The following is a 72,089-nucleotide window of genomic DNA, read 5'->3' as shown; positions in this document are numbered from 1 at the left end:
GCTACCATGTTGGATGTCGGGTGTCGAAATATCCATGTACATCATGAGGGCAAAGATGGAAGTGCACATTGGAGGGAATGTATGCCACCTGGAACACACTGCTGTGGATGTGGCCGGAAGCTCGATGTAAGTCCAACTCCATGAAAAATCAGGTGTGCCAGATCTTAGGGCAAGATGGATTTTTTGATGCACCACGTAAGGTGTCCTTCCCCAAATGGTACGCACTAACGGAAAAAATTTAGAAACGGAGTGGTCAAACCCTTAGGGGACCATCACATTAAAGGCCGAAACAGTTGAGACTCCTTTTAGTCGCCTCTTACGACAGGCAGGAATACCGCGGGCCTATTCTTACCCCCGAACCCGCAGGTGGGAAACTGCTGGTGAATCCTGTGGATGCCTTGGGCAGATGAAGGGAATATTTTGAAGAGTTGCTCAATGTAGGTGAAAATACGATCAGTAATGTTTCATATTTCGAGGTAGAATGGGATAGGAATGATGATGGAAATAGGATCACATTTGAGGAAGTGCAGAAAATGGTCAATGGATTGCAGTGCAATAAAGCAGCTGGGGTGGATGAAATTAAGTCGGAACTCATCAAATACAGTGGAATGTCAGGTCTTAAATGGCTACACAGGATAATTGAAATGGCCTGGGAGTCGGGACAGGTTCCATCAGACTGGACAAAAGCAGTAATCACACCAATCTTTAAACAAGGAAACAGAAAAGATTGTAACAACTACAGAGGTATCTCTTTAATCAGCGTTGTGGGTAAAATATTCTCGGGTATTGTTGAAAGGAAAATGCGAGTATTAGTTGAGGACCAATTGGATGAAAATCACTGTGGGTTTAGGCCTCTTAGAGGTTGTCAGGACCAGATCTTTAGCTTGCGGCAAATAATAGAGAAGTGTTATGAATGGAACAGGGAATTGTATCTATGCTTTATAGATCTAGAAAAGGCATATGACCGGGTTCCTAGGAGGAAGTTATTGTCTGTTCTACGAGATTATGGAATAGGAGGCAAACTTTTGCAAGCAATTAAAGGTCTTTACATGGATAGTCACGCAGCAGTTAGAGTTGACGGTAAATTGAGTTCATGGTTCAGAGTAGTTTCAGGGGTAAGACAAGGCTGCAACCTGTCTCCACTGTTGTTCATATTATTTATGGATCATATGTTGAAAACAATAGACTGGCTGGGTGAGATTATGATATGTGAACACAAAATAAGCAGTCTTGCATATGTGGATGACTTAGTTGTGATGGCAGCTTCGACTGAAAGTTTGCAAAGTAATATTTCTGAGCTAGATCAGAAATGTAAGGACTATGGTATGAAGATTAGCATCTCCAAAACGAAAGTAATGTCAGTGGGAAAGAAATATAAACGGATTGAGTGCCAAATAGGAGGAACCAAGTTAGAACAGGTGGACGGTTTCAAGTACTTAGGATGCATATTCTCACAGGATGGCAACATAGTGAAGGAACTGGAAGCGAGGTGTAGCAAAGCTAATGCAGTGAGCGCTCAGCTACGATCTACTCTCTTCTGCAAGAAGGAAGTCAGTACCAAGACTAAGCTATCTGTGCACCGTTCAATCTTTCGACCAACTTTGTTGTATGGGAGCGAAAGCTGGGTGGATTCAGGTTACCTTATCAACAAGGTTGAGGTTACGGATATGAAAGTAGCTAGGATGATTGCAGGTACTAGTAGATGGGAACAATGGAAGGAGAGTTTCCACAATGAGGAAATCAAAGAAAAACTGGGAATGAACTCTATAGATGTCAGCAGTCAGGGCGAACAGGCTTAGATGGTGGGGTCATGTTACACGCATGGGAGAAGCAAGGTTACCCAAGAGACTCATGGGTTCAGCAGTAGAGGGTAGGAGTAGTCGGGGCAGACCAAGGAGAAGGTACCTGGATTCGATTAAGAATGATTTTGAAGTAATAGGTTAAACATCAGAAGAGGCACCAATGTTAGCACTGAATAGGGGATCATGGAGGAATTTTATAAGGGGGCTATGCTCCAGACTGAACGCTGAAAGGCATAATCAGTCTTAAATGATGATGATGATGATGATTCCTGAGAATGCACATTTGGAGCACAGCATTGTACGGTAGTGAAACACAGACTTTGGGAAACCGGAACAGAAGAGATTTGAAGCTTTTGAGATGTGGTACTACAGAAGAATGTTGAAAATAAGGTGGACGTATAGAGGATGAGGAGATTCTCCACAGAATCGATGAGGAAAGAATCGTATGGAAAACACTGACAAGGAGAAGAGGCAGGTTGACAGTACATACGTTAAGGTATTGGGGAATAAATTCCACGGTACTAGAGGGAGCTGTAGAGGGCAAAAAATGTAGAGGAAGACAGGAATTGGAATACTGAGCCGTGCTGCGGCTCGCTACTCGACCGAATAGTAGCGGCTTCGGTCAAGAAATACCATCATCAAGACCGGGAGAGCGGTGTGCCGACCCCACGCCCCTCCACATCCTCCACTGAGGACGACACGGCGCGGATGGTCCCGGTAGGCCACTCGTGGCCTGAAGAGCGAGTGCTGAGTGCTGCGGCTCGCGTTGGTGCTGTTTGTAGGTTTCCACCCTCTGTTGGAAGCCAGACGGTATCGTTTAGTTGGTATGGTTGTGGTTGTTTCTCTTCTTCTCGTGTTGACTTGCGCCACTCGTTTTCACAAGCGTTGCCTGTCCATTGCCTGTCCACTAGTGGCAGCAGCAGCGGTTATCGATATGTAATAACTGTTGCCCTATCTTTTGGGCGACGTCGTTGTTTGTCTGGGTCGTGAGACTGCGCCAATTTGGTTGGGGACTCAGGAGGGAGCCAGGTCCGCGCGGTGCAAGAACACGCCGGGACCACTGGTGATGCGCATGCACTGCCGGACGGAAGGGCTGTGGTCACGAGGGTGCACGACCTCGTCGTAAACCAGATCCTGCAAGCTTTAAGACGAGTGCATTTCAATTCAAGTAGAGAAACCTTCACCATTGCGACATCTGGCGATTCTCCAGTGACTTGGGTTCGTGTTGCTGCTCGTAATGTCACCGAGGCAAAGAGCAGCGAGTGGAGTGCTTGGGGAAAGCGGATCTGATTAGCTTTCCTCGACTTCTTGTTACTATTTATTGCGTTCAACTTTTTACAACTTGTTAAGTTCCACCAGCGGTAATTTTTCTTGCCTGGTGCCCGCTAACGCCGCAGTTGCCTGCCCCAGGGGTTAGTCTATGCATGGGCAGTGTACGCTTACTCGTCTTGCCGCTGCTGTCCGGTAAGGCGTGTAGTTTTGACAGCTTTCTTGATTGTAGGCCGTTTCTGATTCTTCTACTCTGGTGGTAGTGATTGCTTTTTCGTTCCGGGCGCTCTAAGCACAATATTCTGGGGGCGTATTGCAGTCCACCAGTTCCAGCTTTGGCGTGTTGTTCCATCGCTGCATTTGGTTTATTGGACTTCAGGTAGCTTCAGCAAGATTATCACTAGTCGTTCCTTAGACTGCCACTAGTCTGAGTTACCATCTTGTGAATTGAATGCAGCTCTGGGCTGCCTATCTCATCATTCGCGAATGTTTGTTGCCAGACCTTCTCAGAGGTCGATTGCTGGAGCCCCGTCTATGACTGGTCCTCGCGTTTTATTACTGTATTATTTGTTACCATACCTTGTAATGCCTACATTAAACGTTATGTATGTCTAGTTAATAGTTCCGGTCGTCTTCTGGACTAAATCTAACAGTGTAAGGGTTGTGTTACAAGGTTACCATCATCTTATTTCACCCGTTTGGTGGTCAGTTGCTTGTTTCTTTTAAATAACCTTTGCTTGTATTCGCTGTTTCACAGCAGGTTTCTAATTTTTTTTTGAACAGTTGCCGTTCCTGGCGTCTAAGGCCTTCAGCTGTGATTGTGGTCATTTGCTTTGAAAAAATTAATTCGATATTTGTATTTTAGCAGTAAGCCTTAAAACCTTATTTACTGCCATTCATGGCGTCTGATACCTTTGCTGTGTTTGTGGCCACTTACTTTTGTATATTTAGACATCCGTAAGTCGTAATTGCAGCGAGTTCTTAAACATTCTTAATTTTTTGCCATTCTTGTCGTGTAAGGCCCTCAGCCGTGATCACAGTGGCCTTTTTTTGTTTTTTGTTTTGTTTTTAACGTTGTCTGTATCTGTATTTTATGGGGATTGCTAATTTGTAACGCACTGAAAACACTATTATGTACACAGTTGTTCATTCCTTCATTAAAAGGTGTGGTACTTTTTTTATTTATTGCTGAGTCTGGAATTACTGTTTTAGAAATAAAAAGGGTGTAACTGTAGAAGGCAACCAATAATAACTGATTACGGCCCCGTTCACAATCGTAACCGAATCCTGCCTTCCCTTGACTACCAGGTTTCAAATATTGAAACACGTATGTAACGTAGCAGCGATGGCGAGGCATTGCAGCGTCTCTGACCAGAGAGTATGCGCTTGACCGCGCGAGTGTTGCGAGCAGTTCGCTAGTTGTCGCTATGCAGAGCAGTACTCTGTCAGTAGTCGTTGCCAGTCAGTAGCTCTGTTCAGTGGCGTGCAGTACGCTAGTAGTCGTCATGCAGAGCGGTCGGTCAGTGGTAGCAGCCCAGTGCGGTTGTGTGATGTAGGCGGTCGGCATTCTGGTCAAGAGGCTGAATGAGGTATATTATTAATTAAGGTAATCATCAGATAATGTAAAGTTTGTTTATTGTAATTAATTTCCAACAAGTGCCCCAATAATAATTTTGATTTCAAAAGCAATTTTACAAAAGATTTTATTTAATTGAAGTAACAATTTCATTCCACTTCCCTTAAAGAAAAATTTCAGTTAAATCACAAAAAAAAGGAATATTATTATTTGCAATGCAGTTCCTCCAAGCCGTGCGCAAGAATAAGAGCAGGAATTTGACTAGCAGTTACAATGAGGTGAGAGTTTAATTCTGATTTGCACAAGGGCCAAAGACCGATATTTCGGTTTAATTGAATTTCATTAGCACTGAATTGTTTTTCATTATTTTTGTGGGAGCTTACACCAGGGTCAGATTGCGAATCAGGGAGGTTATTCTTGGCTCCTATTCATTTATTATTTCTGCCTTTAAAATTTCGGTGGAGAGGTTACACTTAGCGCAATGTCCATTAGCATTCCTAAATAATATCTTTTTAATTTTTGTGGGGAGGTTACACTTGGCGACACCCAGTCCAGGATCGTATTTCGTTGAGAATCTTTTGAACAACAGTCAGATATCTGCTCTTATTTGCTTAAGTATAATTAAGATTTGGCGCAACGCTTTTACTAACATTGTGACTTTCTTTCTACAGGTCAACGGCAATTCTTTGCTCTGTTGTATTTGTGTGTTGTTTTTGCATTGTGCTTATTGTTTTGTGAATATTTGTGACTTTAGCAAAAATGCTGCGAAAGACTGTGAATAGTGTATCGCGAGGTATTTTGAATGAAACTACCGACTTAAACAGCGTGACCGATAGTAATTGTGACACGCAGTATAATGATGACGATCCTGCGTTCACTAACAATCAGTGCATTCCAACCTCTAATGATGATTATTATCTTAGTGACGAACGAACGAACTCAATTGTCTCCTCTGTTAACTTGACGACAATTGATGACGTGGGGAGCCCTATTGTAATGAGCGCTGCCCAGCCTAACACACCCGGTTTGAAAAATTCAAGTAACGTACAGACAAATTTGTCTAATGAAAATGAACAGGATGCACAAAGTAGGGCGGATTTATTTAATTCCGGAATAGTGAGTGACAGTGTAGGTCCGACTGATAATCCTTTTTGTAAATTACAGAATGACCAAATGGTCACGCAAAACGCGACACTTGCAAATACACCGTCAAACGGTACAGAGAATGGAGTAGATAATGTTACATTGGGTCAAATTATGGCAATATTGCTACAAATTGATGAACAGTACAAACAGCGGAAGGAAATGATGGATGATTATTTCAAACAATTTAATGAACAGTATCAACAACTTAATGAAAAACTTGATAAGCAGAACAAACGACTGGAAGAAGAGAACAAACAATTTAGAGAACGGAACAAACAATTTTCTGAAGGTATTAAACAGCCGAGGGAAAAACACGATAACCTTAATGAACAGAACAAACAAGCTAGCGAACAGATTACAGCGGTTACCATACAATGTCAGGACACTAAAGTACAATTACGTGTAGATACTAAGACTTGTGCTAATAACAGTAATGAAGAAGTTGGCACTGTTGCACAAGAATTAAGTAGCACACGTGTAAGCACAACAGAATCACATAAAGACGAAGTTAATGCAGTCACTGAACAATGTTCAGCAAACGCAACACTGATACACGAAATTAATGCAGTCAATGAACAATGTCCTAAAAACGCAGTACAGATAAGCGACGAGTTTAATTTAGAGCCACTGGAAGTTTCACACACTGTGAATACGGAAGTTGTTAATAAAAGTGAACGACACAACAACCAAATTGACGAAAGTAGTAAAGTAACAGAATTAAAGACTATTTCAGTCACCAACACGTCACAGAATCCGCCACGTTGCGAGCATTTGTCAGAGTCAGGCAGCGTGTATAATGTGAGCAATTTACAGAGACTACGAGACGTAAAATCCGAAAAGCCACGCGACTTAAAATCTGAAAGGCTATGCAACTTGAAATCCGAAATGACACAGACGAACAGATTCACACACAATCCCGAACGTGTTCTCAAATTCAGTGACGAGAGCGTTGATAATAAGCAATTTGTATTTGTAAGAAAATGTAAAGAATTTAATAATGACAGAACACAGGTACACGCTTTGAGTTATATACGACAATTTGTTTTTGTACTTTCACCGCTATTGCCTGTAATGCAGAAGCTAGCTTTGAACCAGATGCGACAATTTATTTTTGTATTTACAACAGCATTGCCTATAATGCAGAAACTAGAATTAACATGGTTACAACTGTTTGCTTTTGAATTTTTACCGCCATTGCCTGCAACGCAAAAGTTAAAATTTATTTGTAGTGCGTAAATGACCTCAGGGGATTCATTACGTTTTAATGAATATGTGCCGTAGCGAGCATAGGGCCCCGAGCTGTAGTAGTGCTGTTTCATCTTTAGTTTTCTGCACTGCTGCCTTTTCTTCTACTATCCTTTATATCTATCAAAACTGCTCTTTAACTATTGCTCTATCTAGGATTAAGAATATGTAATGAAAACCCGATAAGACAAATTTTTACCGAATGTGACAATTTTCATTAGGCACTCCAGAATCACGAGAATTTTTAATAACGGATAAAATCGTAATCATCAGTATGTGTAAAATTAACAGCAAACGCATTTTTTTGGTAACAATAGACCTTTTCACCACAACAGCATGAAAGTCAGCCGCTTAGCATACGTAACCAACAATGCAGTCTACAAGGTCAACCAGGCTTTAATGTTTCGCCGCGTGCACGTATAGTCCCAGCCCCAACAAATAGTAACGCATGGCAGCAAAGAAATAACTACGTACAGATAACATATTATTTCAACTCGTATCGCAATGCGCCGTATAGAAGTTACTATCATGACAGACGTAAAAATAACGAGCACAATTTTCAGCATACATTTAATAACAGTCGATCTTATGAGCAGCAACAACATCAGCAACAACAAATAATCATGAATGAAACAGACAATAGGTGTCATCGATAGCGTAATACGTCAGTAAGAAATAACAGAGCAGTTCAAATAGTCGAAATGCCACAGCATCCTCCCGTAAATAACAGCACGTACGATAGAATTTAACCAGATACAGCACAGATTGCATATTACAGTAACGCAAACATTACTTTTGACACGCAGAATTTTGTTCACGAGAATGTTATTTGAAACATGCTTTGTTGAATGCTCCACTTTTATCGAACCCAGATCTTACCAGAGATTTTTCCATTGCCACTGACAGTTCCAATACCGCTTTAGGCGTACACATTTTCCAGGAAATTGAAGAAGATGGTTCAATAGTAATTAAAAACATCGCATTTGCAAGCCGCATTTTGTCACCTGCTGAACGAAATTACTCCGTTACAGAATTGGAAACATTATGTGTTATATGGGCTTTTACGAGATTTAGGCATTTTCTTTATGGCAGACATACCACCGTTTACACAGACCACAGAGCGATACAATTTTTACTTTCAGCTAAATTTACTCACGACAGGTTAAGTAGATGGAAACTTTATTTACAGGAATTTAATTTTACGATTGTCCACATTCCCGGCACACAAAATGTTATAGCAGATGCACTATCGCGTTCTCTCGGCAACAATCAGCAAGACGTAGCAACCAACTTCTGCAAAACAAATTTCAGTGTCATGTACATTCAGCAAGTTGCATTTGAAAACTTTATTTCATCGTCATTACAGGACATAGCAAAGGAGCAAAATAAAGACAATGTGTGGAAAGAAATTAAACACCTTTGGCAAGATAGAAAAAATGTTACGATTAGGAACCACTACACTGTACGCAATGACATTCTGTTTCGCCGCTCTCATCCTGACAGCAACAATTGGTTATTATGCATTCCTGACGAACTGGTTAACAAATTAATTTGGTACACTCATTTAAGTTACGCACATTACGGAGCACGAAAATGTTTTCTTATACTGAGACAGAACTGTTATTTTACCAACATGGAGAAACGTATACGACGAGTTTTAGCGTCTTGTAAAATTTGCCAGAAAGCTAAATCAGACACCACTTCACATATTCCTCCATTATATCCCATTATACCTGTTAAATTAAGACATATGGCCGCAGTAGATATTTTTGGTCCAATTCCCAGAACTAACAGAGGTTTTTGCTACATCTTTGTCGCTGTTGAGCTCACTTCAAAATTTGTTACTTTCACTCCATTACGCAAAGCTACTGCCAAAACTGTTTCGAAGGCATTTGTAAAACATTTTCTATTTCATGTAGGGCATGTGATGAGAGTAATTTCTGATAATGGATCACAATTTCGATGTGGCGTATGGACACGCATGTTACGAGCCAGAAACATTTCTCCGATCTATATATCCAAGTACCACGCTTCTTCGAACCCCTGTGAAAGATTAATGAAAGAAATTGGTAAACTGTGTAGAATATACTGCCACAAAAGACATATTGATTGGTATACACACATACTCTCATTCCAAGACGTAATTAATTCCATTCCAAATGAATCCACTATGCTATCTCCGTCTGTTATACTGAAAAACGTAGAACCACCAAACAAAATTAAAGAATTAGTAAACTTCCCCAAATGTCGTCGACTAAGACACCACGAAATAATTGACATTGCGCTGAACAACATCAAACGTGCCGCAGAGCGCCGGAGAAGACAGCAAAAACAGGTTTGTAGACGCCGAGACTTTCACGTTGGACAGAAGATATTAGTACGTACACACTATTTATCCAGCAAATTAAAAGGTAAGTGCAGTAAATTTGAACTTCTATACGCAGGTCCATATCGGATACGCAGCGTCCCTCACCCCAATGTTGTACACGTCGAAACTTTGAGAACTAGAAAATCGAAAGGCAATCATCATATCTCAAACATTAAACCGTTTATTGAATGAAACCACTTTATGATTCGACACATTATGATGCCATTTACTTATGCAATTATATTCACATGACTAATTACTGATGATTATCGTATTTTTTCTTGGCAAGTGCCCGGCAAGGTAAGGTTAGCAGGTCGCTTTTCTTGTCGTTACACATCAGACCGTGCACATTTTCCACATTTTTTTTGTGTATGATTGTACTCCAGTTTTATTTGTATGTATTGTGAAATAGTTAAGATATAACACACACCAGTTGACTTTGACATTTTTTGCTTTATGACATCTCAAGATCGTGACTGTTTTACATTTTTTGCTGCTGCATTGTGATATTCTCTGTACATTTTGGCTTTGAACACTGTCAATGTCTTTGACATATTACGTTTTCTGTCATGTTATGCTGTATGGTTAATTGTGTCACCATAAACCAGTCATTATTTAGTGGGTATATGATTTAAATGCAGGACATTAATGTTTGTTCATCAATTTCAGAAACAAATGATGTGTGTAAGAAATAAATTCAACAGAAATGGGAATTTCACCTACGGAATAAACGATAGAAGATGCAATAACTTTATGAGGAAGAGTAAATGGATCAGGATTAACAAGCATTAACAAGAATATACTATACTCATCGTAGAATAGCAGTCTTAGCTAATTTTTTCTTTCAGAATACAAGGTGATTGATGCAGGCTGTCAGACAGAACTATACATCTTAGTTTTAGTGATGAAATATGCTAGAGATAAGGGATAGTTGTATAATGAGTAATGAAGTGATTTTTTGCAGATGATAATGAATACTGATGAATAATGATGAAGGAAATGGTATTATGAATAATGAAGTTTTTCTTTACAGGTGATGATAATAATGAAGTTATGATAATATGGATAATGAATAATGAAGTTTTTTCTTTACAGATGAGGATAATGCTGAAGTTATGTATTTATGTTATGTAGTTATTTAAGTATTTGTTGCAGTTTGTATTGACAGCAGGCGTTATATTGCATAGTAGGATGACGGAAAGTTTTGGAAAGGACAGCTATGGAACACATTTTTATACACATTTCACTACCTGTTAATTCGAAGTTCACTACTTTTCAGCATAGTGTGCGTTTCTTCTTTCAGGTCAATAATCCATTTTGTATTTTTTCCAGGAGAAGCTTTTCATGATACTTACTAAACCTGTTACTTATTATACCTGTTCTAGCACTTGCATTTTTATTTTTTACCCATTTGTGTTTATCATTTATAAATGTGATCACATATACTGCCTTGTTACATAACCTTGCTACAGCTGACTCATGACGAATGACGTTACCTATCCTCATTTGCAGCAATAGGTCAAAAACAAATAGTGTTATGCCTCAGCAATTAATTATCGATCCCAACGCAATGCATTGCTAACAAAAAAAAAATGTATTACCAGTCCCAAATAGTGATACCAGTTTGAGAAAGTTCTGAGTAATGCTGATCAGCTCTGAATAGTATGTCACTTGAGTAATGACCTCTTAATGAGACAAAAAGAATATATAAAAATAATGCTTTGTAACTGGCTAATAACTGCCACTGTTTATTGTAATGAGACTACTTAAAATGCCCATGATTATTAATGCTATGACTGTAATTAACTGATTTTAATATTGACTTTCTAATGATCTGAGTAATACTGAATGATGAACTATGTTTTATTCCATTCAATACTTGCTGGCCACTGAGTGCCAATAATTAATGTCACTCCATGAATATGTTATTAATTATGCCATTAATTAACTCTTGTTTTCAATGCTATACTTTGTAACTGGAAAAGAATATGATTCTTACTATATTGAAATGACAAATGATGCTATGCTTTGTAATTAGAAGGCTAATGAATCTTAATTACTGTTTAATAATGCTTTGTAATTAGGAGAAGGCTAATAATTATTACTATATTGGAATGACAAATAATTAATTAACGATGCCATACTTTGTAACTGGAAAGGAATGTGACTGTTTAATAATGCTTTGTAATTAGGAAAAGGCTAATGATTAATACTATTGGAATGACAAATGATTAATTAACCATGCTATACTTTGTAACTAGGAAAAGAAGGTTACTGATTCTATGTAAAACAATTCATGAACATTTTTCTGTAATACTACATACTTGGTACAGAAATGTTCAATAACTGAGCTATGAATGCCACAAACTACTAATGAAGACTGTAATTGTGAATATTATGTGACTTAATGTCCTTCACCTCATGAGCTAACTACCCTGAATTACTGCAATGTCCATTTGTCCTGTTTATCCCAGTGATCATGGAGCACTATATTTGGTTTTGCACTAATTCTACGTTGGTGTGCCTTGTAAGAGCGTGGTGTTGACACAACATGCTGTCCACCACCATGAGCGATGAAGACGTTATTATGGTCCCACTGTTTGGTGTACCTAATGTACTGCCAAAATGAGAACATGGAACATTACTACGACCGTTCAGTGTCTTGGTACGCTGATAAATTCTGATGGGAAAAGAACTTCAAGTTGTGTCACTTGGTGTTGTACTTCTGTGGAAAGATATGGACTTTCAGAACAGCTGTGTGCAATCTAAAGTGCTACAACCATGATGCAATCCTTCCCTTTCCTATCCTAATTCTTGTCACATAGTGAAAATCATTTTTGCTAACATCATTTATGTTCATGGCTATATATTTTTTTTCTTCTCGATTTGCTGAACTCCAGTGCGAGTACAGTTATGTCACTTGTCGATATGATTTTTGCCATTATGTTTATTTATTGCGAAAATGCTAAAGTCATTTTTTCGATTTGTTCTGAAGTACAGTATATGTACACTCTTGTCTTTTATATTGTATATACATTTTTTATTTTAATGATATGTTCTGAACTACAGTGCATGTGCACTTATGTTGGATGTTAATATGTTTTCTACTGAACTTCAGTGCCTGTGCACTTTTCTCATTTTTCTATATGATTTCTACTCATTCTGTATGTTCAATACTTCAGTGCGTATGCACTTATGTCATTTCTTACTCATTGTATATACATTTCGTCATTTGCTGATATGTTCTGAACTGCAGTGCATGTGCACTCATGTCACTTGTCAACATGTTTTTTTTGCCATTCTGTTTATGCTAAAGAATTTTTCCAGTGCCTGTGCACTTTATCTGTGAAATAATTTTTATATAGATTTTTCTGATTTGCTACTAAGTTTTGTACTCATATCTTGTCTTTGTCTGAAATGTTTTGTACTCGGTGCATGTGCACAACATTTAATTCATGTATTTAAATATTCTGTAAATTGTAAAAGTTCATTAATTAAAGAAAAAATTTTGCCGCGCTTGGCAAGTCCAAATGACTCACCATCGCTGCCAAATTTTTGCCCCCCCAGTGGAGGGTTATGAAACACGTATGTAACGTAGCAGCGATGGCGAGGCATTGCAGCGTCTCTGACCAGAGAGTATGCGCTTGACCGCGCGAGTGTTGCGAGCAGTTCGCTAGTTGTCGCTATGCAGAGCAGTACTCTGTCAGTAGTCGTTGCCAGTCAGTAGCTCTGTTCAGTGGCGTGCAGTACGCTAGTAGTCGTCATGCAGAGCGGTCGGTCAGTGGTAGCAGCCCAGTGCGGTTGTGTGATGTAGGCGGTCGGCATTCTGGTCAAGAGGCTGAATGAGGTATATTATTAATTAAGGTAATCATCAGATAATGTAAAGTTTGTTTATTGTAATTAATTTCCAACAAGTGCCCCAATAATAATTTTGATTTCAAAAGCAATTTTACAAAAGATTTTATTTAATTGAAGTAACAATTTCATTCCACTTCCCTTAAAGAAAAATTTCAGTTAAATCACAAAAAAAAAGGAATATTATTATTTGCAATGCAGTTCCTCCAAGCCGTGCGCAAGAATAAGAGCAGAAATTTGACTAGCAGTTACAATGAGGTAAGAGTTTAATTCTGATTTGCACAAGGGCCAAAGACCGATATTTCGGTTTAATTGAATTTCATTAGCACTGAATTGTTTTTCATTATTTTTGTGGGAGCTTACACCAGAGTCAGATTGCGAATCAGGGAGGTTATTCTTGGCTCCTATTCATTTATTATTTCTGCCTTTAAAATTTCGGTGGAGAGGTTACACTTAGCGCAATGTCCATTAGCATTCCTAAATAATATCTTTTTAATTTTTGTGGGGAGGTTACAATATATACAGCAAATAATTGATGACGTAGTTTGTAAGCGCTACTCTGAGATTAAAAAATTGGCGCAGGGCAGGAATTGGTAGCGGGTGAGAAGTCTGATGGTAAAAAAATCTGATGGTAAAAAAAAATACCATTAACTGAAACTTTCGATCAAGAGTGCATCGGAAAATCCTAGCACAACAGATACTGAAAAATGATGGGGAGAGAATGCAGTCCTAGAGAGCTCCTTTCGTAAACGATACTTGTTCTGACAGCTGACGATCGACATGCCCACCAGCGCTTTAGTTCCAGTAATAATTTCCAGTCAGTCGGTTGCCACAACCATCTAGCCCCGTTCACGTAACATGTGCATGAGTCTATCACCCTGAACAACCTCAAAAGCACTCGATGAAACGCTAGAGGTAGCAGCAATCCATTATAATACGACCCGACAGCGTACATCTACATCTACATCTACATCTACATACATACTCCGCAATGCACGATACGGTGCGTGGCGGAGGGTACCTCGTACCACAACTAGCATCTTCTCTCCCTGTTCCACTCCCAAACAGAACGAGGGAAAAATGACTGCCTATATGCCTCTGTACGAGCCCTAATCTCTCTTATCTTATCTTTGTGGTCTTTCCGTGAAATATAAGTTGGCGGCAGTAAAATTGTACTGCAGTCAGCCTCAAATGTTGATTCTCTAAATTTTCTCATTAGCGATTCACGAAAAGAACGCCTCCTTTCCTCCGATTCCTGAAGCATTTCCGTAACACTCGCGTGATGAAAACCTACCAGTAACAAATCTAGCAGCCCGCCTCTGAATTGCTTCTACGTCCTCCCTCAATCCGATCTGATAGGGATCCCAAACGCTCGAGCAGTACTCAAGAATAGGTCGTATTAGTGTTTTATAAGCGGTCTCCTTTGCAGATGAACCACATCTTCCGAAAATTCTACCAATGAACCGAAGACGACTATCCGCCTTCCCCATAACTGCCATTCCATGCTTGTCCCACTTCATAGCGCTCTGCAATGTTACGACCAAATATTTAATCGGCGTGACTGTGTCAAGCGCTACACTACTAATAGAGTATTCAAACATTACGGGATTCTTTTTCCTATTCATCTGTATTAATTTACATTTATCTATATTTAGAGTTAGCTGACATTCTTTACACCAATCACAAATCCTGTCCAAGTCATCTTGTATCCTCCTACAGTCACTCAACGACGACACCTTCCCGTACACCACAGCATCATCAGCCGCACATTGCTATCCACCCTATCCAAAAGATCATTTATGTAGATAGAAAACAACAGCGGACCTACCACACTTCCCTGGGGCACTCCAGATGATACCCTCACCTCCGATGAACACTCATAATCGAGGACAACGTTCTGGTTTCTACTACTTAAGAAGTCTTCGAGTCACTCACATACTTGGGAACCAATCCCATATGCTCATACCTCAGTTAGGAGTCTGCAGTGGGGCACCGAGTCAAACGCTTTCCGGAAGTCAAGGAATATGGCATCCGTCTGATACCGTTCATCCATTGTTCGTAAGATATCATACGAAAAAAGGGCGAGTTGCGTTTCGCAGGAGCGATGCTTTCTAAAGCCGTGCTGATACATGGACAGCAACTTCTCCGTCTCAAGAAATTCATTATATTCGAACTGAGAACTGCTTAGAACAGCAACGCGCGTGTGCTGTAAGCGGAAGCGAAGACCCGGCGGCGGCGTCGTGTGTGGCACGGCGCGTGTGTGTGGAGTGCCGTGGCGCGTGGAAGCGGGGCGCTCGATAAAACAGCCGGGAGCGCCTCCACGTTCCCGCTCGTCGCTCTGGGGGCCGCCTAAACGCCCCCATATTTCGCGGCACGCAGGCCCGCAGACCGAGGAACGATACCAGAGGCAGCTTTACGAGGAGGGCGCGCGCGAAAAATGTGCCCGGGTGGGCGCGGGGAGGGGCAGGGGGGGAGCCGCCAGCTCAGGCCTGCGCTCCTAATGATTGCCGCTACGTCACGTGACACACCTGGGCATCCTCGGTTACGGTGCCAATGCGTGACGCCAAAATGTAGCTGCAGGTCACGTGAAGACCTATGCGACGTCTCAGGTGTGAAATTCCTGTGACTGTGTAGTTTAGACGAGAAATCTTCCCACTATCAATCACGTTGTGAGGAGAGGTATTACCAATACATCAGCTTAATAAGCCACGGTTACAAAATACTGATACACATTACCTACGCAGGATTGTAATCACCAACAAATCTACCCAAAAGACATGAATATCTACGCTGTAGTGATCACAGAAATGAAAATGAGAATGAGAGGTAAAAAGTATGTAGCCAATTAATTATGCTATATAATGAAGTCGATTAAAATGAAAGACCAAGCAAAGGTGTGGCATTACTTCTCCGTAAGAGATGGAGAAAAAGAGATCAAAAATTGCGCACAGATAAGCGAAAGACTGGAACTGCGAAGAGGCAAAGTCACCACTATAAGCGTATTTGCACTAGAAGCAGAAAAAAGGTCGAGTCTAGAACCTTCTACGAAAAACTGCAGTAGGCTATAGCGCTGCCGGCCGGGGTGGCCGAGCGGTTCTAGGTGCTACAGGCTGGAACCACGCGACCGCTACGGGCTCAGGTTCAAATCCTGCCTCGGGCATGGATGTGTGTGATGTCCATAGGTTAGTTAGGTTTAAGTAGTTCTAAGTTCTAGGGGACTGATGACCGCAGTAGTTAAGTCCCATAGTGCTCAGAACCATTTGAACCATTTTTTTGTTAAGTCCCATAGTGCTCAGAGCCATTTGAACCATTTTGCTACAGCGCTACTGATCAAATAATTATGGTGGGTGATTTCAATGCCAGAACAAGAAATATTCCAGTTTGAATATTAAAGGGCCCTTTCGAGTACCGACAGGTAATGAAATTCGAAAAGGTACTAAGACATTTTGTCACTTACAATGATCTAAAAATAACAAAATAACATTTTAGGAATAGAGCTATACATAAATATACTTGGGCCAGTAGAGGTCTTCGACCAATAATTGACTACATTTTCGTAAATAATAAGCTAGCGGGTCAAGTAAGGGATACAAGAGTTTATAGACGACGATCAGATCATTTTCTACTAATCTCCAGAACAGATGTTTTTGCGAAATGGAAGAAGATGACGAAAGATCAAAGCGTTTGTAAAGTATAATTGCATGAAGACGACAGCGTTAGAAATCTTTACCAAAGTTGATTAAACAAAGAGCTAGCAAACTTGCAGACTTAAGATAATATAGAGGACGAATGGTAAAATCTAAAGAATGTGACATACAGAGTGAAGCGAAATTCGTGCACTCGGGCTTCGCAGCGCGACTCCTCACAGGCCGACGATAAAAAAAGTCTCTCACAAAATTTCGTCCTGCGAGTACATTCGGCAGTAAAAGGACGTTAAAGAGTGGCAATCTGGCAACACTGTAACCACATGTATGGTAACTATCTCTGTCACCATATATTCCTTGTTCTCTACAATTGGTGCAGTAGACAGAATTTTGTGTTAGCATCCAGGAGGTCAAGGGTTCCATCCTGCGTTAGGGCGCACTTTTTTTTTTATTTGGTAATTTCATTCTGACATTTCCTGCAGTAATATGCACCGTTTCGTAGGTCAGATGTATCGTAAATTTACGACATTTTGTACCACTGAACATAACAAACATGTGGTTAGACAAATAAGAAATAGACAATTGAAACAAATAACCTGTCAGAATAACTACAAAATCAATATCAGTTTCGAGATGTTAAAGATGATAGCACAATACAGTAACACGACATGTACTTGTCATTTATACTATATGTAATACGAGCGCTCAGATGTCCTACATTAGCAACCAGTGACGACAATAATGTCCATATTAATAACCACATGACCTTCACAACAGAATACGTTGTCCTCAGAAAAAACAGATGCTCAAAGCGACCTCCCTGCACGTCCAAACATTGCGCTACCCGCCGGATCGTACAGCTCGGGACGCTTTGCAGCAAAGCTGCGTCCACAGTAATAAACACGCGCTACCAATTCTTCCACATTCGTAGGCGGAGTAGAGTTCACGTGCTCGTCCAGGTGTCCCCACAGGAAGAAACCCATGGTATTTGGCTCACGTGAACGTGGTGGTCATACAACTGGACAGCCACGTCCGAGTCATTTCCCTGGAAATGTTCTGTCCCAGTACTGTCGCACATTAATTCCAGAGTGTGGAGATGCAACATCATGTTGGAACCATATCTTCTGCCGAACATGCAGTGTAACATCCTCCAGTGCATCAGACAAATAGATTGAGACGAATGCATATCTTCGTGCAGTCAACCAGTCAGGCAACATGTATGGGCCCAAACACCTATCGCCCAATATTCCGGCCCAGATGTTGATACCAAACCGAACTTGATTTGATATTGAAGACACCCTCACGAGTGAATGCTGCTTCATCCTACGATATTACGGTGTTCACAAAGTCATCGTTGGCTTCCTGTTGTCGTTGGAACCATTCACAGAATCGCATCCAGTTGTAACGTTGTTACTTTAATTTGCTATGAAAGCGGTACTGATGGACAATAAAAGCGGTTTAAAAGCTGTGAGCTGTCTGGGGAAGTTAATCTTGCATTACTGAACAACTGTTTCACCAGGTATCCTGTCTAGCTTACCAAATTCCCAACCAGACGAACATTAATTATAATCTTTTAATAGTCATACGACAACCGGTGATATATATATATATATATATATATATATATATATATATATATATATATATATATATATAAGAGAATTTAAATAAAAAGAAATAAATCAGTTTATATTTGGAAATTTATTTTAACATTGATCATTGAAATTTCAGCATATTAAACGTGAGTCATTACTGAGCTGGTGCCTTATTTAGGACTGTAAAAATGTGAGTTTGTAATCTTACGGAACACATCAAATATGGAGCCAAGATTGGGAGACTGCATACGACACTGCATTCATAAAACAACACACAAAGAACGTTGAAACATATGCAAGAGAAAATTAACCACTACCAACCGATTCAATTTTCACGCAAAGAAATTACGTTCGTAGCACAATCCTGTCCGTCATATAATTACCACACACTGGTATACTAAATTCATACTAACTGTCTGTGAAATCTTCCCAAAAAGAATAGCTGAGGGCTACTTCGATGATTACACCACATGCTTCACGTGGTCAACTTGGTTTACACAAAGCGTGTAACTCCACAATAATTTTGAAAACTAAAATAAATTACATCGAAACGCAATTTACAAAAGAAAAACCTCGAACTGGTTACTAACGTCTTACTATTAACCTGATGGGTCAAACAATTATATAAGCACGTGGTAGTGGTCTCACAAAGTACACCCCACGTGGGTTGAACATAAAGAAAAGTTGCTATATTGAAAAATACTGTCAAGACGAGACGTTATAATCTCACGCACATTCGCATTTAAGATTGATGAACTTAGAGTTACTGATCAACACGTGGTTCCACTTTAGTCACAAAGTAGTGACAAAGCAACTACCGGAATATATTCTGAACTTCGCACGAGAATTACACTGCGCTGCAATTTAAGATAACATTAGATATCTTAGAGCTAAACCTGAAATAAAGGTGATTAAATTTTCAGTTAGGCTGAACTTAAGAAATCCATTGTCCTACGGACTTAGCAGACACGCTCTTAGCCGGAGATCTTGCCACTTCAGACGCTCGCCACGGACAGACTACCGTGGTTCCTACCTGAGGGGTGCCTCACAAATACCCACGGAAGTGGCCAGAGGGGCAGCTTCCTATACCAACATGACAACGGACGGCCAGGACCATGCTAAGAATGGAAACCTCTCTGCTTTTAGAAAGCGTAGCTACCTGTTCCGACGTTGGTCCTACTGTTCTCTAGCAGACAGGCTTGTCTGCTACCCTCAAGCATGCAACTAGAAACACATTTGCTCATTCATCCTCTCACACAGAAGGGAAGGGGGATGACAGTGTCTTATCATATACAGTATACAAAAGAAAGCGGATGTAGGTTCCGTATGAGACTGTGTGACATGAATTACATATAAACTGTGTTTTAAAGTGTAGTAGTGTGACAGATAGTTCTTGTTTATGTGTAAAAGTAACACGTTCCACCACTCAGTCTCCTCCCAGATAGTCAGAAACGCCACAGTAAATTTAGAAGAGGAATTTATGCCGTAAATGACAACAGATTTAAGAAATTAAACATGAAAGGAATCCAACAGAGACCTTTCACAGTGTTGGTGATCTGCAGGATGCAGGTGTTGCGTGAAAGCATAATGATAGGGGTGCAGCCCGTGCTCGTGCAGCACGTTAACGACCGTGCATTGCGAGACACGCAGCTGCCTTGCTACGCTACGAGTACTTCGCTGAGGTTCTTGCTGTATGACCTCCAGAATAGCTTCCTCAGTAGCTGGAGTATGGCGAGTCCGTGGGTGACCTCTGTGACACGATGGTGGAAGAATAGAACCTGACACCCGAAGGCGCAGCTCCAGACGACGAAACACATTTCTATCTGGATGGCGTCGACTAGGATACCTAGCGGCATATTCACGAGTGGCAACACCTTCCCGGTTATCGGATGCACCAAGGACCAGAAGCATATCGACGTATTCATCGTTTGTGTATGCCATACGTCTGCCACACTGGTTTAGTGGATTACAATGAGAAAATTCTATACGTCTACGTACGTGCGTTGGAGTCGGTCGTGGGCACTTTACTTCGCTCGCAACTAGTCCCTGTCTGGTGGACAGCGCATACAGTATAAACACGCCGTCAGTCCTGCGCATTGTTCCATCTAACGGCATTACCCCTCTGACAGATATTGTTCTGTATGATTCATCCCGACACCGCTAATTGTGAAATGTTCAGTTTCGAATTACACTTTTTCCCTAATGGGAATAGACGTGATGTTTCCACAGTCCCACCGATAGAATAATAGTAATAATAATAATAATGCTAACGCATTGAGAAACGTACTAAACAGCATGCCGTTATCAGACTGAATGTTTAAAGGCATAACGCATTCAAATAGTAACCGAGTTTGGACCTTATTCGCAAACCACGTTGTTAGTCCTACTGGTAACGTAAGCCCCTAACGATACGTAATGTAGCTGAATGAGGCAAGAATAATAGTTGGTATTAATCTATGGGACCACTAGAGGAGAGTACAAAGAAAACAGGTCTCGCATTTAGTAGATGTAGTGGTCTGAATAAATTCATGCCCACAGCGTGGAAAGAGCTTCTATCAAAGGTGACTAATCTTCCATTTCTACGATTGTAGTATGCAAGTGCAATCTTTTCCAGAGGACCCGCTGCGTTCGCTGTTGACGATTAAGATACCAGATACCATACCACCTGGAACACATTTAGCAAATAAAAAAGACATGCCTCGACCCAGGATCGAACCATCGACATTCTGTATGCTAACCCATAACTCTGTCCGCTGCACCAACTGTAGTGCACAACCAAAATGTGATGTCAGAGATAGTTACCATACATGTGGTTACAGTGTTGCCAGATTGCCACTCTTTAACGTCCTGTTTCTGCCGGATGTACTCGCCGGGCGAAATTTTGTGAGAGACTTTTTTTTCATCGTTGGCTTGTGAGGAGTCGCGCTGCGAAGCCCGAATGCACGAATTTCGCTTCACCCTGTATATAGAGTAGCAGGAGAAGCTCTCGGTAAAAAGAAAAGAATAAGAAAAAGTTAGGACCCAAGAATTTGGAACGAGGATGTAAGAAAAGCTGTTAAAAAAGCAGGATGCTTATGTAAAATTCTTAGGCAACCCCACAGGTGAAAAGACGAAATCGTATAAGAAGAGACGTAATATTGCTAAACGTGTAGTAAGAAAAACATACGGAGAATATTGGGATAGGTTTACTTCTAAGAGCGAGAATGATGAAACTTCCTGGCAGATTAAAACTGTGTGCCGGACCGAGACTCGAACTCGGTCCGGCACACAGTTTTAATCTGCCAGGAAGTTTCATTATCAGCGCACACTCCGCTGCAGAGTGAAAATCTCATTCTCAGCGAGAATGATGTTCGCGGGAGGCAGCAAATGCCCTATTAGGTTTTAAAAACTTTAAACAAAACAGAAAAAGAGAAGGTACAAATAAACAATGTTGAAGAAGAAAAATGGGTAAATTATTACAAATGATGATATACCACGAGAAACTGAAATTGAATCAAGGGGTTGGATGAAATACAGTCTGACAGAATAAAAATCTGTCTTAGCATCACTTAAGAACAGAAAAGCGACAGGCAGAAATGTTATTATTGCTGAATTGCTAAGACATGGAGGAGTGGTGCTACATCTACGACTGCTACAGCCCTTAAACGAATACTGGAAGAGCAAGAGTATCCCAAAAAGACTTGAAGATTGGCTGATTTATTCCAGTTTTTTAAAAAAGGAGACAAAAGTTTATGCGGCAACTACATAGGAATAAGTTTAGTAGACTCTGCACAGAAGATATATGCTAAGATTTTAAACACAATACTTAAAAACATAGCAGAAGTAGTATTGCATGACGAACAAATGGGTTATAGAAAAGACGTGCTACCATAGATGAAGTTACTGATTTACAACAGATAATACGGAAACACAGACAATATAATGAAGAAACACATATTTCTTTTATTGATTTTAAAAAAGCTTTCGACTCTGTCAACAGAAAAAGACTTTGGAAGATAATGACGAATCGCGAATATCCGAAACATCTAATAAATGCGATAAAAGTTTATATCTGAACACGACTATCACTCTAGATCTCAATGGAAAAATAACTGTCGAGGTACCAACCAACAAAGCAGTATGGCAAGGCTACTGTATCTCCCCAACTTTGTTTAACGTTTGCATGCATGAAATAATGCATATGTGGATAATGGCATGACAAAAAGGTATTTACCTAGACAGCTTACTTTATGCCGAAAGTGCAAAGATACTGGCAGATAACGAAGAGAACCTTCGGAAAGAAATTTACTTACTGAAATTTGAAATGGAGATCGCCTTCATGGCAAAACAACACATTAGAAGAAAAAAAGTGGTATATCAAAAAATTTTAGAGCAAGTAAATCAATTATCTAGGATGTGAGGTGACACGTGGCTACAGTAAAGATATACAAATTAGTAAATTTTAGCCAGGTACTTGTGACAATTAACAAAAACCATAAAAACAAAGTTAGGAAAGATACTCAAATTCTGCTAAACTAGTGCAGTCCCAACACTACTCTATGGAAGCCAGAACTGCAAAAAAGCCACATTCATGCACAAGAAATAAAATTCCTGAGGCGAGTTAAAAGTTTCTCAATAGAAGACAAAGGAATCGAGATATTAGAGAACTAAAAACTTTTACTCTAAAATTGTAAAATTATAGCGTATAGGAGAAAATGGAACGAATGCCTAGAAAGAATGGAAAGTGACAGACTCCCCTTAAAATACAGAAATAGTAAGTGCCAAGAAAGAAGAAACAGAGGAAGACCCCGGCAACGATGGGTACTGTAACAGGGAATTTCGCCTAATATCTGAAGAGAAGAAGAAGGAGTGTAATCACTAGTAGAAGCTGAACTTGGGGAAGATCGATTTGTGTTACAGAGAACATACTAGGTGGTATCTGCCTGCCTTTACTGTGCACTTGAAAAATGTACGTGTACTGTGTTGGAATCCTACACGCTTGCAAATAGGCAACCACTTGACACCGTTCCGATACCACATGCCTACTAGCAAGCGCAAGAGTAGCAGCGTAGAGCGCCAGCAGGCGCCTAAGACTCTTGTCGCAGATTGTCTCTGTTCAGGTACATTTTTAGAGTTCTTCACAAAAGTGGGCGGTAGGCACCGACGGTGTTGCCGAACTGGGGGGTCTGAGAGGTATTCCTTTGCTGTTCTATTCAAGCGTGTGTCAATGTCGCACGCCTTCATGATAACGCCAAAAGAGGTCAAAAACAGTATCGCTGAAAAAAAGCACAATCACCATTTGCTGCTTCGGATCGCGTTCAGATTTCGTCGAATGGTTTTGAACGTTCCCTAGGAGTGTCATGCTGTACACAAGAACAGAAACTGCAGTCGCACTGCACTCCCAACTGATGCGATCAGGTTCAGCAGGGTTGTTGGCCCACGAGCTCCTTAGAGAAGGGTTGAATCACCCAGGAGGTGGGGTGGGGAAAGGGGTGTGGGGTCAGCAGTGCCAAAGGTTGTTAAGAATGTCACCCTGCTGTTCATTATACTGCGACTGCGAAAGCTGTGGGAATCAGCGACCCAAGGAAAGGGGCGGTTTCATTGACGCCCTTTATGCCAGCTCCTAAGGCGTTTCCGTGTTAATTCTGAGCGGCGGTGTGTCTGAAATGCTCGCCTCGGCCATCCACAGGGAAACCGCGCGATTTCAGCGCCGGTCATCGCGTTTCTGACGTCAATCGCAGAGGTGTCAAAAGAAGGAGCGGAATGTGTTTAAGGAAGGGGTGTCTCAGAAAATTAGGGGTAAGCTATAGGGAGAGGCAGGTAATATACAGTATGTACAAGAGCCAAGAGGGAGTAATAAGAGCGGACGACCAAGAACGAATTGCTCAGCTTAAAAAGGGTGTAAGGCAAGGATGTAGTCTTTCGCTCCTACTGTTCAACCCGTACATTGAAGAAGCAATGACGGAAATCAAAGGGAGGTTCAGGTGTGAAATTAAAATTCAAGGTGAAAGGTTATCAATGGTACGATTCGCTGATGACATTGCTATCATGAGTGGAAGTGAAGAAGTATTACATGATCTGCTGAACGTAATGAACAGTCTAATGAGAACACAGTATGGACTGAGAATAAATCGAAGAAAGACGAAGGTAATGAGAAGTAGTAGGAATGAGAACAGGGAGAAAACATCAGGATTCATGGTGACGAAGTAAATGAAGTTAAGGATTTCTGCTACCTAGGCAGTAAAATAACCAATGACGGACGGAGCAAGGAGAACATCAAAAGCAAACTAGCAACGGCAAAAAGGGCATTCCTGACAAAGAGAAGTCTACTAATATCAAATATAGATCTTAATTTGAGGAAGAAACTTCTGAGAATCTACATCTGGAATACAGCATTGTATGGTAGTGAAACATGGGCTGTGGGAAAAACGGAACAGAATGGATGCATTTGAGATGTGGTGCTACAGGCGAATGTTGAAAATTAGGTGGACTGATAAGGTAAGGAATAAGGAGGTTCAGCTCAGAAACGGAGTGGAAAGTACTACGTGGAAAACACTGACAAGAAGAATGGACAGGATGATAGGACGTCTGTTAAGACACCAGGGAATAACTTCCATGATACTAGAGGGAGCAGTAGAGGGCTAAAACTATAGAGGAAGACCCAGATTGCAATACATCCACAAATAATTGAGAGGTTGGGCGGTGACGAGCGGCGGCGTGAGTCGATATTCTCATGGTAAAACGCGTCCACGTTGGCATTAGCTAGAGCTGTGGCGAAATTTGGTGTCAATGTGACATCATTAACCCACCAAACACCTCAAATGAAGTTCTGAACCCTGGCCACAGTTTGAAGTGCCGCCGAGCGGACGGTGACATCGCAGGGCGCCACGCTTTTATGCCATTACGGACGAAGGTTGTGGGCACCTTTGAGCCAAATTTCAAAGTACTGCGTGTCAATGGGAGACAATTACGGGGTTTCGAAAAAGTGATTAATTATGATGCCAGTGTAGGTTAGTGATCTACTGGACAATGTCAGAAGCTCCATAAGGCTGCTGGCAGATGATGCGGTCGTCTACAGGAAGGTAGCAACGGCAGAAGACTAACAAACTGCAAGATGACCTGCAAAGGATCAGTTATTGGTGCACGGATTGGCAGTTGACTCTGAACGTAAATAAATGTAACGGTATAACGTACGCAGCATAAATAGGCGATGAAGTACACCGCCTTATATCTACACTATGTGATCAAAAGTATCCAGACAACCCCAAAAACATTCGTTTTTCATATTAGGTGCATTGTGCTGCCACCTACTGCCAGGTACTCCATCCCAGCGACCTCAGTAGTCATTAGACATCGTGAGAGAGCAGTGTGGGGCGCTCCGCGGACTTCGAACGTGGTCAGGTGATTGGATGTCACCTGTGTCATACGTCTGTACGCGAGATTTCCACACTCCTAAACATCCCTAGGTCCACTGTTTCCGATGTGAGAGTGAAGTGGAAACGTAAAGGGACACGTACGGCACAAAAGCGTACAGACCGACCTCGTCTGCTGACTGACGGAGACCGCCGACGGTTGAAGTGGGTCGTAGTGTGTAATAGGCAGACATCTATCCAGGCCACCACACAGGAATTCCAGACTGCATCAGGGTCCACTGCAATTACTATGACAGTTAGTCGGGAATTGAGAAAACTTGGATTTCACGGTCGAGCGCCTGCTCGTAAGCCACACATCATGCCGGTAAATTCCAAACGACGCCTCGCTTGGTGTAAGGAGCAGAGACATTGGACGATTGAACAGTGGAAAAACGTTGTGTGGAGTGGGAATCATGGTACACAATATGGCGATCCGATGGCAGGGTGTGGGTATGGCGAATGCCCGGTGAGCGTTATCTGACAGCGTATGTAGTGCCAACAGTAAAATTCGGAGGCGGTGGCGTTATGGTGTGATCGTGTTTTTCTTGGAGGGGGCTTGCACCCCTTGTTTTGCGCACTATCACAGCACAGGCCTATATTGATGTTTTAAGCGCCTTCTTGCTGTTGAAGAGCAATTCGGGGATGGCAACTGCATCTTCAACACGATTGAGCACCTGTTCGTAATGCACGGCTTGTGGCGGAGTGGTTACACGACAAAAATTTCCTTGTAATGGACTGACCTGCACAGAGTCCTGACCTGAATCCTATAGAACACCTTTGGGATGTTTGGAATGCCGACTTCGTTCCAGACCTCACCGACCGACATCGATACCTCTCCTCAGTGCAGCACTCCGTGAAGAATGGGCTGCCATTCCCCAAGAAACCTTCCAGCCCCTTATTGAACATATGCCTGCGAGAGTGGAAGCTGTCATCAAGGCTAACGGTGGGCCAACACCATACTGAATTCCAGCATTTCCGATGGAGGGCGCCACGAACTTGTAAGTCATTTTCAGCCATGTGTCCGGATACTTTTGATCACGTAGTGTACTTCTACATACATACTCCACAAGCCACCGTATGGCCCATGATGGAGGATACCACACACCACTAATAGTCATTGTCTTTCCTGTTCCACTCGCAGATAGAGTGACGGACCAAACGACTGGCTATTCGTCTTCGTACGAGCCCTAAAATCTCTTACTTTATCTTCGGTGTCCTTACGCGAAATGTACTTTGGCTGCAGTAGAACCGTTTTACAGTCAAATGCCGGTTTTCTAAATTACCTCATTAGCACCTAGAGAAAACAACATCCTCTTCCATCCAGAGATTCCCATTTGAGCTCTCGAAGCCATTCCATACTACCTGTGTGCTATTCGAACCTACCGGTAAGAAATCTAGCATCACGTCTCTGAATTGATTCGATGTGGTCCTTTAATCCAGTCTGGCGACGATCGCAAACTGCTCGACCGATACTCAAGAGTGGGTCACATTAGTGCTCTATGTGTCATCTTCTTTATAAATGAGCCAAACTTCCCCAATATTCTCTCAATAAAACGAAACCGACCATTTGACTTCAATACTGTCAACCTTAATTGCTCGTTCCGTTTGGTTTCGCTTTGCAACGTTTCACCTAAATATTTAATCGACGCGACTGTTGAAGCAGCAAACTACTAAATTTGTATTAGAAAGTTGTAGGGTTGTTTTCTCTATTCTTACGCGTTAACATTTTCTACACTTTGAGCAAGTTGCCATTCATCTCACGAAATGTAAATTTTGTCTAAGTCATCTTGTATACTCTTACACTCACTCAACAACGACACTTTCCCACACACTACAGCATCATCAGCAAACAGTTGTAAATTACTACTCATCCTGTCTGTCAGATCATTTGTTTATATGCAGGAGGCTTTTGACTCTGTATGTCACAAGCGGGTTGTAACCAAATTGCTTGCTCCTGGAATATCATCTCAGTTACGCGACTAGATTCGTGATTTTCTGTCGTAGAAGTCACAGTTCGTAGTAAATGACAGAAAGTCATCCAGTGAAACAGAAGTGATTTCTAACGTTACCAAGGTATTATTATAAGCCCTCTACTGTTCTTTATCTATATACACGATTTGCGAGACAATTGATCAACCGTCTTAGACGGTTGCAGATGACTCTGTCGTTTATGGCCTAATAAAGTCATTAGAAGATCCAAGCCAATTGCAAAAGGATTTAGATAAGATATCTGTCTGCTGTGAATATTGGCAATTGACACTAAATAATGAAAAGTGTGACGTCATTCACATGAGAACTGAAAGGAAGCCGTTACACGACAAATCAGTCAAATCTAGAGGCGGTAAATTTCAAAAGCCAATATCGCACAAAATAGTTTTTATTCAAGACAACCGGATGTCACCTCCATGTCTTAAACATTTTTTTGTAGTAAAACATGTTCATTTTACACTGAACTTCATGCACAAGATGTCAAGTTGCATAAACCTCAACACATTATAAACGTTTGTTTTATCCGCTTGAGGTTCAGCACAAAATGAACACGTATTACTACAAAAAAAGTTTAAGACCTGAAGGACTGCCTGCGCTGTGCTTGTACATCCTCATTTGGAGCATTGCTGCGCGGTGTGGAATCCGTACCAGATAGGATTGACAGAATACATCGAGAAAGTTCAAAGAAGGGCAGCATGTTTTGTATTATCGAGAAATAGGAGAGAAAGTGTCATCAGAAATGATACAATATTTGAGGTGGACATAATTAAAACAAAGACTTTCCTCTTTGAGGCGGGATCTTCTCATGAAATTTCAATCACTAACTTTCTCCTCCGAATGCGAAAATATTATTGACCCGTGGCGAGCTGGCGCCAATCTTATTTTGTTCATGTATCGTTGAGATCGATTGTGGTTGAGGTAAGCTATCTTTGCTTTTCGCGTGTCTTATCTTGCGGGTTTGCAGGCGAAGCGAGTTGGTTGTTAGCCTTCGACGGGTAACCCTCGAGATCTCGTGACATTCGCTGGGAGACACGTGTCAACGGCTGCCGAACAAATGTGATGACCGTTACACGTTGTGGTGTGAAATTGGTTGGGTGTTTTGCAAACATAGGCAGCTTGATACAAGTTCTGTGACTTCGCAGGGAACAAAAAGTTGAAGGGAAGCGGCGAAGCTGTGGAACCCGCTCCCTCGTATTGTGTACCTGATATGGAGTAAGTCGTCGTAATTGTTTGTTCACCGACGCATCCAGACAATTTATACTTTATTATTGTGGTGAGACTTTCATAGTCGAACCTTAAGACGGTGTGGAAGAGTTCAGATGGCCTAGTTAAAGGGTGGCCGTTATTTGAAAAATTTCTCTGAAGTTTTACTAGTGCTTTATGTCTCTTGCAGTCAAATGATTTTATGTTGCCGTTTTTAAAGCCTGCACTCAACTAATGCGGTTGTCCATGTGCAAGTGAGTTAAAGGTATTTCTATGTTTCGGAATTACTGGAATGTCTTTGTGATTCGGGCAGAAACCTTTGACTGTGCCAGCGCGAGTTAAGGGCTCTGCCGAGTGCTTCTATGTTTCGGAGTTACCGGAATGTCTTTGTGATTCGGGTAGAAACCATTGATTGTGCCAGCGCCTATATATATATATATATATATATATATATATATATATATATATATATACCACCTTAAACCGCCTCGATGTATATATATCGTATGTAACCTGTTTGTATATGAACTTATTTCCTTAAATATTAGGGACTGGCAATTGGCTAAACAAACTGCATAGCATCTACTGAGTTCCTTGTGCGATTTTTCTAGTATTTTTTTTATTAACACGTCTGAGCACGTGAACATTTATTTTTTTAAAGATTGTTTCTGCTGTAGTTTTTTTATTTAAATGGTTCTATCATGTTATGTAATGGCATCTTAGCTTGGCACTAGTGTTCAAGTGTTATTAAGTCACTCTTTACCAGTAATTGTTTCGTTATTTCTATTTTGAGAGAAGTCCTATATGGGAGTTTCAAGTTTCTCAATAACCCTGTTTTCTTAATTTTGAATGGCTTTTTAGAGTACTGAGTACGTTGGGTTTCTAAGTGTATTTGCAAAGTTTTATCTAGTGGCTCGTCCACAATTTGTAATTGTCAGTTTTTTAAGGGGTAATGTCAATAAACTGTCTTGATTACAAATTGTGACCACCAACCATGATTCCATCCCGCATCTTCTTTATGGTAATTAAGATATGGTGTGTAAGTGTGGTACGATTAAGGAATCGCTCATCAATTATGTTGACGCCGACCTAAACAGGGAGAAACTATTCCGACCTGTGTGGCTGAGCGGTTCTAGGCGCTTCACTCTGGAACCGCGCGACCGCTACGGTCGCAGGTTCGAATCCTGCCTCGGGCATGGATGTGTGTGATGTCCTTAGGATAGTTGGGTTTAAGTAGTTCTAAGTTCTAGGAGACTGATGACCAGTGATGTTAAGTCCCATAGTGCTCAGAGTCATTTGAACCATTTATTCGGAGAAACTATCATGATAATAAAATAAGGGAAATCAGAAAGATACAGCTGCCCGTTTCTTCCGAGCGCTGTAGTGAGTGGAATAATAGAAAGTTACTGTAAAGGTGGCTCGATGAACCCTCTGCCAGGCGCTTAAGTGTGATTCGTAGAGTAGTCACGTAGATGTACATGCAGATACAGAGGATAAGAGCGCTCCTGTCACACTTACTTGGGGCACTCCTGATGATACCCTTGTCCTTAATGAGCACAACGTTTTTTTTTTTTTTGATCATCAGTCTACTGACTGGTTTGATGCGGCCCGCCACAAATTCCTTTCCTGTGCTAACCTCTTCATTTCAGTAGCACTTGCAACCTACGTCCTCAATTATTTGCTTGACGTATTCCAATCTCTGTCTTCCTCTACAGTTTTTGCCCTTTACAGCTCCCTCTAGTACCATGGAAGTCATTCCCTCATGTCTTAGCAGATGTCCTATCATCCTGTCCCTTCTGCTTATCAGTGTTTTCCACATATTCCTTTCCTCTCCGATTCTGCGTAGAACCTCCTCATTCCTTACCTTATCAGTCCACCTAATTTTCAACATTCGTCTATAACACCACATTTCAAATGCTTCGATTCTCTTCTCTTCCGGTTTTCCCACAGTCCATGTTTCACTACCATACAATGCTGTTCTCCAGACGTACATCCTCAGAAATTTCTTCCTCAAATTAAGGCCGGTATTTAATATTAGTACACTTCTCTTGGCCAGAAATGCCTTTTTTGCCATAGCGAGTCTGCTTTTGATGTCCTCCTTGCTCCGTCCGTCATTGGTTATTTTACTGCCTAGGTAGCAGAATTCCTTAACTTCATTGACTTCGTGACCATCAATCCTGATGTTAAGATCCTCGCTGTTCTCATTTCTACTACTTCTCGTTCCTTCGTCTTTCTCCGATTTACTCTCAAACCATACTGTGTACTCATTAGACTGTTCTTTCCGTTCAGCAGATCATTTCATTCTTCTTCACTTTCACTCAGGATAGCAATGTCATCAGCGAATCGTATCATTGATATCCTTTCACCTTTCTTTTATTTCCACCATTGCTTCCTCGATGTACAGATTGAAGAGTAGGGGCGAAAGGCTACAGCCTTGTCTTACACCCTTCTTAATACGAGCACTTCGTTCTTGATCGTCCACTCTTATTATTCCCTCTTGGTTGTTGTACATATTGTATATGACCCGTCTCTCCCTATAGCTTACCCCTACTTTTTTCAGAATCTCGAACAGCTTGCACCATTTTATATTGTCGAACGCTTTTTCCAGGTCGACAAATCCTATGAAAGTGTCTTGATTTTTCTTTAGCGTTGCTTACATTATTAGCCGTAACGTCAGAATTGCCTCTCTCGTCCCTTTACTTTTCCTAAAGCCGAACTGATCGTCACCTAGCGCATTCTCAGCACAACGCACTGGGTTCTATTCCTGAAGAAGTCTTCGAGTCACTCACATACGATTACACTTCTGTCGACAAATTACTGCCGTCAAATACACCACAGAAACCAACCGGAGCGACCAAATAAAGCAAACAACAGAAACAGTAGTTGGCAGCCTAAGATTCATAGGAAGAATTTTAAAGGAATGAAATTCTTTCAGGAAATAAGTGACGAAACACTTGTTAGACCCACTCTTAACTACTGCTCGTTGATCTAGAAATCTTATCAGATTTATTTAATAGAGGAGACAGAGAAGATCCAGCGACGAGCGCCTCGTTTCTTCTCGCGATCGTTTTCTCGGGGCGAGGGCATCATAAAAAAGCTCGACAAGCTCCAGAGGCAGAGGCTACAGTAGAGGCGTTGTGCATCACCGAGAGATGTACTAGTGAAATTCAGAGACAGATAACGTTCCTGGAAGGTCGGACAGTACATCACTTCCTCCTACACACGTCCTCCGAATTGACCACGACGGGAAAATCAGATAAATTGGAGCTACCTTAGTAGTGGTTTTGCTTGAGGGAGTTAGAAATCATCACTCGTGCGAAACTCGGAATGTCCTTTTCTCACAATATATCCTGCGAATAATGAATGAGAGGTAAGAAGCAGATTCCGTATTCCTAGATTTCCAGAAGGCGTTTGGCTCAGTGCCTGACTGTAGACTTTTAACGAAGGTTCGAGTATACGGAACCGGTCTTCAGTACTTGAGTGGCTCAAGGACTTTTTAAGTAACAGGGGCCAACACGTCGTTCTGGACGGCCAGTGCCCAGTGGAAAGAAATGTATCGTCAGGAGTGCCCCAGGGAATCGTGATGGTAATGATACCTTTGACAGTGACACTAAAGCCGAGCGAGATACTGAATACGGTTTTCCAAAATTCCTTCTCCAAATAAGACGAAGTAACTGTTACAGTAATCGAATCCAGAACTATTGCCAACATGAGTAACTTAGAAGTAGGTATCCTTGGTATAGTGAAGCAGCTCAAATAGTTTATTAAAGGCAAGTCTTCCGCTCCAGACTGTATACCAGTTGTGTTTGTTTCACAGTATGTTTCATATAGCCTAATACCTCAATACTTAGCAATCATATACAAACACTCGCTCGGCGAGAGATCCGATAGAGCCGGCCGCGGTGGCCGAGCGGTTCTAGGCGCTTCAGTCCGGAACCGCGAGACTGCTACAGGATGGAAATTTGCACAGCTCACAACACTCAAGAAAGGAACTAGGAGTAATCCACTGGATTACAGACTCTTATCTCCAACCTCGATTTGCAGCAGAATTTTGGTGCCTATACCGTGTTCGAAGATCGCGAATTACCTCGGGGAAAAAAAAAAAAAAAAAAAAAGAAATGATCTTTTGACACACAGATACAGAAAATATCATTCCTGCGCAATGCAACTAGTACTTTATTCGCGTTAAGTAATGAGTGCTGTCGACAGGGGATCTCTGATTCCATGTTTCTAGGTTTCCAGACTCACAAGCGGCTTTCAATCAAATTCCGTGAAGTATCGTCTCAACTGTGCGACTGGATTCGTATTTCCTGTTAGGAGGTCAGAGTTCGCCGTAAATGACGGGAAGTCATTGAGTAAAGAGAAGGGATTGTTTGCAGATGTTGTTGTCATTTACTGTCTAGTAATGTCATCGGAAGATCAGCACAAATTCCAAAATGATTCCTATATCGTGGAAACAGTGGCAATTCACAGTAGGTAATGGAAAGTGTGGTGGCGTCCTGATGAATACTAAAAAGAATCAGAAAATTTCGGTTGCTCGATAAATCAGACAAATCCAAAGGCTGCCAATTCAACTAAATACCTATGGGTAACAATTACGAAGAACTTGAATTTGAACGAGGACATAGACAATGTTGCCGGGAAGCGAACCATAGGCTGCGTTTTATTGGCAGGATACCTAGAGGATGCAACAAATAGCCTAACGATTTTCCATCCTCTTCAAGAATACTGCTAGGAAAGCTACCCAGGTAGGATTGACGGAGAACATCTAAAATGTTTAAAGAAGGACAGTTCGTTATGTGTTATCGCGAATTACGGGAGAGAGTGTGACGGCTATGATACGTGAGCTGGGACGGCAATCATTAAAACAAAGGCGTTCTTCGATGTAGCAAGACCTTTCACGAAAATCTTAACATTCTCTTCCGAATGCACCCACCTGCGTAGGGAGAAAGCCTCATCGTAAAGATTTAAATGTTCGCTTTCCTCAAGGGATGTACGTAAGTGGAACAGTAGAAAAATAATTGTGAAAGTGGTTCCATGAACCCTCTCCCAGACACTTTAGGCTAAGCTGCAAAGTAGCCATGTAGATTTAGATACAGACTGCTGTTGTTCTATACACAGGGGCGTAACTAAATTCCCTTTACGGACCTTGAAGATAGTTTCCTTATACCAGAACAAGAAAAAGATGTCTAGAAAACGTGGAAATTAAAATGCATACCTTAAGAGCTGTGAACACTTGTTCACCTTCGATACTGTGAAACATATCTCTCCTACTGTGCCTCTCTGCTTTCCGCTTTTTAGGAGAAGGTGGTAATCAAAACAATAAAAAATTTGCCCACACGTTCTATGAACACTTTGAACACTTTCTCATCATGGTTGCGAAGATGCTGTTAGAACACTCATTTTAGAGCCCAAGTCTGCTAGGTTTTTCTTTCTTATTTTGGTCCATACTATATCTTCCCACGATATGGAAAGCAAAGAGCTTGCAGAAGAAGAGATGTGTTTCGCAGTATCGAAGAGGAACAAGGGCTCATAGCTCGGGACAGGAAAACTTCGCGAAATCGATAACGCAAAAAAATTACAGTTTTTAGTGAAATAATGCGAAACCTACAACTTTTATCAAGATATCGCGAAATTTGTAATTTTGCCGTATAAAAATCCTATAAGTCTGAGGTTGGTATTCCACTAGCATTTGTAATGGATTGTTATTGAATGTTAAAACTTCATTTTGACTTCTAATCTCCTCAAGGCTAAGGTTCATATATAATCTTAACCTGGCAGTCCATATCTTGTGTAACAGACTTTAATGTGATGACAAAATAGGACCGAAATTAGCAAAAATAACATGGAATATCGCAAGAAACCAGCGTATTTGGAAAAAAATTTAAAAAAAAACTCCGAATTTGGTAAAAAAACACCCAATGTGGCGAAACAACACACCAAATTTCACTAAAAAATAAAACCAAATTTGGAAAGAAATAACAAAAAAAATTCGCAAGGTACAGCAATTTGAAAAAAAAACAAAAGTGGCAAAAAATGACACAATCTGGCAGAAAATAATTTCGAATATAGCAAAAAACAGCACAGGATTTGGCAAAAAAATAACCCAAAATTTGGAAGACAAACACTAAACTTGGAAAAAAACACCAAATTTTGCCATAAAATAAGGCAAACAACACAAAATCTATATAAAAAACATCTGCTACCGAAATGCATTAAAAGTAACGTCGAATTTGGCGAAGAAATACCACCTAATATTTCAAAAAACAAAAAATAACACTACATTAGGCAACGAAGTTAGTGAACTGCTAAAAAAAAAAAAGCGAAAAAGAAAAAATCCACTGTATTTGGCAAAAAGTACGAGTTTGGCAGAAAATTATACAAGATGTGCCAAAATGGACACTAATTTGTCAAAAAATTACACCGAATTTGGGAAAACATTCACCGAATTAGGCAAACAAAAGGAATTTGGAAAAATATTAACGAATTTGCAAAAATAACAACGAATGTGGCAAAAAATACATTGTGGTAAAAGATAGCACCGAATTCGGCCATAAAATAAAACGATTTTTACCTGTCGCTGCTCACAACTCTTAAGGTACGCTTTTAGTAGCCCATATTTCCTAGACTTTTTTTCTTGATTAGGTGTAAGGCACCAGTCTTCAAGGTCTGTATACATAAACTTATCTGACGGATAGGGGGAGCAGGAATCTAAAACTCTGTAGTGCTGCAGATTACGTCAGCGGGTGGGGGCGGGGGGGGGGGGGGGGTGAGGGGGCGCTTGCGCTAAGAATTGTACAGAAATATTTTCTAACCGTGAATCAACAATACAAGAGTTCGTGTTGCTAGGAACGTGACTGAAGACTGCAGCACAGAGGCGGCCTCATACCTCGCACCCTTCACAAAGGGCTGCGGCATCGGCAGGTGTGGGCTGCGTGCCCCTGGCAGCTCTGAGCGGCCGCGGGCTGTAGGTCTCCCGTAATCCGCAGCGTGTCTGCGCGCGCACGCAACTTCCGCACACCCACGCAGGTGCGTGCCCCCGCCTACCTGTGCGTCCGGAATTCCCGTTCCCAGCGGGGGCCGGACGCGCATTCTGGCCTCGCTCTCTTTGACCGCGCCGCCTCCGGCCATCCCTCGCGTCTATAATGACTCCCACGTCGAAGCTGTGTTAAGGTCGACACACACAATGGTCGCGAACGGAACAAGTCCCCTCAAATATTTGAAAAATGTCACATTACCGCCTAAGCTGACATGTAAGCTGACAAAAGAGGTAAAGTGCTTGGAATTTTGCATGAATTCTATATTACAACTACAGAATTGTAATTAAAATTATTTAAATTCTCCTACTCGATAACTGTATAAAAGAATCTCATGAGAGAAGCTTGCGGTACACAACATGACTAAACAGAGAAAATTTCGTAGAAATCTGTTGAATAGTTTCTGAGAAAATTGTACATTTGTTATTTTTTGAAAATAAAATTTTTAAATTTCATGAAAAGGTAGTAGTAGTAGTAGTAGTAGTAGTAGTAGTAGTTGTTGTTGTTGTTGTTATTGTTGTGGTCTTCAGTTCAAAGACTGGTTTGATGCTGCTCTCCATGCTACTCTATCCTGTGCCAGCTTCTTCATTTCCCAGTACCTACCGCAACCTACATCATTTTGAATCTGGTTAGTGAATTCATCTCTTGGCCTCCCTCTACGATTTTTACACTCCACGCTGCCCTCCAGTTCCAAATTGGTGATGCCTTGATGCCTCAGAACATGTCCTACCAACCGATCCCTTCTTCTAGTCAAGTTGTGCCACAAATTTCTCTTCTCCCCAATTCTGTTCAATACCTCCTTATTAGTTATGTGATCTACCCATCTAATCTTCAACATTCTTCTGTAGCACCACATTTCGAAAGCTGCTATTCTCTTCTTGTCCAAACTATTTACCGTCCACGTTTCACTTCCACACATGGCTAGCCGGCCCTTGTGGCCGAGCGGTTCTAGGCGCTTCAGCCCGGAACCGCGCTGCTGCTACGATCGCAGGTTCGAATCCTGCCTCGGGTGTGGATGTGTGAGCTGTCTTTACGTTAGTTAGGTTTAAGTAGTTCTAAGTCTAGGGGACTGATGACCTCAGATGTTAAGTTCCATAGTGCTCAGAGCCAACTGAACCATACATAGCTGCACTCCATACAATACTTTCAGAAATGACTTCCTGACACTTAAATCTATACTCGATGTTAACAAATTTCTCTTCTTCAGAAACGCTTTCCTTGCAATTGCCAGTCCACATTTTATATCCTCTCTACTTCGACCATCATCAGTTATTTTGCTCCCCAAATAGCAATACTCATTTACTACTTTAAGTGTCTCATTTCCTAATCTAATTCCCTCAGCATCACCCGATTTAATTCTACTACCTTCCATTACCCTCGTTTTGCTTTTGTTGACGTTCATCTTATACCCTCCTTTCAAGACATTATCCATTCCGTTCAACTGCTCTTCCAAGTCCTTTGCTGTCTCTGTCAGAATTACGATGTCATCGGCGAACCTCAAAGTTTTTATTTCTTCTCCACGGATTTTAATACCTACTCCGAATTTTTCCTATTGTTTCCTTCACTGCTTGCTCAATATACAGATTGAATAACATCGGGGAGAGACTACAACCCTGTCTCACTCCCTTCCCAACCACTGCTTCCCTTTCATTTCCCTCGACTCTTATAACTGCCATCTGGTTTCTGTACAAATTGTAAATAGCCTTTCGCTCCCTGTATTTTACCCCTGCCACATTCAGAATTTGAAAGACAGTATTGCAGTCAACATTGTCAAAAGCTTTCTCTAAGTCTAGTGTCGTGATCATCACATGTAAAAAGAGAATGCTAATGTGATATGAGAGAACATTCACTTTCGTGTTGGTTTAATGCTCACATTTTTTTAAAATAAGCGCTCATTTTGTTCAAACAAACGAAGTGAATATTCCCTCATATTATATTATCCTTCTCTTTTCCCACAGGATCACCGCAGCACCTGTCAAGACTTCACAGAAGAACTTCGTTATGTAGTGTACTTTCGTTAAATGTTTTTGTATTGCCGTGGAAGCCTGAACACGAGGTCTGTACCTCGAAACCTGTTGCTTCATTAAATAATTTAAGTAGTCAACAAATTTTGTGACTGATAGCGGTCTCCGAGAAACATTTTCAGCGTTTTATTGCTTGAGGAATGCAAGACCGAACTTATGTACGAAACAGGAAGAAATCTCTGAGCTACGATATGTATCATCATATATATTATTTCACAAGTCAATACCCCTTTTTCTCAACACATACTAATCGTACAGGGATGAATCAGGTACCCCAGAAAGGTTTTTTAACCGGTTTCTGACACTGCTTGCCGATTTTGCGCTAAAAATAACTATATTTGGAAAATTTTATCATGAAAGAGACCATTAAATACTATAGGCAAAAGGGCATCATAAATGCCCAGCTTCATACCTATGTTTAACGGAGCTAACTTATTAATCACGAATAAGAGATTCCGTTTTCATATTATCTTATTACAAATATAATTTAATTTGTTTCGAAGGACCTACTAAATGGATCATCTGTATACAGCCTTGTCATACACACTGCAGTAGTTCATTATCTCTGTCCATTGTACAAGTTGACTGTTCTAAACAAATATATTTTCTGAAACGTTGAACATATTTGTCACTGTTGCCTTGAACTGTGATTTACCTATTGTTACTACGGTCTAACGTGATTACTGCAACTGAAAATATTTGTCGAATTAAAGTTGCTACTGTTTACTGAAAGTCAGTGATGCCTGCCCGTTGTTGAAGCCTGGACAAATATTCCCGACGCAAAACACACTTTTGGACACAAGGATGAATCGTAAATTCATTATTGTTATTTCACGTCGTACGGATCATTTTTAGAGATATTTTCTCTTCATTCCCACAACTTTTCTTGTCCCACAGACTGCACTTACTTCATATACTGTCATTATTTAAAACTATAAAATTAGTGAATATAGGTTCCGCCTTTTATGCAAAATACTGTGTTTTCTTGTTATCCAGACATGTTTCGGAGCCTTTGTGCCATAATCAGTGAGTTTTATTTATTAAGAAACTGGATTTTACATTATATGGTTTTGGAGGACCATCTGCGTGGCGTCCTGTACTGATAGCTTGTCATGTTTTGTTGCGACTGATCCTTCTTTCGCTTCTTTGGGCAATGGATGCCGAGAGGGTTAGAATACACAACAACATCGAAAACACCGCATTCTGCGAAATAAAAAGACGTTTGTACAGAGTGGTAATTATTGAATTATATGAAAAAAAACGTAAATTAGTTACAAACTACGGGGTGCACACACTTTATTCAACATGTAAACGTCATTACAGACATTCGGATTGAGGTTATGACATGTTCGGTATGCCTGCCATCATTGGTCATGATGTTGCGCAGATAGATAGTAAAATTCTGCATGACATGATGAAGAATTGGGACATCGATGCTGTCGATGACCTCCGGAATGGTTATTTTTAGCTCAGCAATTGTTTTGGGGTTACCGCTGACACCTTGTCCTTAATATAGCCTCACAAAACGGAGTCGCATGTGCTCAGATCTAGAGAATACGGCAGCCAATCGAGACCTATTCAGTGGCCTCTGGGTACCCCTCAGCCAGAATGCGGTCCCCAAAGTGCTCCTCCAGGACAACAAACACTCTCCTGCTTCGATGGGTTCCAGCTTCGTCTTGCATGAACCACATCTTGTCGAAATCAGGGTAACTTTGGATAATGCGAATGAAATCATCTTCCAAAACCTTCACGTATTTTATTTATTTATTTAGTTGTCAAGTTCCGTAGGACCAAATTGAGCAGCAAATTTCCAAGGTCATAGAACGTGTCAGTACATGAAATTACAACATAAACGTAATAACAGATAAAAATAAATGTTCATGAACCTTAAAAAAGTCAGTCCATAAGTTTAAGTAAACGCTATCAGCAATACAATAAAAATCAGCTTAATTTTTCAAGGAACTCCTCGAAAGAACAGAAGGAGTGACCCATGAGGAAACTCTTCAGTTTTGATTTGAAAGCGCGTGGATTACTGCTAAGATTTTTGAATTCAAGTGGCAGCTTATTGAAAATGGATGCAGAAGTATACTGCACACCTTTTTGCGCAAAAGTTTAGGAAGTGCGATGCAAATGCAGGTTTGATTTCTGCCGAGTATTAACCGAGTGAAAGTTGCTTATTCTTGGGAATAAACTAATATTGGTAACAAGAAACGACAATAAGGAATATGCATATTGAGAGGCCAATGTCAAAATACCCAGACTCGTAAACAGAGGTCGACAAGAGGTTCGTGAACTAACACCACTTATTGCCCCAACCGCCCGTTTCTGAGCCGAAAATATCCTCTTAGAATGAGAAGAGTGACCCCAAAATATAATACCATACGACAATAGCAAATGAAAATAAGCAACGTAGACTAAATTTCGCGTCGAACCCTCGCTCACTCCTGATATCGCCCGAATAGTAAAAATGGCAGTATTAAGTCTTTGAACAAGATCCTGAACGTGGGCTTTCCACGACAGCTTACTATCTATCTGAACACCAAGAAATTTGAACTGTTCAGTTTCACTAATCATATGCCCAATCTGTGAAGTTAAAACGTCAGGTTTCGTTGAATTGTGTGTTAGAAACTGAGTCTTACTGTGATTTAGCGTTAGTTTATTTTCTACAAGTCATGAACTGAGGTCATGTACTGCACTATTTGAAACCGAGGCAATGTTGCACACAACATCCTTTACTACCAAGCTAGTGTCATCAGCAAACAGAAAAATTTTAGAGTTACCCGTAATACTAGAGGGCAAATCATTTATATAAATAAGGAACAGGAGTGGCCCCAACACTGATCCCTGGGGCACCCCCCATTTGACAGTACCCCACTCAGACCCCACAACACAGACTTTATCAATAATGTGAATAATGACCTTTTGCTGCCTGTTGCTAAAGTGCGAGGTGAACCAATTGTGAGCTACTCGCCGTATTCCGTAATGGTCCAACTTCTGGAGCAATATTTTGTTATCAACACAATCAAATGCCTTAGTTAAATAAAAAAAAAATATGCCAAGGGTTCGAAACCTTTTGTTTAACCCATCCAGTACCTCACAGAGAGAAGAGAATATAGCATTTTCAGTTGTTAACAGACTTCTAAAGCCGAACTGTACATTTGATAGCAAATCGTGTGATATAAAATTATCAATTATCCTTACGTACATAGCCTTTTCAATAACTTTTGCAAACACTGATGGCATATAAATACGTCTAAAATTGTCTGTATTATCCCTTTCTCCCTTTTTGTAAAGCGACTTTACTACTGAGTACTTTAATCGCTCAGGAAACTGACCATTCCTAAAGGAAAAATTACAAATATGGCTAAATACAGGGCTAACATGTGCAGCACAGTACTTTAATATTCTGCTAGACACTCCATCATAACCATGAGAGTCCTTAGTCTTCAGTGATTTAATTATTGACTCAATCTCCCTCTTGGCTGTATAACAGAAAAGTATTTCAGACATCAATCTCGGAAAGGCATTTGCCAAGAAAGTTATATGATTTCCTGTAGAAACTAAATTTTAGTTTAATTCACCAGCAATGCTCAGAAAATGATTGTTAAATACTGTACATATATCTGATTTATCAGTAACAGAAATATGTTTACTGTGAACTGAATTTACATCGTCGACCTCGTTAGGTAGTCACTGTGCCATCAAGAAATGTCGAACCCATTATTCCGTGATCGGACATTGCACACCACACAGTCACCCGTTGAGGGTCCCCTAAATGCGACGGTTCTGCTTATTGACGAACCCATCCAAATGAAAGTGGGCTTCGTCGCTAAACGAAACCATGCATGCGCATGCTAATTCCCATCATGCCCCGCGGCCAACCGTCCAGTTTGAACTTCCCAACGCAGCCCGTTCAGAAGTTATGACGATTTTATTTCATATAGTTCAATAATTATAACACTGTATAACCAAGATTGCACAAAGTACATAAAATGTGTGTGCAGTGCCCACAGAACAGGAAAGAAGGAACAGTCACAATAAAATATGACGAGCTATCAGTGCAGACACCATACAGATGGTCCTGCAAAACCATATGAAGTAAAATCCAGTCTTTAAGTAAGCAAAACCTACTGATCGTGGCACAGAGGTGACGAGGTGACGAAACATGTTTGGGTAACAAGAAAAAACAGTGTTTTGTATCAAAGAAGGAGCCTATATCCAATAATTTTCACTGAAAACACGAAAAAAAACAAGAGCTGCAAATATAAAATATGAAAACTGTAAAAGTGGGAAAGATTCGCACGAGTCCCCTGGTTAGTTCGTTACACGTCCTCTAAAGACATTTCACCTGCCTGGTATGGCGCAGAAAGCACGTCCCTCTTCCACTACGCAGTGGTGTAGTGGTGCTGCAGCATGAAAGCTGCCCCGCTAACAGGTTTGAACAGAGGTAATCCCGGGGCTGCTTGCGCTGACACGCCAGGGTGGACTCCCCCCCCCCCCCCCACATCCATCTCGCAAACCACTTAAGCCCAGCTTCGCCACCCCCTGTTCAGCAGAAGGGACGAGAACGGCGAAGTCTTCTTTCAGATTTCCCAGCAATCACCTTTACAGGTGAATGAGATTTCTGTCGACTCCGTGACAATCCCTTTACCTTTCCTTGCCCTCAAAGGACTATGTTCTAAGAGCTGTGACTCTTGACAGCCTTGGTGGGCGAAGTATGATCTACTGGGGGAAGTCCTACTACGGAGGGGAAGAAGCTGGTCGACAGTCCAACAGCTGCAGCGAGTCGTCATCCCGTAACACCAGGAAAACTCCCACCACCAGACGAAAGACGAGCTGTGAGGAGTGACAACGAGTTACAAATGTTGTACAAATCAACATTCAACGAGAGAAGTCACCGGTAGTCATCTGTGGCGATGACTGCCCTTGAAACCAGAATCTGCTCGGTTTCTGACGGTTCGTTTGAGCAGTTTCCAGGGGCTCGTGCGCATGCGCAGAGCTGAATTCGCTTATGAGCAGTGCCTTCTCCCGCTTTTGGCTACTTGAAGTGTGGCTGTTTGCTGTATGAGCAGTAGCAGCAAGTAGGCACATGTTACCCGGAAAAATGTTTCTGGCGCACCCAAGCTGCCAGACTCGCGCAAGCGCAGAGCAATCTGAGTTACAGTGGGGGGTGATTCTCCATGTGACCCGTGTATGTGATTCGTGATATTGCTGTTCTCTCTTCGTTTACAGCTTTCACGTCAAATGAAAACAAAACAGATTTCTGTGACCGGGAGTCAAGTGAACTAATACACATTCTCATAATCATGGAAGGCTGAAATAAGTTAGTAGTTTCAATTTCCTGATTTGATATTATTTCCATGTTATTAGCGAGTTACCATTAATTGCTAAATGAAGTTATTTTTGTCGGTTTGCTAGAGAAATTTGCTTCTATTAATCTTTTCCGCCGAAGTAGTCAATTTATTTAAAACGAAGTGTTTCATTCCATACTGTTGTCTAGTTTCAAGTTCGTTCAGTTTCAAGTGCACATTATCATTTTCTGGCACCAATGGCATTACACTGTCAGATCTCTTAATGCTGTATGCCTACGAACATACATAAATATTCACTTGAAGCTGACTTAGCAGGCAGATTTGGTCAGTAGTTTTGAATTAAATATTTTGTTTCAAATATAATGACAGCTTTAGCAGAATTCTACAAATCTGCTTTAGTGTTGTCTGTAGTTCAACCGCGCCTAGGCGGTCAATACCGCGGATCGACCGCGTCCGCATCGTTACTTTGTGCCTCGAAGGGCTCTCAACAAGAGAAGTGTTCAGGCATTTCACAGTGAAACTAAGCGATGTTGTTCGGACATGGAGGAAATACAGAGAGACAGGAACTGTCGATAACATGCCTCACCCAGGCCGTCCAAGGGCTACTACTGCAGTGGATGACCGCCAACTACGGATTATGGCTCGGAGGAACCCTGACAGCAACACCACCATGTTGAATAATCATAGCGAGGTCCATCTTTGCTTCTACGACACCATGCAGCGGGGTACAGATGGGCCCAACAACATGCCCAATGGACCGCTCAGGATTGGCATCACGTTCTCTTCACCGATGAGTGTCGCTTATGCCTTCAACTAGACAATCGTCGGAGACGTATTTGGAGGCAACCCGGTCAGACTGAACGCCTTAGACAGACTGTACAGCGAGTGCAGTAAGGTGGAGTTTCCCTGCTGTTTTTGAGGTGGCATTATGTGTGGCCGACGTACGCCACTGGTGGTCATGGAAGGCGCCGTAACGGCTGTACGATACGTGAATGCCATCCTCCGACAGATAGTGCAACCATATCGGCAGCATATTAGCGAGGCATTAGTCTCCAAGAACGACAACAATCGCCGTTGAGGGGGAGACAATCTGGACTAACAGTGCCTTGATGAACATGTGGATAGTATGCCACGACGAATACTGGCATGGATCAATGTAAGAGGACGTGCTACTGGTTATTAGAGGTACCGGTGTGTACAGCAGTCTGGATCACCACCTCTGAAGGTCTCACTGTATGTTAGTACAACATGCAATGTGTGGTTTTCATGAGCAACAAAAAGGGTGGAAATGATGTTTATGTTGATCTCTATTCCAATTTTCTGTACAAGGTCCGGAACTCTCGGAACTGAGGTGATGGAAAACTTTTTTTGATGTGTTTAGGACAAACAAGCAGAAATTTCCGAACAAGGTACACAGAACACATTTGAGATGTAACGAGTGACAGCACACATTCCTCTTTCGCAGAACACCTAATGAACAAAAATCACAACCCCCTTTATACCGAAAGTGATCTACACATCCTCAAATACAGCAAAAATTTACACCGAAAACTAACAAGAGAAGAAAATTATTACATACAAAAGGCTATAGTGGAGGGAAAAAACGTAATAAACGAAAACACAACACTTTGCAACAATACTCTCTTTACCGCTCTAAGACAACTGATACAGGACACAGAAAGTGTTACGTTCATCACGTAGGTGTAGATGAACAGGAAAACACACATACACAGTCATTCCCTATCAAGCACAGGGACATAAATACGGAAAAACAGAAGCCGCCAGAACTCCCGCTACAACTTTCATAACCTTCTCGCAGTATGCGATGCATTTCTCGAGACACACTCGAACAGGAAGATGGCATAATGTTATGGATCTCGAACAAAGTGCGGAAGTTATGTTTCTCTGTGTCTAAAGTAGCTGCAAGCCATCCAACGAACGTGAGTACATGACAGACTACGTAACAACCTAGTGCACCCCAAAACTGTATCCACAACACACCGCAATCCCAATTGTGTTGCGCTGACATACATAAGTTCACTGTTTTGTATTTGTTTACTAGCAGCCACTCATGCAGTTGCAGCTGACTTGATGTATGCCGAGAAAAACGGCAAAAAAGCATAAAATGTGCCGGAAATAGCGGCGACAATTGTAAAATCATGCTGTGATGTATAGTAAATACAGTATTATGAAATTATTCACAGAAACAATATTTGGAACAAAGTAGCACACATATAGAATCTTGCTTTTCATACTGTTGACTGGAATACTCTCTTCAATTTCTGAAGGTGGCAGGGGTCAAATATAAGGAGGGAAAGGCTATTTACAATTTGTATAGAAACCAGATGGCAGTTATGAGTCGAGGAGCATGAAAGGGAAGCAGTGGCAGGGAAGGGAGAAAGACCGGATTGTGGTCTATCCCAAATGTTATTCAATGTATACACTGATCAAGCAGTAAAGGAAACAAAAGAAAAGTTCGGAGTAGGTATTAAAATCCATGGAGAAGAAATAAAAACTTTGAGGTTTGCCGACGACATTGTAATTCTTTCAGAGACAGCAAAGGACCTGGAAGAGCAGTTGAACGGAATGGACAGTGTCTTGAAAGGAGGATATAAGATGAACATGTACAAAAGCAAGACGAGGATAATGGAATGTAGTCGAATTAAATCGGGTGATGCTGAGGGAATTAGATTAGGAAGTGAGACACTTACCCGCACAAAATAACTGATAATAGTCGAAGTATAGAGGATATAAAATGTAGACTAGCAATGGCAAGGAAAGCGTTTCTGAGGAAGAGAAATTTGTTAACATCGAGTATAGATTTAAGTGTCAGGAAGTCGTTTCTGAAAGTATTTGCATGGAGTGTAGCCATGTATGGAAGTGAAACATGGACGATAAATAGTATGGACAAGAAGAGAATAGAAGCTTTCGAAATGTGGTGCTACAGAAGAATGCTGAAGATTAGATGGGTAGATGACATAACTAATGAGGAGGTACTGAATAGAATTGGGGAGAAGAGGAGTTTGTGGCACAACTTGACTAGAAGAAGGGATCGGTTGGTAGCACATGTTCTGAAGCATCAAGGGATCACCAATTTAGCATTGGAGGGCAGCGTGGAGGGTAAAAATCGTAGAGGGAGACCAAGATATGAATACACTAAGCAGATTCAGAAGGATGTGGGTTGCAGTAGGTACTGGAAGATGAAGAAGCTCGCACAGGATAGAGTAGCATGGACAGCTGCATCAAACCAGTCTCTGGACTGAAGACCAAAACAACAACAACATAGAATCTTAAAGAACTGTGCAAATGTAATATATGGAATAAAAACAGCCACCAATTGGGGAAGGTCAAAAACCCTTGACGTAGGTTTCAAACCATATAAATGGACCTCTTTCAGAAGTCTTACTACGTTTTACATTCTGATCATGACGTGCCGCCAATATTTTAATTACGACTAAACCTACTGGCGGCACATTATGATCAGCATGTAAAACGTAGCTAGACTTCTGTAGAAGGCCCATTTATGTGGGTTGAAAACTAGGTCAAGAGCTTTCGACTGTTACTTTCCGCAACAGGTGGTTGTTTTTATTCCATATATTAGTGCACATATAATAATGTTTTATAAGGATGTTATTTCTGCGTGTTTTAGAATTAAAAAACCCACTGATGATGGCGATATTCGTTGCTGAAACTAGTTTGGGGGAATAAATAAACAAATAACAAAAGAGTTTTGTATCAAGGCGGACCCACAATCTCATATTCTTGTTTTTGTATACAAACACGGACCACTGGAAGAGTTCCAAGAAAAAATTATATCTAGCAGCATTTTGGATTTCACAAGTGGTTCCTTCCTCTGATTTCAGCCAGTTAGTGATCGGTGATTGCTGTCCGTCCTTAGATGAGGTCTACCTTGTCTTTGTTTATGTGCCGTTGTTCCTTCACGTTTACTCTTCAGTCACATCGCTAACAGTCGACAGTCATCTTAGGATCTTTGGAACGGTTGAAATGTCCGTGATGGATTTGCTACTCAGGTGACATCCAATCACTAGTCTACGTTCGAAGTCTCTTAGCTCCCCTGACCACCTCATTCTAATGATACAGCATCTCTACCGGCAACAAAATATTCCTCGCATCCATTTATAATTGCGGATCCGTCACTCGTGTCATCTGGTGGTCAGTTCCGCATTATGTAGAGGTGTCCGGATACTTTTGATCAAATAGTGTAGATAAAAACTTGAGGCAGGGATGCAGTACATCTCTTGACTGTTCATCGTCTACGTGGAACACTTCATGCAATATCAACGAGTCACAATTGCAGTTGGTAAACTCACACAAATATCTGGTTGTAACAGTTTGTAGGAATATGAAATGGAATTGTCACACAGGTTCAGTTGACGAAGCAGGTGACAAGTTTCGGTTCATTAGTAGAATACTTGGGAAATGAAACCAGGAGATTGCTTAAAAGACACGCGTGCAATTTATCCCAGAATATTACTCAAGTGTGTGAGGGCCGTACCAAATAGGACTACCAGGGGATATGGAATGTGCACAGAGAAGGGCAGCACGAATGGTGTCAGCTTTGTTTGACGCTTGGGAGAGGGTCACGGAGACCCTGAAAAAACTGAACTGGCAGACGTTTGTAGAAAGACATAAACTAGCCCGTGAAATTTGACGTTATAAATGAGTTAGGCTCTGGCTGCAGCGATAGTTTGCAGTTACTTTATTATGTACATGATCTTTTTCGGGACTACAAGCCCCATCTTCAAGTGCTCCTTTTCACTTTATTTTTTGTTTTGTTTTGAAAATGACAGTACAGTAGCGCATATACAACAGCGTTACTCGTAAAATGCGATATTTCAGTGCCTGTACTATTCCGAATTACGATGCAAAGTTCCTTCGGGCATCCATGCATGTCCGAAGGTACAAGCACTGCGGTGACCACAGCCGTTATCAAACACATTAAATGTCTGCGAATATAGGTACCCATCAACTGTGTAATGGAATGACATCGATGAAAATTTGTGCCGGATTGGAGCTCGAACCAGGATTTCTCGCTTATCACGAGGGGAAAATCCGGGTTCGAGTCCCAGTCCGACACAAATTTTCATCTTTGTCATTCCAATCTACAGCCGACGGTGGTTCATATCCGCGTCTGCGAATACAGTTAATGAATTGCTTGTACAATGTGCGTCTGTTGTATTTGACGGCGAGTTTCCTTCTGGGGAGTTCATCAGCCTGTTGGAAGTCTTTTAATTCGACGCCACTTCGGCAACTTGCGCTTCGATGATCATTAAATGATGATGAGGAAAACACACAACGGAAGTGGTAAAATCATAAATAAATGAAAAAATGAACGGTCGCCAGCCAATTAGGCACATTAATTTGGAAATATATATTTGAGAAAATTGGACATTAGTTTTTGAAGTTACTTTTCTTGAGATTTCCCTTTGAATAGCAAACAGGATAGAAAATGGCACAGTGTACTCTGTACTGTGTGTAGCAGCAGTTACCAGTAACACACACACCAGTAAATTATGGGGAGTAAATTTGCACCGAGCTCATACTAATGACAGCCACACTCAAGAGCATTACTTAATCAAATACTGAAACGTCACTCCATGAAGTGCAGAACTAATTTTGGACATGTGGGGCTTCTACGAGGCGTGTTTTTTTAAGTAAGTACCGTTTTGAAATTTAAAAAAAGACGTGCTAAGATATCTCAATAATTTTATTTTTACATGAAAGCCTGTACCTTAATCTAAGCACTGACACCATTACAGTCTGATGCTTCCTTGTTTACGTTGTTTACTGAGTGTTTAAGATGCCTCCAATAATCGTGAGTCCCGCCGACTGTGAAGTACGGGCTGTTATGAGATTTCTTAGGGCTAAAGGCCTAAAAGCGATCGATATTCATCATGAGATGTGTGCAGTTTACGGAGAAAACATTATGAGTGATGGATTGGTAAGAAAGTGGGTGAGAGCATTTAAAGATGGCCGCACAAATGGGCATGATCAACAACGGAGTGGGCATTCTTCGGTCGTTAACGAAAGGACAAGGAAGTGGACAATAAGGTGAGAGAAAACAGACGCTTTACGATTTCCTCCTTGCGGGATGACTTTCCTAATGTTTCTCGTAGTGTTTTGTATGGCATTGTGACCGAGCACTTAAATTACCGAAAATTGTGCGCACATTGGGTACCGAAAATGTTGACGGATGTGCACAAAACTTAACGTTTAGACAGCGCATTGACTTTCCTCGAGCGGTACCACAACGACGGTGATGATTTCTTAAGCCAAATTCTTACGGGCGATGAAACATGGGTGGCCTACGTCACACCAGAATCAAAGCAACAGTCCATGGAAGTTGAGCAAGGGAATCGTTTTGCTGCAAGACAATGCCCGTCCGCATGTGGCGAATCAGACCAAAGATCTTATCACATCTTTTCGATGGGAAACTCTAGATCATCCTCCGTACAGCCCCGTTCTTGCGCCCGGTGATTGCCATCTGTTCCTGCATCTGAAGAAACGCCTGGGCGGTCAGTGTCTTCCAGACGATGACGAAGTCCAAACAGTGGTGATGCAGTGGTTAACAAGTCAGGCGGCAGACTTCTATGAGGAGGGTATTCAAAAACTGGTATAACGTTAATTCAAGTTCCTCAATATTGACGGAAATTATGTAGATAAGCAGATTGAGGTACAGGCTTTCATGTAAAAATAAAATTATTGAGATATCTTAGCACGTCTTTTTTTAATTTCAAAACGGTACTTACTTAAAAAAACACGCCTTGTATCTTGACTGGCATGAAAAACAAAAATAACGATGAATAACATTTTAAATACACTGTTTCAGCTCGTCTACATTAGCTGTTTTCCTTAGTAACAGTAATAGTTTATTTTTTCTTAATAGATGGAGAATAATGACTTTTCTGGAGACTAGAAATATACTCTGTAGGAAACAGCATGGGTTTCCAAAAAGACGGTCGTGTGAAGCCCAGCTCGCGCTATTCGTCCACGAGACTCAGAGGGCCATAGACACGGGTTCACAGGTAGATGCCGTGTTTCTTGACTTCCGCAAGGCGTTCGATACAGTTCCCCACAGCCGTTCAATGAACAAAGTAAGGGCATATGGACTATCAGACCAATTGTGTGATTGGATTGAACAGTTCCTAGATAACAGAACGCAGCATGTCATTCTCAATGGAGAGAAGTCTTCCGAAGCAAGAGTGATTTCAGGTGTGCCGCAGGGGAGTGTCATAGGACCGTTGATATTCACAATATACATAAATGACCTTGTGGATGACATCGGAAGTTCACTGAGGCTTTTTGCAGATGATGCTGTGGTGTATCGAGAGGTTGTAACAATGGAAAATTGTACTGAAATGCAGGAGGATCTGCAGCGAATTGACGCATGGTGCAGGGAATGGCAATTCAATCTCAATGTAGACAAGTGTAAAGTGCTGCGAATACATAGAAAGATAGATCCCTTATCATTTAGCTACAAAATAGCAGGTCAGCAACTGGAAGCAGTTAATTCCATAAATTATCTGGGAGTACGCATTAGGAGTGATTTAAAATGGAATGATCATATAAAGTTGATCGTCGGTAATGTAGATGCCAGACTGAGATTCATTGGAAGAATCCTAGGGAAATGCAATCCGAAAACAAAGGAAGTAGGTTACAGTACGCTTGTTCGCCCACTGCTTGAATACTGCTCAGCAGTGTGGGATCCGTACCACATAGGGTTGATAGAATAGATAGAGAAGATCCAACGGAGAGCAGCACGCTTCGTTACAGGATCATTTAGTAATCGCGAAAGCGTTACGGAGATGATAGATAAACTCCAGTGGAAGACTCTGCAGGAGAGACGCTCAGTAGCTCGGTACGGGCTTTTGTTAGAGTTTCGAGAACATACCTTCACCGAAGAGTCAAGCAGTATATTGCTCCCTCCTACGTATATCTCGCGAAGAGACCATGAGGATAAAATCAGAGAGATTAGAGCCCACACAGAAGCATACGGACAATCCTTCTTTCCACGAACAATACGAGACTGGAATAGAAGGGAGAACCGATAGAGGTACTCAGGGTACCCTCCGCTACACACCGTCAGGTGGCTTGCGGAGTATGGATGTAGATGGAGATATGATGGGGACACATAAACTAGTGAAAGATCTTTGGCAATTGCAATAGTAAAGATTAGCTCTAAAAGCTAATCACTCACTTAAATTACTTTGGAAGACAACAAGGTAAAACACTGTGTTTAATTAACTTCAAAAAGGAACCTTTCATGATGGGTATCAAAACTACAACTTCTTTGAAAACGTGAAAAATTTTGCTTCTAACAGTACTACCGTAAATCTGTTCATTAAAGATTTATATGTACTTGAACTTTAACCACCTGTGAAGCAGGTATTCTTTGCAATGATTTTTACACAATCTTGCACTGTAATCCTACAAAACTATATTTTATAATAAACTAAGGATACTTTAGCAAAAGCCTATCCAACTTCAGTTTTGTGGTTTTACCTTTTAAATAATTAAGGTTTTCACTTTCCTATTAATTGAATTTTTTTTACTTTAACTTGCTACCTTAACAATTTCACTAGGAGTAGTTCATTAACAAAGCATCCAAATGCTACTCTTACTTTAACTTTTACTACTTCTTTTACTTTAGACAAAAAAATCACTTTTATTCATATGAATGCAAGAACTGTTCATTTAAATCAGGATACAAGGTTTTAGTAGCAATAGGTGAGGACCCTGCGTAGGTTCGTGACCACGACAGAAGTTATGGTTCCAGCCACGAATTTATGTTTTATGTGATTATTATTGAAACAACACACAAATTATCTGGTCGATGCCCATTCACATTACTTAGCTGGATGTATTAAGTTACTGAAGCAGTGCCGAAGATTGGTGCAGGCGACATGGCGGCTAACTACGGCTCTTGATGTGCGAATGCTCTATAAAATCTCTTCTTGGCGTCGGATTTTCAACATATTAGAGCCTTTCTATTTTTCCGTGAATACCAAAGAATAGCCAGATTCATATCCGAGACAAATTCCTTTTAATCCAACTGAGACTCCCTGATAAACCCGCAGGACAGGACAGGTGGTTTAAATTGTGGAAAGGGGCCAAAATAAGCCGCTGTCAGTTACACTCTAACATACAACTTTATTTACTTGACCAAACATTACAAGAGCCAAGAAAATTTTTAAAAAGAGAAATACACAGCTTTAGTTTTGGAACTTAATTAGCGGCTGAATGCGTCGTACAATCTCAATCCTTAAGGGCAAGACAATTTAAAAACGGCTGAAAGCCAATAACTTAAAGCTCAACCAAAATCAGAAATTTAAAAGGCAAACCTTAATTAGGTTGAAGGCCCAAGGAATCTGACACTTAAATTAAATTCAACTTAAATTCAAAATCGGCTGAAGGTCCAACACTTAGGACTCAATAAGATTAATTTTAAAAATGCCAAAGGCTTATGTAAAACAGTTCTTAAATTAGGCTGAAGGCCCAAACCATCTGACGCCTTAAGGGCAAAACAACCTTAATCTAAAAATCGGCTAGAAGCCATACAAGTACAAACAAGAAGACGCGGAACACCCAAGGGTGCCCAGAAGTTCTGAGGGTCGGCCTAGAATTCAAACACTGACGCTCACTTGGTTGAGACAGGCAGTCGGCCCAACCACAGTCGATCCGACGACAACCCAACCGACAGACAGTCAACGGACCCGCCGACAAGATAACCTCCGCTTCACCCGACCAGCACACAACAGGGAGTTCAATGAAACAACGTAGAAGATAATGGCGCCCACAACCAATTATATGTTGAGCTGTCAAGCCACACTCCCTGCTGGACAGCGACAACACGATGAGGAAAATGCACTGCCTGAATGTATGTCAATTGCCAGGGCAGGTAACCAGAACGTTAACGGCCACAAGGCAGAAGATTCCGCTGGTGCATTTCAATTAAAAATAACCAAGTACAGTTGAACTCCACCGGAGGGTGGCTAAAATTTGCCAACTTAAAAACACACTTTGTTGCTCACAGGAATATCCCAACAGCCGACAACGAACTCCAAACAACACAAAGTGAACAGTCGTGACCTGCTGGTAGATTAAGTCAAAACTCAACTTTCATGTCCAGGATCGGTGAGCCACAAACGTCGTAGCAATGGGAACAGCACCACACACTCCGCCGGCCGGTGTGGCCGAGCGGTTCTAGGCGCTTCAGTCCGGAACCGCGCGACTGCTACGGTCGCAGGTTCGAATCCTGCCTCGGGCATGGAAGTGAGTGATGTCCTTAGGTTAGTTAGGTTTAAGTAGTTCTAAGTTCTAGGGAACTGATGACCTCAGATGTTAAGTCCTATAGTGCTCGGAGCCATTTGAACCACTTGAACTACACACTCCGACACTGCATAGAGGCCGCCAGCGGGCCCAGCCAGACCACGCGCCACGGAGATTTCCTTGCTGCTGCAGCCAACCGACCAACTCCCCACACACAGCCCAGCAGGAAACTACAAGCACCAGGCCAAAGATAGTCCAAGGTGCGAATATCGATACACACCGCTGCTTCCACCCACAGAAAGAGAGGATAACAGCATAATCGCGATAACCGCGGAAGACTAAACACAGAATAGCAGCCAATGTTTAATCCAACGCATAGCATGAGCCAGCCACGGCTCACCACTTTTTACATCGCGCCATGCCACTTTCTTTGCGGAGGGACTTCCCTACAGCGTTTACATGTTACAAATACTAGTGCCCTAAGCATGAACCAGCTTTTAACAAACATACTCTTTTTCGTAAACATATTCATATTATAATAATTTAAAATCTGAAAATATTTTTTGCTGTTTTTCATATGCACATTAAAAAACTCTAATTTTATTGCCATGCATCAAGGAGTTTAAACAACACAAAATACACACTTCATAAATTGCAGATACACAGTTACAAAAAATAAACCTACTCCTAATCGATATAAGTGTTACAAATTGTCTACGAGTAATGCTGTTTTTTATATATACTTTGCTGTAAAGTAATATTGTAAAAAAAAAAAAAAATAGTAAAAAGGCGCATCTGAAGATCGGTCTGATAATCCCGGAATCGATAATGTAATAAATGGTTCAAATGGCTCTGAACACTATGCGACTTATCTTCTGAAGTCATCAGTCGCCTACGACTTAGAACTAATTAAACCTAACTAACCTAAGGACATCACACACAACCATGCCCGAGGCAGGATTCGAATCTGCGACCGTAGCGGTCGCTCGGTTCCAGACTGCATCGCCTAGAACCGAACGGCCACTCCGGCCGGCGATAATGTAATAAAGAAACTGAAAAAGAACCCTGCGGTCAGAGGTTAATACATTTAAAGCTTTCACTAACCACACGACTACGTTCCCATCTTCCAACACGATGAAAAGTTTAAGTGTCCCGTGAAAGTGTACTTTCAAGTTTGAAGAACCAACTGTAAGTGATGAATCCCGTAGGGGTCGCGAAGACACCGTTAGTCTAATTACAGCGCACACAGCGGCGTTTAAACAGTTATTCTTCCCGCGCTCCATACGTGAAGAACTGCTCCAATGGAAAATACCCTCTGTCACTGTTCTTTGCGGAGTATAGATGTAGATGCAGGCTTGGAAAGGAGTCAATGTTCCTCTGGGAATAAGCCTGGGAAGCAAATAATACGTGAACACTTTAGTTTACATGTTTTTATTGTGGCACATGATTCGGGGATGTAGTACATGCGTGGTGGAGAACAGGCACATTTTTCTGCTCATGTACAAGACGACATCTAACGCTCCGAAGGGGTTCGAGAAGAGCGGGTCGAAAACAGCTTGTACCATGCCCGCTCAATCTCTAATCCTCTGGTCTTCTTTTTGTCTGGGGGGCATCTCTAAAGTGAATTGGAAGGCACCCCCGTTGAACTGGTTGAAGAATGGGAGCAGCAAATTGTAACAGCCTTCTCAAGATATACTATATGACGCGGGAGCATTTAAAAGAATTCCTATCTCAGTACAGAGTTCCATACTGCATCCAAATGCGAGGACGACACGTGCAACACCTTGCTCAATAGGTACACGAGTACAGCAAATTACACAGAAACGGTAATTGCCAAAGTGGTATTTCGTTTCATATTAAGGTACGCCACGTGTGCGACCGGGACTTAATCAAGAAGCTAAAGCCAGTGGTGGCGTGTAACCAACCATTCGCAATTACCTCTTACTGGGAAGTGTTTGCTTCTACAGGCGTATTGTTTCGTTCGTTTCAGTTTTCGCTTACGGCCCTGTCTATTAAGCAAAATTCGAACTGGTATCCACAGCCTTTACGAATTAATAAACCTATGCCATTGTTTTCCTTTCATGGCTAACATTTATTTTCCATCTATTTGAAAAAAAGGTCAGAAACTATGTTTCTATGTAATAAATAATACACTTCTACTAGCAAAAAAATTTAAGCTGATTGATATTGAAAATCAAGGAAGTCCCACGAACCTAACTAGGTATGGGACACAAGACCCATGGTTTCATGTGAAACTAGGATTTTAAAAGTTAAATTTCTGATTTTAGAATGAGTTTATAAGGATGGAAATTACGGAAAAATGTACGAGGGTTATTCGGAAAAGTAAGGAACGATCGGTCACGAAATGGAAAATACAGTGAAAATCTGATGAAGCTCTGCACGGATGCGTGGGGCACTGTCTCCAGTATCCCCCTCGATCGCATCATGTCGCTCTTTTCAGTTCTGAGCTTACAGTGAGAACGTAAAGATGGCTAGAAATTTGCGTCTCCCGCCAAGTATGAGGGCTTGCCGAAAGATTTCGCCTGAAGCTACGCAATCCACATAACGTAACTGTCACGCGGTTCGTTCTACACTCAATTCTCGGCCGCACTCTGCAGGAGCAATGAAGATGCTCCTGCAGCGTTTTCGATGGGAAGTGTTTGACCACCCACAATAGAGCCTGTAATTAGCTACCCCTGAGGTTTATCTCTGCTCAAATGAACAGCTGGCTATGAAGACAATATTTTGACACAGACAACGAGCTGCAGTCCACAGTAGAAATTTGCCGAAAAGCACTGGCAGCTGTCTTCTATGACGATGGAATTGAAAAGTTGGTACAACGCTACGACAGATGTCTAAGTCTGAGCGGTGCCTGTGTGGAGAAGTAGCTGGAAGGTGTAGCTAACCGCTGCGAATAAAACAGTTTTGGTTTTCACTGTGGTTTCCATTTCGACCTATCGTTCCTTACTTTCCGAATAGCTCTCGTATAACAAATCAATACCGAAACACATTTATTCTCCTGACAATGAACATAAAATATCACACACAAGTTTTCAGCATAACATTTGAAGATTGATTTGACATGCTACACATTAATGTTTTTTTTTTACATTCTGCGACTTTTCTGGGGAACATACGCCCCACTACATACAAACTATGTACAGACCAGCCATATTACTGAGTTGTGTAGTAGTGTTTCAAAACAATGTCTATGATGTATAAGAGAACACAGTTAGTTACTTCTGACATTCTTGGACTGGAGAAGATGGTGATTTCATGTGATTTTTATGAAACAGACACGTTACAAGCACGCCGCCACATTTGATCGCTCATAGCCTTGTATATATATCCACCCATTTGTCTTCAAGTTCCGAAAAACTTCTAGTTACATGCTAGCACTAAACAGATATGAGATATAGATATCCCAACGCTCAAAAGTGAACATTACTTTAGTGGGACATTTGGATCCCGTGAACCACGAAAGGGTTAATAGACAAAATTTCATTGGTATGTACTGACTTTCATCTATCAGAGCTAGAAGAAAAAATAACTTCGTAAAAAAACTACTTAATACTAACGATCGAGTAATTATTCAAGAAAGCGAAGGCACAGGTTCAGAGGGGAATATGTAGGGTGAATCATAGCAGCACCGACAAAAAAATTTCGGAAGACGTTCAGGGATATTGTCAACGTATATTGGTGAAAAGGGACCCATGATCTCCGGCGGCTTGTCACGAGCTAACAATGTAATTATGATTTATTTGGTATTTTGTTTCACTTACTTATTTATCAAATTTCGTGGGACTGCGCGAGGCAAAATTACGTGGTGACGGAACGAGTCAGTACATAGTTTACAGAAAACTGACCAGAAAATTTACAAAGAATTGAGGCATTAATAAATCATGAAAATACGCGAGTAAATAACATGTTACAGAGAAAAGTTCTACACTCCTGGAAATGGAAAAAAGAACACTTTGACACCGGTGTGTCAGACCCATCATACTTGCTCCGGACACTGCGAGAGGGCTGTACAAGCAATGATCACACGCACGGCACAGCGGACACACCAGGAACCGCGGTGTTGGCCGTCGAATGGCGCTAGCTGCGCAGCATTTGTGCACCGCCGCCGTCAGTGTCAGCCAGTTTGCCGTGGCATACGGAGCTCCATCGCAGTCTTTAACACTGGTAGCATGCCGCGACAGCGTGGACGTGAACCGTATGTGCAGTTGACGGACTTTGAACGAGGGCGTATAGTGGGCATGCAGGAGGCCGGGTGGACGTACCGCCGAATTGCTCAACACGTGGGGCGTGAGGTCTCCACAGTACATCGATGTTGTCGCCAGTGGTCGGCGGAAGGTGCACGTGCCCGTCGACCTGGGACCGGACCGCAGCGACGCACGGATGCACGCCAAGACCGTAGGATCCTACGCAGTGCCGTAGGGGACCGCACCGCCACTTCCCAGCAAATTAGGGACACTGTTGCTCCTGGGGTATCGGCGAGGGCCATTCGCAACCGTCTCCATGAAGCTGGGCTACGATCCCGCACACCGTTAGGCCGTCTTCCGCTCACGCCCCAACATCGTGCAGCCCGCCTCCAGTGGTGTCGCGACAGGCGTGAATGGAGGGACGAATGGAGACGTGTCGTCTTCAGCGATGAGAGTCGCTTCTGCCTTGGAGCCAATGATGGTCGTATGCGTGTTTGGCGCCGTGCAGGTGAGCGCCACAATCAGGACTGCATACGACCGAGACACATAGGGCCAACACCCGGCATCATGGTGTGGGGAGCGATCTCCTACACTGGCCGTACGCCACTGGTGATCGTCGAGGGGACACTGAATAGTGCACGGTACATCCAAACCGTCATCGAACCCATCGTTCTACCATTCCTAGACCGGCAAGGGAACTTGCTGTTCCAACAGGACAATGCACGTCCGCATGTATCCCGTGCCACCCAACGTGCTCTAGAAGGTGTAAGTCAACTACCCTGGCCAGCAAGATCTCCGGATCTGTCCCCCATTGAGCATGTTTGGGACTGGATGAAGCGTCGTCTCACGCGGTCTGCACGTCCAGCACGAACGCGGGTCCAACTGAGGCGCCAGGTGGAAATGGCATGGCAAGCCGTTCCACAGGACTACATCCAGCATCTCTACGATCGTCTCCATGGGAGAATAGCAGCCTGCATTGCTGCGAAAGGTGGATATACACTGTACTAGTGCCGACATTGTGCATGCTCTGTTGCCTGTGTCTATGTGCCTGTGGTTCTGTCAGTGTGATCATGTGATGTATCTGAGCCGAGGAATGTGTCAATAAAAATTCCCCTTCCTAGGACAATGAATTCACGGTGTTCTTATTTCAATTTCCAGGAGTGTAACTACTGCGAGGAAAACAGAAGCGAAGTATTTCAACCTCGATTTGAATCTTTTCAGTTGTGCTGGAAGCCTACTAAAACTGAAACCTGCTGAATAGTGCACACCACTCTCTGCAATGCTTACGGAAGTGTCAACCGAGTTAACGGGCGATTCAAAAAGAAAGAACAGATTTAAGTTGTTTATTACAGATAAGTTATAAAAGGTAGGCTCAATGGCTCCAAGCACTGACTTAACATCTGAGGTCATCAGTCCCCTAGACTTAGAAACTACTTAAACCTACCTAACCCGAGGACATCACACACATCCATGGCAGGATTCGAACCTGCGACCGTAGCAGCAGCACGGTTCCGGACTGAAGCGCCTAGAAACGCTCGGCCACAACGGCCGGCTGTAAAAGGTGGAACACGTCAATGGATAGACGAACGTTCAAGGTTTTGACACAGCTACGATGTTGTCTGTTTGTAGCAAAACGGCGACTACACTACAAGAGAAATCATTTTGTGTGTTGGAATCTGCGCGAAATCCATTGCTCAAGTGGAACGTGCATTTCGCCATCCATTCAGCAAGAATCCGCCTCTGCACAGGCAGCTTTATGAATGCGGAAGTTTGTTGCGTATGCAAAGGAAGAGCAGTGGTCGGCCACGCACTTCTGATGGAAGTGTCGAGCGTATCCGGGATGCGTTCACACGGAGCCCTCTAAAGTCGACAGGATGGGCAGGCTTGGAGTTCATCTTCCTGGAACAGCGGTGTGGTGTGTTATGAAACTACGCTTACCAGTTGCAATTACTGCAGCAAATGCGGCCCGGCGACCATAAGAGAAGGTTCTCCAGGATATGGCGAAGGACACTTTTTCCCAACGACTCATCTTTTCGGAAGAATCGACATCTCATTTATCTGGTGACGTAAACAGCCGTAATGTAGGGATTCGGGGGTCACAAAATCCTGGAGTCATCGTCGAACATGAAAGGAATCTCTGTTTCTTTTTACAGAGTTTATGGACCTTTCTTTTTTGCGGAGGAAACTGACAGGAATGTCATACTTGGATATGCTGTAAAATTATTGTTTCGGTGCGTCTTTATACTGACAACTTCAACCCACGAGGTGGAAAACAAGATGTTGTTCTTAGCTTTTAGTCTCCCATCTTAACAGATCTAGAACTTGCGATTTTCTTGTGGGAATGCATAAAAGACAGAGCTTTCGTCCCACCTATGGTAGCTGCTCTTCAAGAGCCGCGAAATCGAATTGCTGAAGATGTCGATTCAATAAAAAGAGACCTACTGACTCTTGTGTGGAATGAAATGGACTACCGTTTCGATATTTATCGAACAACGCTTCGGTGTATGGTACAGTGTATGTGCGAACATAAGACTTTGAACCTCCCTCTATTCAGTGACATGCGCAGTGTCTTTCTATCCTTCATAGTACGTTTGTAATAAACAACAGAGTTCTGTTCTTTCATTTTCAACAACCTATACATCATTTTTCCCATATAGTGTCCACTGAATGAAAGCTGCAGTTTGTTCCTAAAGAGTCACTGTTGTCAACATCAGATCCCTCGAAGGAATACTCTTATTAGATAGAAGTTTGTAGCGTTTTTGTTTTGCGTGTTGGTATTCCGGCCGATACGGGTGTGTTTATCGATTGTCGTTTTTTATTGTGATTCACAGCTGCTATTTGAGTGTATTTACTGTCGTTTGCTCATTTATAGAACTTGAGTGGACCTGTGGACGCTAGAAAGTAGAGTGCCAAGTGGAGAAATCGGAACATTTCCAACGTATTCTTCTGTTTGAGATAAATAGAGGGGTCGCATCAGCGAGGGTAGCTAGAAACATTTGTACTTTAAATGGGGATAAACACATTGGACAGAGCAAGGCATGAAAATGGTTTTCTCGTTTTAAGGCGGATCGTTTTGACATCAATGTGTAACACTTTCATGCCTTTCATGCCTTTGACCATTTATTATTGCCTATATACTTGCTTTTATTTTTTGTGTAAATTTATATGTACAGGATGTATGAATTAATTTGTTTATTTTGCTGTATAATCAATTATGTATATTATGTAAATATCGGTGAGTAATGACTGAGGGAATGTTAGGAAACGTTAGGTTTTTGTCAACGAATAAGTATCGCTGGAGTAGCGGCGTCTCTGGACGCTGGAGGATGTTACGTCACAGCGCGCTACACAGAGAGAGAACTCTGGTGCGAGACTTGGTGAAGTGCGGACGCATGGATGGCGTGCACTGTACTGGAGGAGTGATTGTTTAGCGGCACGTGGCAAGTGATGAGCGTGGGTGATGGAAATATTGGCTGCAGCAACATCAAGAACCCGCCACGCCAATATCACTGCCAATAACTCCCGTGCTCACTAATTATCATGGAAAGGAGCCAGCAGCAGGATCGTCGTCAGCAACTTCGTCACGGCGAGAATGGACTGAAGTAAGAGTGCTGCATCACAGCTTATTGTCAACTAGTTTTGTAACGGCGTTACTCAGTTTTGTGGTGTTTTGCGAGTGAATAATTACCATAGTTTAATCAAAACTGTTTACCCGTGATTCTCCTAAAATCATTCACCAAGTAGTTTCCTGTCCTGTCCTATTGTTGCAATAATCCGAGTACCGTTTATGAAAAAAGAAAATTGCAGTGCCAGTTAATTTTGCTTATGGAGTAAATGATTCAGTTAGATTAAAGATTTTGAACATAAAGCATTCAGTAATTTCAGTCTCACTAACTTTTTAATTTGAACTTCAATCTAATTGTTGCAAACAGTAAATCAACTAATCAAATTAAAATGATTCCTGGCACTATGAACAAAAGCACTAACTAGAATTAATGAGTGAGTGGAAATATCAGTGATTATTGTAATTTGTTGTCAGTAAAGTTCTGGTTCACATTTCGACTTGCAGTCGTGCTAAAATATAATAATTACATCTTGATACAGTATTTATCAATGTCTACTTCCCTGTTCAGAAGTCAATAGAGTTTCTTTTAATTATTTTTTGCCATTTTCCAAAATTCATATGAAAATAGTAGACGTTATTGTCAGGTAACGCCATTGTCACGTACAACAGTAAGTAACCATTAATCTAAGTGTTATCTTGTATGTTTACAAAATTTCAGCTCTATTAGCTAATGATATTCCGAGTGCAAAATATTTTCTTTCTCGCTTCATTACGTAAATGTTTCAATTGTTTTTGCTAACGTGCGTGCAGCCCTCTGTTGCCGCGCGTGTTCGAGTAATTCTTGAGATTGACTGTTCGACTCATTAATTCACCTACCGAACAGAAATTTTGCCCAATTGGGCTGGCGACCGTATTTCTTTTAGCTATAATTATTTCAGTAACTCTTATTATTCTGTTCCGATCCACGTGGTACCCCTTCTCGTTGGTACAGTACGTGAATGATAGCACAAATCTTTCTAACAACCATACTAAATTTTAGAGTAATTAAGTAGGCGGAATACGTTGTCCTAGAAGGCGTCTTGTTGTTAACCTCCCCCTCATTTATCGACTTTATATTGAATCTTCGGAACGATAGCCTTTTCAAAATTTTATTCCAATTGTTTAGGCACATGCTTACACGGTCATATATTTCTAACAACGCCGATAGAAGGGAAGGGGGACGTTACAAGTCACTCTCCACGTCCAGGAAGACCTCCGGGGTCTGATTAAGATCGGTTAAAGCATTAATCCAAATCGATCCACGTCACTGTACTCGAGAACCGGCAAATGTGATGAACTGTGATCATCCTACCATCATGCGACATTTGCATGTGATAGCGAAGTTCCAAAAATCGGGTGTATGAGTACCGCATGCCCCGCGGGATTAGCCGAGCGGTCTCAGGCGCTGCAGTCATGGACTGTGCGGCTGGTCCCGGCGGAGGTTCGAGTCCTCCCGCGGGCATGGGTGTGTGTGTGTTTGTCCTTAGGATAATTTAGGTTAAGTAGTGTGGAAACTTAGGGACTGATGACCTTAGCAGTTAAGTCCCACAAGACTTCACACACATTTGAACATTTGAACAGTACCGCGTGCTCTATTCACAAAAAAGAAGTTGATGCATCTCCACTTAATCGTCATGAATTGGCTCGTGAACAACACCGCCCATTCCTATCCTGTATCGTTATTGGTGACGAAAAATGGTGTCTTTATGATAACGTAAGGAAAGGAAAGAAATACTTGTGTCCAAACAAAGCAGCAGCTCCCCGTACAACAACCTGCGCTCATCCACAAAAGATACTGCTGTGCATGTGGTGGAATAGCGACGGTGTGCTGTTCTACGAATTCCTTCCCAAGGTGTAATCGTCGCTGCTGATATTTACTGTTTAGAACTGTGACGTGTTGCAGAAGCAATCTAAGGACAACGAACAGGTATACTGCGTGAAGTGATGCTACTCCATGACGACGCCCGCACGCATTGTGCTAGACTGACAAAAAACACTTTACAGTAATTGGGTTGGGAAGTCATTTCGCACCCACCTTATTCACCTGATCTTGCGCCCTCAGCTTTTCAACTTTTCCTCTCCCTATCGAACAGCCTGCAAGGAACTTCCTTTTGGGATGGAAATGTGCTCCGAATATGGCTCTACTTCTTAGCCTCAAAGCCACGTGATTTCTACAGTACTGGCGCCGAAGAGTTAGCCCAGTGTTGGCAGACTGTTGTAAACTACGAAGAAGAATATATTATTGAAGACAGAAGTCTCTTTACGTATATCTGATGTGTTCTTTAAACTCATGGAAAAACTCTACGAACTTATGCACCAACCTAACATTTGTTTTATTTAAATGAAACTGGTTTCAGTGACAGAATTCACCATTTTCAGGCCCTCTCCAGCATAGAGTTATCACGATTTCAGAGAGCGTCATTACCATATCTCCAATAAGAGGAGCACACATCATCGGTGTCTGCGGAACTATAAACGATAAATTTGACATTGTAATTCTGTCATAACAAAGAGATTGGAAAAGCCATTATACGAAATGGTCCGAGTCTTGGAAGTAGTATAAAATATGAACATCAAAAAAAGCTAAGCAAGGTTAATGGATTGTAGTCGAATCGAATCAGGTGATGTTGAGGCAATTAGATTAGGAAATGATACATGACAAGTAGTAAATGAATTTTTCTATTTGGGCATTAATAACTGGAGATGACCGAAGTGGGTATAAGACATATACTGGCAATGGCAAGGAAAGCGTTTCTCAAGAAACCTGTTAACATGAAATATAAATACATGTGTTAGGAGGTCTTCTATGAAGATATTTGTGTGGAGTGCAGCATTGTATGCAAGTGAAACGGGGTCGATGAGCTGTTCAGAAGACAAGAGGGCTTTTGAAATGTGATGCTACAAAAGAATGCTGACAGTTACATCGCGGAAGTAGTGGAGCAACAAGGACATCAACCGACTCTGCATTGTTCCCAAATTAATTCAAGATGAGGGATCCAAGATGGCAGCAATAGATGTGACTACATCGCAATGACGTCCTGGCGGGAAGTTCTAATTTTGGAGGTAAAATAGTTCAATTGGGCTACCTCTACTAACCTAAGTCATCTGACCACGACCTCTTCCTTGGAACTGGAGGGAAAGTTTGGCTAATGGTTCAAATGGCTCTGAGCACTATGGGACTCAACTGCTGAGGTCATTAGTCCCCTAGAACTTAGAACTAGTTAAACCTAACTAACCTAAGGACATCACAAACATCCATGCCCGAGGCAGGATTCGAACCTGCGACCGTAGCGGTCTTGCGGTTCCAGACTGCAGCGCCTTTAACCGCACGGCCACTTCGGCCGGCGAGGGAAAGTTTGGGTGGGAAAGAAGGTCAATCAGGGTACCTCTACTGACCTAAGAAAATGGCAGGAAAATTTTGGTGGGAAAATAGGTCAATTGGGGTACCTCCACTAAAAAAAATGTGTATGAAATCTTATGGGACTTAACTGCTAAGTTCATCAGTCCCTAACCTTTCACACTACTTAATCTAAATTACCCTAAGGACAAACACACACACCCATGTCCAAGGGAGGACTCAAACCCCCGCCGGGACTAGCTGCACAGTCCATGACTGCACCACCCTAGACCGCTCGGCTAATCCTGCGCGGCTTACTTCCACTAACCTGTCATCCAACCACACGGCCACTGTGGCCGAGCGGTTTTAGGCGCTTCAGTCTGGAACCGCGCGACTGCTGTGGTTGCAGCTTCGAATCATGCCTCGGGCATGGATGTGTGTGGTGTCCTTAGGTTAGTTAGGTTTAAGTAGTTCTAAGTTCTAGGGGACTGATGACCTCAGATGTTAAGTCCCACAGTGCTCAGAGCCATTTCATTTTCATCCAACCACCACCTCTTCCTTGGAATTGGCGGAAAAAGGACTCAGCCTGTGTTGGATAGGATGGATGTAAGTCTTTATTTTGCATGCAGTTTTTATTTAAACAATTTGAGTTGGCATAGGCAATAGCTCCATGCAGTGTGTTCACCACGAGGTCCAGAGTCCAACTGACCTAGTACACAGTACTGCTACCAGAAGACTGTGTCGTTCCCATGGTAGTCTAGGGAAAAATGGTGGGAAAAAGACTGAGTCTCCGCCCAGTTGCTGGATAGAGGATGGAGTGTACTTTCACTTATTTTTTCAGTGTGAATTTGGGACAACTTATTTACAGATTGATTTCACATAGTTTATTTATTACACTGATACAAAACACTCACCCTCATATGCTTGGGGTCACAGTAAATAGCCTACAGACCTGCACGCTATTCGTAAATCACCGAAATAATGCAATACACTGATGTACAGACAAGCAAACAACTCGTAAATTGTCCAAATAATACATGTATAATGCTCTGCAAACACGCTCACTGATTGTAAACGTTTGAAAAAATGCATTGCACAGCCTACAGACCTGTAAACTACTCGTAGATCACCAAAATAATGCATGTAAAACCCTCTTCAGACACGCTCACTGATTTTAAATTGTCGGAACAATGGATTGCGCAGCCCACAGACCTGCAAACTACTCGTAAATTACCTAAATAATACAGTACATTGATCTACAAACACGTTCACTACAAGTAAAATAGGTAAAATAATGCATGTATAACACTTTCACACTCAGCCAAAAATAATGCAGTGCAGAAACACTCGGTGCATGTAAAAACGCTTTCGAATAATCGTTAAGTAATTCAACTGCAATCAGCAAACTGTTCCTTACAGACACCCCAAGGCACTCATGCTGAGACAGCGTGAGCATGTCGGTCCAGCCTGTGAGATGCTCCTGGGCCAAGTGCACGTGTTGCTGGCACGATGCCTTTGTACCTGCAGTCCACCGAAGACGTAAGTGCCGAGTAAGAGAGATGTTTGCCTGGCGACTCACCATCGCAAGTGCAGCTAAAAGGTTGTCAGTGTTATACTGACATCACAAGTCTATGTAAATAAGAGCCAAGTGTCCCTCTGGACATGCTGTAGAAATCTTTTGCGATGCCTCCCAGAATAACACACGATGCATTCTTCCTAGCGATCCTATGGGGATAGCCCGTCCATTATGTATCAACCCTTCCCAGAAATAGTAAAGTGCCGCAGAAGTAGTTAATGGTCGCTTCTGTTGTTGCTGTAGGAGCTTTTGTGATATCTCAGCTTGTCTGTGTGGAAATTCTTGTCCTAGCAGGACCTGTTTACGATAAAAGCCCAGAATAACGCCGAACGCATTCATCCTGATGGTCCTAACGAGGCACCCCGTCCATCACGTGTTACCCTTCATGGAAATCGTAATGTCATGCTTTCAACAAACGTCTTCGAAACGGTAAACGTTTCTTGTACAGATCGCCATATTGCACTGACAGCAACACAGTGGTCTACAGATCGTCAAATACGTAAAGACACTTACTCAATTGCACTTCTCTGCCACTGAGGACGGAAGCTTGAGTATTACAGCGTGAAATCGATCTCCAACTCGGCTATATATCACCATGTACCGTGTTGATGTAGTAAACATACAACTCGTATCCTGCGCCATACAAAATCGCCACTTCTGCATCATGCATATTGCTATCGACCAAGAGACACACGTACATACACTGCAAAGACAGACAGCATAAGCACATGCACCGTATATACTCCTGCAGCACTAGATATTTCCCGCAAGGTCAGGCAGTCATCCACTGCAGCCGATGCTCACAAGTCATCCACCCCCGCATACACAGTAGCCCGACGCATGCCCAGAGCGCCCTCAGCGGACCGAGGTCACTCTCCAAACTGTTGTTCAAAGGCTGGGTCGGTTCGCCTCGGCACAAAGGCGTTACTGTTCTGGTCCCGTGTTGCTTGCTTGCTTGCTTTCTACACACATCTCCAGACTCAGGGCTTACAAGAACATATATATTATTACATGGTTTGTCAGAATATCATACCATTTTCGTGGTACTCCTCGATATCAAGCACATAGGAATATTGCTTGCATAGCAGTTCGCTTGCGCAGTTTAATTACGAAGGTATAGACTGGAAATTATTTCTCTAGAAACTCGAAACTCTAGCGAGGTGGAGCATGCTGTAAACTACTGAGTAACTAGAAACTTACCTCGTCTGCAAAGACCTTTACGTTAAAACTCGAAAAAACTAGAGGAAACTGATATTTCCACTCGCGAATACCGATGTCGGTGATATAACAGATTCCAAATCATCCTCATAATTTAGAAAGTCAACTAAGGTATTTCTCATGTCTAGAGAACCAGCAAATGCGTCTTCCACCCGTCTTTCAACTGCTAGATGCACACAATACTCACCACAATTGATGTTCTCTCAACCAAGTAAAGATGGAAAATGTGCGGAAGCAGTCAACCAGAAAATTTACATGGGAAGGAACAATGGCCCAGCGGAAACACACTTCCATATCGAGTCTTCTCAAATTTCCAGGTGGGACACACACGATCACGAAGACTGTCCAACACATAATGAGTATTAGTTCGCTATTCAGCCGTCTAGAGGACGACACAGTCAGGTTAGGTTCATTCCTGTACCCCAACAGGCCTTTCCATTTCGACAGATTCTGCCGTGAATAATTCCCGCCACAGGGCACCGCTGCTGCGCGCCACACACACCCAGAGAGAATCGTCCTAGGAAACCGGCTACATATGTGTTTTATCACTGTGCTTACAATTAAATATTATGTGGTGTCACTGCCAGACACCACACTTGCTAGGTGGTAGCTTAAATCGGCCGCGGTCCATTTAGTACATGTCGGACCCGCGTGTCGCCACTGTGTGATCGCAGACCTAGCGCCACCACAAGGCAGGTCTCGAGATACGATAGAGCACTCGCCCCAGTTGTACGACGACATTGCTAGCGACAATACGGACGAAGCCTTCCTCTCATTTGCCGAGAGTCAGTTAGAATAGCCTGTTGCTAAGTCCATGGCTACGACCTAGCAAGGCGCCAATTGTAACAGTGCATGTATCTTACGAGTCGCATTTGTATAGTCAAGAGAGATGTATCACAAGGAATAAATAAAGTTAAGTATATTCCAAAGCTACGTATTTTCTTGATAGCAGTCATAACTTATCTTGTTCCAGACTTGACGCCAGTCGGCGTGTGTGTACGCGTGCCTTTCTTTCGGCTACTTCAGTGTGGCGTAACAGTCTTGTTACGTCACAACATATTACGATGGAGGTCTCAATTGGACGACATTCGACAATGAGTGAAGTATCGTTAATACACCCTGCTGACAGCTGTGGCTCTGGAAATAGAAATATCTGTAACATTCTTTTCCAAGTAAAAAAAAAAAAAATCTTACATTCCCTTTGCTATCACAGTATTCCACGTCAAATCCATACCTTCCTTATGATTGGACATAGTCATTTTCTTCGCACATATCGGAACACATACATATACTTCATAAGCCTATGCTCAAGTTGAACCTGTTACGCATCTCCTACTACTAACTATAATACTTCGTTAGTAACTGATTGCTGGTGATACGAAATGATACTGACCGAAAATGAGCGATGTGTGGACATGTCTCATTAGTTTTTCTTGCGAGTGGTACCACATTGTCTTACAAAGAGAGACGTAACAATCTTATAAGCCACCAGATGTTAAAAACACGGTCGCAACGACTATGTTACTGTCACAATCGATCTTGGTTCTACAGGTGCTCACAAGTATCGCTAACTATAAATTCACGTATCGCATTTTCTCCGAATGAAGTAGTTTTTCCAGACACATACTGTGACACTGAATATAGACGATTATCGCTGGAGTGTATAGCATCAGACCAACAGTGCGGTTACACGTCACCGATCTCTAGTGCTACGCTTTCTGTTAGAAATGCTATCTGTGATTTGGAATCAAGTCTTTCCATTCAACCACATACTTGCGTTCGGTCTTATGGAGAAGTCTTTTAATGACGCATCCTCAATTATTTGCTGGGTGTATCACAATGTCCGTCTTCCTCTACTGTTTTCACGCTCTACAGCTCCCAATGTCTTAACTGATGTTCTATCATCCTGTCCCTTCTTCATGTCTGTGTCTACCATGTTCCCATATATTCCTTTCCTCCTTATTCCTTACCTTGTCAGTCCACCTAATTTTCAACATTCCTCTGTAGCACCACATTTCAAATGGTTCGATTATCTTCTTTTCTGGTTTTCCCACAGTCTCAAGGCTGTGCTCTAAACGTACATTCTCAGAAATTTGTTTCTCAAATTAAGTCCTATGTTTGATACTATTAGACTTCCCTTGGCCAGGAACGCCCTTTTTGCCTGTGCTATTCTGCCTCTTATGTCCTCCTTGCTCTGTTTGTCGTGGGTTATTTTGCTGCCTAGATAACAGTTCCTTAACTCCATCTGCTTCTTGATCACTAATATTGGTATTGAGTTTCTCGCTGTCCTCATTTCTGCTGCTCGCCATTACCGTCGTGTGAGTATTTCTGTACTTATTACGACTGTTCATTCCATTCAGCAGATCCCGTAATTGTCCTTCTCTTTCACTGAGGATATCAATATCATCAACGAATCTTATCAGTGATATTATTTCACCCTCAGTTGCACTCCTGGACATTTCTTTTATTTCCTGCCTTGCTTCTTCGATTTAGAGATTGAACAGTAGGGGCGGGGGGGGGGGGGGGGGTGAGGACTACAGCCCTCACACTCTTTTCAACCCGAGCACTTCGTTCTTGGTCTTCCAGTCTTATTGTTCCCTCTTTGTTCTAGTACCTATTGTATGCTACCCTTCTTTCCCTATAGCGTACCCCTGTTTTTCTCAGGATTTCTCACAACCGTCTCTCTGGTACCTCTACCTTTCCTAAAGCCAAACTGATCGTCATCTAACACACCCTCAATTTTTTCCATTCTACTGTATATGATTCTCGTCAGCAACTCGGATGTCTGAACTGTTAAGCTGATTGTGCATTACTTCTCGCACTTGTCGGCCCTCGCAATGTTGGAAATTGTATGGATGATGTTTATCCTAAAGTCTGATGGTATATCGCCAGTCTCCTACATTCTACACCCCAACGTGAATAGTCGTTTGTTGACATTTCCTCAATTGGTTTTAGAAATACGATGGAGGGAAATACGTGTTGGGGGAGGCGGGAGGGTGCAGGCAGGCATGCAGAAACTGTAGAGGGAGACTAAGAGATGAGTACGGCAAACAGTTTCAAATGGATGTAGGTTGCAGTTGTTATTCAGGGATGAAGAGTGTTATACAATTAGAGCAGCGTGGAGAGCTGCATCAAACCAGTCTTAGGACACAAGACCGCATCAGTCCAATTATTTGGAGCTGTTTCTTTAAGAACTTCTCTTTGCTTTTGCGCTGTTTGGATGTCCTGACGCACCGTGACCAGGTCGTTTTCTAAACCATGTTCGTAATACTGGTTCCTCCTAATTTCATCGGCTCGTGAATTATATAGACGTGTAACTCGGCCTCCAGAGGGATATGGCGTCAGCAATGCGCAGACGCAGCATGGCTGGACCGCCGAGTCAGGGTTTGGTTGTAGTGTGTGTGTGGGTGTGGGGGGCGGGGGTTTGGCAGGGGGGGGGAGGGTGAGGGACCAGAGCGTCAGCTGTGCCAGATGTGGGGCCGGCCCGTTTCCGCAAATCGGGCAAAGCCCAGTCCGGCCGAGCAGATGGGCCACGCGCCAGCATCCGCACAGCCCCACACCAGAGGCCCGTCCGCATCTGCCGCCGTGGCACCCCCGCCGTAATGCATTCTGATGCCGGGGGAGCTCGCGCTCCGCCTGCCTCCACAACATAGTAGCCAGCCAAGACCCACGTGCGATCCAGAACTGATTTATTTATGCACCATGAAGCGACAGTCCAGTTTCTAGCAAACTTTATGCAGAGGATCTGTTTCATGACGATCAGTCTGTTTAGAAAAGATAAAGGCAGCAGAGAGGCAGTTCTGATGTTACAGTTGATAATGGGTGCTGGACTAAAGAAAAATCAAGATGATTTCATTGGATTTGTCGACCTGGAATAGAAGGGAGAACCGATAGAGGTACTCAAAGTACCCTCCGTCACACACCGTCATGTGGCTTGCGGAGTATGGATGTAGATATAGATACTAAGGTGTTTGATAATGTCAAATGGTGCAGGATGTTTGAAATTTTGAAAAAAATTGAAGGTAAACCACAGTATGTACAAGAGCCAGTAGGGTACTATACAGAATGTACAAAAGCCAATAAGGAATAATAAGAGTGGAAGACGAAGAAAAAAGGATGTAAGACAGGGATATTGGCTCTCGCCCCTACTGTTCAATTTATACATTTACATTTACATCTACATGGGTACTCTGCAAATCACACGTTAAGTGATTGGCAGAGGGTTCATCGAACCATCTTCACACTCGCTATTATTCCACTCTTAAACGCCACGCATAAAAAACTGACAACTATGTCATCCCGTCCGAGCTCTCATTTCCCTTTTTTTTTTACGATGATCATTTCTTCCTACGTAGGTTGGCGTCAACAAAATATTTTCGCACTAAAATTTCGTGAGAAGATCC

This window comes from Schistocerca piceifrons, chromosome 2 (assembly GCF_021461385.2).
Source record: "Schistocerca piceifrons isolate TAMUIC-IGC-003096 chromosome 2, iqSchPice1.1, whole genome shotgun sequence".
Taxonomy (NCBI): domain Eukaryota; kingdom Metazoa; phylum Arthropoda; class Insecta; order Orthoptera; family Acrididae; genus Schistocerca; species Schistocerca piceifrons.
This window is presented reverse-complemented; position numbering follows the sequence as displayed.